The following is a 69,956-nucleotide window of genomic DNA, read 5'->3' on the forward strand; positions in this document are numbered from 1 at the left end:
TTCACAGTGTCTGTCCGAGATGGAGACCTTGTTCGCAGGGTTAGTCACTGATTAGCACCAAAACTGTTGCGGGTTCATTATTGAGCATCATTATGGGGCCATTCACTCCGCCGCCTGTCTCCAAGTCAGCAAACAGATCCCCCGCAGCTCAGCTTAGAGTTGTGACAACTCCGCCCCGGCCCGTCCTCTCATCGGAGGATGTGAGGGACAATGAAGGCAATAAAAGAAGGAGAGAGTTTGAGAGGGAAAGTTTGTTCCCCTACGCGCTGGTCCACGGACGCAGTGTGAAAGGGTGACTCCTGGGTTTCCTTGTATGCTTTTTACATTCTACTTGTTCTTACTCCCATTTCGGTGCCGGGCTGAGATATCTGCGTTAATGACTCTATTGGGCCCCGATATCCACAGGCCCCCGCTGAGGGGATTGCATCCAAAGGGGATTGTGCTGTTCGAATGTGGCCCGGCCGTCCTCTAAGAGGGGGTGGGGGTGCTGCATGTGCATGTGAGCGGGCGGGGGGGGGAGGAGGGGGGCTTAGGGCAGATTGTCCATGGGGCTCACCCCTCCGGGCGGGGCTGAATGAAGTTATTTCCAGGCCTCTGTCCATCTGTTACCGTGGCAGCAGCAGTGGCCAAGGTGTTGCCATGGCGAGGTGGACACAAAAAGGCGTGGCGTGGGAACGGGTCCAGAGGTCAGGAGTGAGGTTCAGGGGGTCAAGGGTCACAGCCAGCTGGACAGCACACAAGAGGAGGCCGGGTGAGAAAAGAAGGAGGGAAGGTTTGGTTTTCTTTCTCTTTTTTCCCCCTTTCTTCTCGGGAGGGAGACGTCCGAAGAGTGGACACCACTGGACATTAACATTGAACCGGGGCGGCAAGATGAAAAAGCAAAGGGGGGGGGGGGGGGGTTGTTGAGGGTGAAGAGGATTGAGGGGGGGGTCCATGGGGTTCACAGAACGGGGCCCCCACAATGTCCAGGCTCTGGGAGGCGATCTGCATTGGGCCTCGTACCCACTGGCGCTTAATTGCACACAGCATTTGACAGGCAATTGACTCTGTTCAACGCCCGCTGCAGTGTGACCATAGAGAGGGTGTGCACGGCTGCGTGTGGCCTGCACTTTAGTCCGATAAGTGATACCCGCAGGAAACAAAAGGCCATCCCACCACGGTTCATTCCAGTCATTTGGAGCTCAAACCGCAATAGTTCCAAATGTTGGTGATGATGGGAGAACACATTTTTGGAAATCTATTCACATCTTTGACCTAGACCTGCTGTTTGGGAGTTATGCTGCTGCTTCTTGCCACTGATTCCACTGCTGTTTACGCAGCTACGACACGCTGTAAAACCTGTTCAAAGACCTTATTATGAGGAGTGAATCCATGGTGGTGTGTAAAAGGACTTTTAGACAGTTGTCTTTGTCTTTTATGTTTTATTGCCCAAATTGGTTTATTTAACTTCAATTCAATTCATTTTATTTTGTATAGCCCAAAATCGCAAATTACAAATTTGCCTCAAAAGGCTTGAAGAATTGCCATTGATTAATTGATTCTAAATACACTTTAAGCATTCACACTTTGCTTGCACATATTGCTGGCCTCTCGTGGTCAGAATAACTGTTAAATGGAAATGCAAAAGGAAAAGGAAATAAAAGGCGAAATTCTTTTTTACACTAATCATTTCCTTAATTCATTTAAACTACATTAGAACAAGCTTATTTTCCAAATATTAATTGAAGTTTGGTAACTGATTGATGAAGTTGATTAAAAAATTCACAAACTTCAAGACATGACTTGACACATTTGGATCACTATTTAAAAGATTTCCATGATATATGAACTTCTGCCTCATACACATTTTCAGTTTGATTTGTTATTCATCTTTAAGAAGCTTTAATACTTAAAATAAGTGTTTTTCTCAGAGAAACAGCTCCTGGCAGTGTGTCTGTGTCAGTGTTTGCTTGTTGGACACAACATCAGCTTACAGTAGTGGACTACGGCTTTTACTGTGATCCACAAGGACTGAAGGAGCTGATCTGTTCTGCACTACCATTGTCAGGTTGAAAGGAAGAATACAGTTTGTGCTTCAGGCCACTGTTTACATGTACGTTTTGAAAATGTCCATTTGGTACCAGGGCATTTGTTGATGCCTTTAATGATTTGGCAAAATCTCAGAAAAATCCCATACTATAAAAGACAATTACTTTTCTTTTCTGCCGCTTAATACTGACAAAAACAGGTTGAAAAACGTACGTTTCAGGTCCATTTAATGGAAGGGTAAAACAATGTGAAAAGGCCTTCTGGTGTTTGTACAGATTTGTTGTAATAGTAGTAGAAGAAATACTTTTGAATTGACCTTGGAGTAAAATACCTACAAAATGCTAAATGATGATGCAATCCAGACATTAGACCACCATGGCAGCACAGTTGTCACATTTAAAAAAGAAAACAGTATAGAGTATTTATTCTTTGGAAGATACTGATATCTGTTTTTTTTTTTTTAAATGTAAATTTCAACAGTACACGAAATAACCTTCACATTGAACCATCAAATACTCAAACAAATACTTGGGGTGAAGCGCCATCACAGACCAAGGCAGCAGGAAAGATTGAAATGTCCAGCTGCCCCGTAGCAAACAGAGAAAGACGGCAAAACCTTAAGCCGCATCAGTGGATAACACATTATGACAACGTGGATAAGAAGTAGCTTACAATGCAATTACACACACACACACACACGGCGTAAACACGCAGGGCCCCCTCAGACTTTATAGTTGCTGGGATCCATACTCCTCCACAGCCCACAGTAATAGGATTAGGAGCAGCCTCGGAAGGACATGGCATGCCACGTCCAACGCTCCGTTTGACACCTTTTGTCCACAAGCCCTGAGACGCAGATCACAGCAATGGGACGAGGGACAAAGGCCTTTGAACATTGTGTTGTAACTACAAATATACCCCGATGGGAGAGCGCTGAGCCCTCGATCAATGGCACATTGAAAAACATTTGGACAACTCAATTCATTTTTCCAAATCTGCTCTTTTTCCTGTTTATTGGTGAAGGCAAAATCTCACATTTTACCCAGAGATTCCTTTGGAAAAGGATTAATGCTCTTTTGAATTCAATTGAATTCTGTGAGGATTTGGGTGGTTCTGCGGTACTGTCTTGTCTCTCCACCTCCCCTTCCCGTTTTCCCCTTGCAGGCACACCTGCATTCCATCACCAATCACACCACTATAAGGATCTGGCCCGCTCTACAGCCGGCGCCAGAGTATTCCGTCGTGCTCCGTGAGAGCGTGAATCTCCCTGTGCCCTTTCGCTCGGCTGTCTTCCTCGCCTCACCGCGGAACCTCCAGCCAGCCTGCACCCGGCCGCTTCAGCCTGCCAACTACATTTCCGACTAATAAACCTCCCTTTGTCACTACCTGCTCCTCCGTGTCTGCTTTGGGGTCCGAACACCACCACGGCCCTAACAGAATACTCTGGCCAAGAAGATGGACCCCGCAGACGCGGAGAAATTCCGACAGGCCCTCTCGTCCCAAGGAACCCGTGTGGGAATCCATGAGAAGGCTCTACACGAGGTGATGGAAACCCTCCAAACCCTCACCTCCAACGTGGCGCAGATCGGGGCCCGCATGGAACAGCTGACGACTCACCTCACCACGCTTGCAGTCCCAGCTCCCGCTCCGGCTCCGGATCCCGCTACAACACCTCCACCTGCTGCGTCCTCGGGCGCTCCCCCCATCCAGCCGCGGGAGCCATTCATCCCCACGCCCGCCAGGTTTTCGGGACAGTCAGGTTCCGGCAGAGAATTTATTTATCAGTGTAATCTTGTTTTCGATCAGCAGCCGTTCACCTACTCCACGGACAAGTCGCGGATCGCCTTTTGCATGAGTCTCCTGTCGGAGAAAGCCGCGGCTTGGGCTGTTGCCATCGCTCATAGCAGTTCTCCAGCGTGTTTTTCTTTTTCCTCCTTCACTGAGGAGTTCCTTAAGACTTTTGACCACCCGCTGCGCAGCAGGGAGGCCAGCAGCCGGCTCCTGTCTCTTCGCCAGGGGAATAACTCCGTGGCAGCGCACTCGGTAGACTTCCGTATCCTCGCTATAGAGAGCGGGTGGGACGAGAAAGCACTTCAGGGGGTTTTTATCAGGGGACTCAGAGATGAGGTGAGGGATGAATTAGCCGCTCGTGATGAGACCTCCTCGCTGGACGATCTTATTTCTTTATCAATACGCTTAGATAATCGCCTTCACGAGCGGCGCAGGGAGAGATCCGGGAGGCTTGGCCACGCCCCCCCCGTGACTCGGACAATGTACCCCGTTTCTCAGGGGTTTGCGCCCTCTCCGTTGCCTCAGCCAGGCTCCAGCAGGATTCTGCCGCGGATCGACCCTCCCCCCACAAACACGGAGGAACCCATGCAGCTGGGGAGGACGAGACTCACACCTAGAGAACGCCAACGGCGGCGGCTCAGCGGACTTTGTGTCTACTGCGGGCAGGACGGACACCTGCTGACACACTGCCCTTCTCTACCAAAAGGGGAGGCTCATCAACCACGGGAGGAGCGTTGGTGAGCCACTCAGCGGTTGTTTCTTCTCCTCCCCGCCTGATCCTCAAGGGTACTATATCTTGGGCTCAGGCCTCCCTGCCTATTTCTATTTTAGTTGACTCTGGGGCGGACGATAGTTTCATGGACTCTGATTTTGCTGCCCAGTCAGGAATCCCCTCTCAGCTCCTTCCCCACCCTAGGAAGGTGTTTGCTCTGGATGGTAGGATCCTCGCCCATGTCACTCACCGCACCATTTCCGTTTCTTTGCAACTTTCCGGTAACCACCATGAGGCTATGTCATTTTTTTTGATCCCTTCTCCAAATGCCCCAGTTGTGTTAGGTCTCCCCTGGTTAAAGCTGCATAATCCCCACATAGACTGGGCTACCGTCTCAGTCACTAATTGGAGTTTATTCTGTCACTCACACTGCTTACATTCTGCCATTCCCTCCACGTTAGCCACCACTCCATCTCCTCCTAAACCAGTGGATCTAAGTCCCGTTCCGTCTGTTTATCACCACCTCCGGGAGGTATTCAGTAAGGATAGAGCGCTATCCCTTCCACCCCACAGACCGTATGACTGCGGCATTGACTTGGTCCCTGGCTCCCCCTACCCATCCAGTAAACTGTACAACTTGTCCAAGCCTGAAAGAGAGGCCATGGAGAAATACATCACTGACTCTTTGGCCACTGGACTCATTCGCCCCTCCTCTTCTCCTTTGGGGGCAGGATTTTTTTTTGTGGAGAAGAAAGACAAGACTCTTCGCCCCTGCATCGATTTTAGGGGCCTTAATGACATTACTGTAAGGAACAAATACCCCCTCCCACTCATTGACTCCGCGTTTGGTCCCCTCCACGAAGCTACTATGTTTACCAAATTGGACCTTCGCAACGCATATCATTTGGTGAGGATAAAGGAGGGGGACGAGTGGAAGACAGGTTTTAACACTCCCCTGGGTCACTTTGAATATATGGTCATGCCTTTTGGCCTCACAAATGCCCCAGCGGTGTTCCAAACACTTATAAATGATGTGTTAAGAGACATGTTAAATCGTTTTGTGTTCGTTTATCTGGATGATATTTTGATTTTTTCCCGTGACCTCCAGGAGCATGTACAACATGTTAACATTGTCTTGAAGAGACTCCTGGAGAATAGACTGTATGTTAAGGCGGAGAAATGTGATTTTCATGTGGCTTCTGTTAGTTTTCTGGGGTTTATTGTGGAGAAGGGGCAGATCAAAGCCGACCCTGCCAAGGTTAAGGCAGTGGCCGAATGGCCCACTCCGACATCAAGAAAGCAACTTCAGAGATTTCTCGGGTTTGCCAATTTTTACCGCAGGTTTATCCGGGACTATAGCAGAGTTGCCACACCGCTCACCCAGCTGACGTCTGTTAAGATGCCGTTTATATGGTCACCGGCAGCTGAAGGGGCATTCGCCCGTCTCAAGTTTTTGTTCTCCTCTGCACCTGTGTTGATTCATCCTAACCCTGCTCTCCAGTTTGTTGTAGAGGTGGATGCCTCCGATTCTGGGGTAGGGGCTGTGCTCTCCCAACGCACAGTCTCTGACCAGAGGATGCACCCCTGCGCCTTCTTCTCCCGCCAGCTCTCCCCTGCAGAGAAGAACTATGACGTGGGTAATCGGGAGCTGCTGGCGGTGGTGCTGGCGCTACAGGAATGGAGACACTGGCTGGAAGGTTCCACTCACCCATTCTTAGTTTGGTCTGATCACAAGAACCTGTCTTACCTCCGTACTGCCCGCAGACTCAACTCACGCCAAGCTCGATGGGCGTTGTTCCTGGGGCGGTTCAACTTCACACTTACCTTCCGACCGGGGTCGAAGAACATTAAGCCGGACGCGCTGTCTCGCCAGTTTGCTGCTCCTGTGGAGGACACCTCCGGGAGCACCATTTTGCCATCCGCCTGTGTGGTGGGAGCAGCAGGATGGGACATCGAAGGTGTGGTCCAGGGGGCCCTGAGGGATCAGCCAGCTCCACCAGGATGTCCACCGAATCGGCTGTTTGTCCCCCAGGCGGTCAGGTCCCCAGTTCTTCAGTGGGGGCACTCTTCCCGGATCGCCTGCCATCCTGGTTGTCGTCGGACCCTGGGACTCCTTCAACAACGCTTTTGGTGGCCGTCCATGGCCGCTGATACAAGGGACTTCGTCGCAGCCTGTTCGGTCTGCGCCAGAAGCAAGGCTTCGCACCAGGCTCCTGCGGGGTTGCTGCGCCCCCTACCCATCCCGCACCGCCCTTGGTCGCACATCGCTGTGGATTTTGTCACTGGCCTTCCCCCCTCCGAGGGCAAGACAGTGGTCCTCACCATTGTGGACCGTTTTTCAAAGGCGGCTCATTTCATTTCTCTTGGGAAATTACCGTCCGCCCTCGAGACCGCCAATCTTCTGGTTATGCACGTGTTCCGCCTTCATGGAATTCCTGTTGACATTGTCTCTGACAGGGGTCCGCAGTTCGTCGCCAGGACTTGGAAGGCGTTCTGCCAGGCCTTGGGGGCATCTGCCAGCCTTTCTTCAGGGTACCACCCGCAGACAAATGGTCAGACGGAACGGGCTAACCAGGATCTGGGAGCAGCCCTACGCTGCGTTACGGGAAAACACCCGGCTTCCTGGTCCACACACCTTCCCTGGATTGAATATGCTCACAACTCCCTGATCTGCTCCGCCACAGGTATGTCCCCATTCATGGTTATTAATGGGTATCAGCCTCCGCTTTTCCCTTCTCAGGAGACTGACGTGGCAGTACCTTCGGTCAAGGAGCATCTTCAACGCGCTCGGCGGGTCTGGCGCGAGGCCCGGGCAGCGCTCATCCGGACCTCTGCCTGCAACCAACGGATCGCCGACCGTCATCGAACACCGGCCCCGGATTACCGGCCAGGGCAAAGGGTTTGGTTGTCTTCCCGGGATCTGCCTCTTCAGACAGAGTCCCGTAAATTGACCTCCAGATTCATTGGACCATATGAGATCGATCGGATCATTAATCCTTGCGCAGTAAGACTAAAGCTGCCCCCGTCCCTGAAGATTCATCCTACTTTCCACGTTTCCCTCCTCAAGCCAGTGTCCTCAAGTCCTCTGTGCCCTCCAGCAGAGCCCCCTCCTCCCACCCTGAACATTGACGACCACCCGGCTTACACGGTGAACAGGATTTTGGGCGTACGTCGGCGAGGCCGAGGGTTCCAATACCTGGTGGATTGGAAGGGATACGAGCCTGAGGAGAGACAATGGGTTTCCCGGTCTTTGATCCTCGATCCCTCCATCCTCAAAGACTTTTACGCCCGGTTTCCGGATAAACCGGGCAGGCCGCCAGGAGGCGTCCCTTGAGGGGGGGGTACTGTGAGGATTTGGGTGGTTCTGCGGTACTGTCTTGTCTCTCCACCTCCCCTTCCCGTTTTCCCCTTGCAGGCACACCTGCATTCCATCACCAATCACACCACTATAAGGATCTGGCCCGCTCTACAGCCGGCGCCAGAGTATTCCGTCGTGCTCCGTGAGAGCGTGAATCTCCCTGTGCCCTTTCGCTCGGCTGTCTTCCTCGCCTCACCGCGGAACCTCCAGCCAGCCTGCACCCGGCCGCTTCAGCCTGCCAACTACATTTCCGACTAATAAACCTCCCTTTGTCACTACCTGCTCCTCCGTGTCTGCTTTGGGGTCCGAACACCACCACGGCCCTAACAGAATACTCTGGCCAAGAAGATGGACCCCGCAGACGCGGAGAAATTCCGACAGGCCCTCTCGTCCCAAGGAACCCGTGTGGGAATCCATGAGAAGGCTCTACACGAGGTGATGGAAACCCTCCAAACCCTCACCTCCAACGTGGCGCAGATCGGGGCCCGCATGGAACAGCTGACGACTCACCTCACCACGCTTGCAGTCCCAGCTCCCGCTCCGGCTCCGGATCCCGCTACAACACCTCCACCTGCTGCGTCCTCGGGCGCTCCCCCCATCCAGCCGCGGGAGCCATTCATCCCCACGCCCGCCAGGTTTTCGGGACAGTCAGGTTCCGGCAGAGAATTTATTTATCAGTGTAATCTTGTTTTCGATCAGCAGCCGTTCACCTACTCCACGGACAAGTCGCGGATCGCCTTTTGCATGAGTCTCCTGTCGGAGAAAGCCGCGGCTTGGGCTGTTGCCATCGCTCATAGCAGTTCTCCAGCGTGTTTTTCTTTTTCCTCCTTCACTGAGGAGTTCCTTAAGACTTTTGACCACCCGCTGCGCAGCAGGGAGGCCAGCAGCCGGCTCCTGTCTCTTCGCCAGGGGAATAACTCCGTGGCAGCGCACTCGGTAGACTTCCGTATCCTCGCTATAGAGAGCGGGTGGGACGAGAAAGCACTTCAGGGGGTTTTTATCAGGGGACTCAGAGATGAGGTGAGGGATGAATTAGCCGCTCGTGATGAGACCTCCTCGCTGGACGATCTTATTTCTTTATCAATACGCTTAGATAATCGCCTTCACGAGCGGCGCAGGGAGAGATCCGGGAGGCTTGGCCACGCCCCCCCCGTGACTCGGACAATGTACCCCGTTTCTCAGGGGTTTGCGCCCTCTCCGTTGCCTCAGCCAGGCTCCAGCAGGATTCTGCCGCGGATCGACCCTCCCCCCACAAACACGGAGGAACCCATGCAGCTGGGGAGGACGAGACTCACACCTAGAGAACGCCAACGGCGGCGGCTCAGCGGACTTTGTGTCTACTGCGGGCAGGACGGACACCTGCTGACACACTGCCCTTCTCTACCAAAAGGGGAGGCTCATCAACCACGGGAGGAGCGTTGGTGAGCCACTCAGCGGTTGTTTCTTCTCCTCCCCGCCTGATCCTCAAGGGTACTATATCTTGGGCTCAGGCCTCCCTGCCTATTTCTATTTTAGTTGACTCTGGGGCGGACGATAGTTTCATGGACTCTGATTTTGCTGCCCAGTCAGGAATCCCCTCTCAGCTCCTTCCCCACCCTAGGAAGGTGTTTGCTCTGGATGGTAGGATCCTCGCCCATGTCACTCACCGCACCATTTCCGTTTCTTTGCAACTTTCCGGTAACCACCATGAGGCTATGTCATTTTTTTTGATCCCTTCTCCAAATGCCCCAGTTGTGTTAGGTCTCCCCTGGTTAAAGCTGCATAATCCCCACATAGACTGGGCTACCGTCTCAGTCACTAATTGGAGTTTATTCTGTCACTCACACTGCTTACATTCTGCCATTCCCTCCACGTTAGCCACCACTCCATCTCCTCCTAAACCAGTGGATCTAAGTCCCGTTCCGTCTGTTTATCACCACCTCCGGGAGGTATTCAGTAAGGATAGAGCGCTATCCCTTCCACCCCACAGACCGTATGACTGCGGCATTGACTTGGTCCCTGGCTCCCCCTACCCATCCAGTAAACTGTACAACTTGTCCAAGCCTGAAAGAGAGGCCATGGAGAAATACATCACTGACTCTTTGGCCACTGGACTCATTCGCCCCTCCTCTTCTCCTTTGGGGGCAGGATTTTTTTTTGTGGAGAAGAAAGACAAGTCTCTTCGCCCCTGCATCGATTTTAGGGGCCTTAATGACATTACTGTAAGGAACAAATACCCCCTCCCACTCATTGACTCCGCGTTTGGTCCCCTCCACGAAGCTACTATGTTTACCAAATTGGACCTTCGCAACGCATATCATTTGGTGAGGATAAAGGAGGGGGACGAGTGGAAGACAGGTTTTAACACTCCCCTGGGTCACTTTGAATATATGGTCATGCCTTTTGGCCTCACAAATGCCCCAGCGGTGTTCCAAACACTTATAAATGATGTGTTAAGAGACATGTTAAATCGTTTTGTGTTCGTTTATCTGGATGATATTTTGATTTTTTCCCGTGACCTCCAGGAGCATGTACAACATGTTAACATTGTCTTGAAGAGACTCCTGGAGAATAGACTGTATGTTAAGGCGGAGAAATGTGATTTTCATGTGGCTTCTGTTAGTTTTCTGGGGTTTATTGTGGAGAAGGGGCAGATCAAAGCCGACCCTGCCAAGGTTAAGGCAGTGGCCGAATGGCCCACTCCGACATCAAGAAAGCAACTTCAGAGATTTCTCGGGTTTGCCAATTTTTACCGCAGGTTTATCCGGGACTATAGCAGAGTTGCCACACCGCTCACCCAGCTGACGTCTGTTAAGATGCCGTTTATATGGTCACCGGCAGCTGAAGGGGCATTCGCCCGTCTCAAGTTTTTGTTCTCCTCTGCACCTGTGTTGATTCATCCTAACCCTGCTCTCCAGTTTGTTGTAGAGGTGGATGCCTCCGATTCTGGGGTAGGGGCTGTGCTCTCCCAACGCACAGTCTCTGACCAGAGGATGCACCCCTGCGCCTTCTTCTCCCGCCAGCTCTCCCCTGCAGAGAAGAACTATGACGTGGGTAATCGGGAGCTGCTGGCGGTGGTGCTGGCGCTACAGGAATGGAGACACTGGCTGGAAGGTTCCACTCACCCATTCTTAGTTTGGTCTGATCACAAGAACCTGTCTTACCTCCGTACTGCCCGCAGACTCAACTCACGCCAAGCTCGATGGGCGTTGTTCCTGGGGCGGTTCAACTTCACACTTACCTTCCGACCGGGGTCGAAGAACATTAAGCCGGACGCGCTGTCTCGCCAGTTTGCTGCTCCTGTGGAGGACACCTCCGGGAGCACCATTTTGCCATCCGCCTGTGTGGTGGGAGCAGCAGGATGGGACATCGAAGGTGTGGTCCAGGGGGCCCTGAGGGATCAGCCAGCTCCACCAGGATGTCCACCGAATCGGCTGTTTGTCCCCCAGGCGGTCAGGTCCCCAGTTCTTCAGTGGGGGCACTCTTCCCGGATCGCCTGCCATCCTGGTTGTCGTCGGACCCTGGGACTCCTTCAACAACGCTTTTGGTGGCCGTCCATGGCCGCTGATACAAGGGACTTCGTCGCAGCCTGTTCGGTCTGCGCCAGAAGCAAGGCTTCGCACCAGGCTCCTGCGGGGTTGCTGCGCCCCCTACCCATCCCGCACCGCCCTTGGTCGCACATCGCTGTGGATTTTGTCACTGGCCTTCCCCCCTCCGAGGGCAAGACAGTGGTCCTCACCATTGTGGACCGTTTTTCAAAGGCGGCTCATTTCATTTCTCTTGGGAAATTACCGTCCGCCCTCGAGACCGCCAATCTTCTGGTTATGCACGTGTTCCGCCTTCATGGAATTCCTGTTGACATTGTCTCTGACAGGGGTCCGCAGTTCGTCGCCAGGACTTGGAAGGCGTTCTGCCAGGCCTTGGGGGCATCTGCCAGCCTTTCTTCAGGGTACCACCCGCAGACAAATGGTCAGACGGAACGGGCTAACCAGGATCTGGGAGCAGCCCTACGCTGCGTTACGGGAAAACACCCGGCTTCCTGGTCCACACACCTTCCCTGGATTGAATATGCTCACAACTCCCTGATCTGCTCCGCCACAGGTATGTCCCCATTCATGGTTATTAATGGGTATCAGCCTCCGCTTTTCCCTTCTCAGGAGACTGACGTGGCAGTACCTTCGGTCAAGGAGCATCTTCAACGCGCTCGGCGGGTCTGGCGCGAGGCCCGGGCAGCGCTCATCCGGACCTCTGCCTGCAACCAACGGATCGCCGACCGTCATCGAACACCGGCCCCGGATTACCGGCCAGGGCAAAGGGTTTGGTTGTCTTCCCGGGATCTGCCTCTTCAGACAGAGTCCCGTAAATTGACCTCCAGATTCATTGGACCATATGAGATCGATCGGATCATTAATCCTTGCGCAGTAAGACTAAAGCTGCCCCCGTCCCTGAAGATTCATCCTACTTTCCACGTTTCCCTCCTCAAGCCAGTGTCCTCAAGTCCTCTGTGCCCTCCAGCAGAGCCCCCTCCTCCCACCCTGAACATTGACGACCACCCGGCTTACACGGTGAACAGGATTTTGGGCGTACGTCGGCGAGGCCGAGGGTTCCAATACCTGGTGGATTGGAAGGGATACGAGCCTGAGGAGAGACAATGGGTTTCCCGGTCTTTGATCCTCGATCCCTCCATCCTCAAAGACTTTTACGCCCGGTTTCCGGATAAACCGGGCAGGCCGCCAGGAGGCGTCCCTTGAGGGGGGGGTACTGTGAGGATTTGGGTGGTTCTGCGGTACTGTCTTGTCTCTCCACCTCCCCTTCCCGTTTTCCCCTTGCAGGCACACCTGCATTCCATCACCAATCACACCACTATAAGGATCTGGCCCGCTCTACAGCCGGCGCCAGAGTATTCCGTCGTGCTCCGTGAGAGCGTGAATCTCCCTGTGCCCTTTCGCTCGGCTGTCTTCCTCGCCTCACCGCGGAACCTCCAGCCAGCCTGCACCCGGCCGCTTCAGCCTGCCAACTACATTTCCGACTAATAAACCTCCCTTTGTCACTACCTGCTCCTCCGTGTCTGCTTTGGGGTCCGAACACCACCACGGCCCTAACAGAATTCTCAACGATCCTTTGGATAGGAAATGGACATCCAGGCCCTAAGAAACTTCTCACAGTTCAAAGGTTATATCCAAATGCAACATTTTTACTGAACAATTACCTCATTGAAGTTGTGAGAGCATCACATGCATTTAACCCGTCAGATGATTGGAAAATATGAGTAGTATCTTGGTTATTAGTGGTTTGGAGTCACTTGCTCAGCACATCAAACAGTTACATAATACACACCTTTGTGACGTGAAACATTTGGCTTTTACCCTCTTCACGTAAAGTTTTACTTTAAATTCTTACCGGCACGTCCCAGGGCAACGAGATGAAACAACATACATCATCTCTGCTTTATTTAGGGAACAAAAGCCCCATGATTGCTTTCTTTCGTTTCTGTTAAATTGACATTCGGGGGGGCTCCGCTGCGGCCGCTCGTCCTCGGTTTGAGCGATTATTGACATTCCCGACGATCTCCTCGCATCCCGTGCCGAGCACACAGAGATTCTCTGTCCTCTCCCCTCCCAGTGCACTCTGGGAGAGCGACCAAAAGCAGTTTTTACGGCCGAGAGCCGCTGATGCTCACTTCCTGCCAAGAATCTGGGACGGGGTTCAAAGTGAATAGCGGCACACATGCTAACGCGCGCAGTGAGGGACACGCAGCGACGTGTCGGGGGATCCGGATTGGAGTCGTTCATACTATCAGACTTCAGCAGTCGGCCTTCTTTTTTTTTTATATGTGTGAATGTTCAGCCAAAAGTTCACACCTGTTCTCTGGACGCTGTCAAAGGGCATTCTGGGAAGAAGATGTAGAGATGAATAAAAGAGTCAACTACAGCACGCCATCACTATAACGGCCTCCGTTAATGGAACTCATCCACATGAAGACGTCCTTCTCTGCTGTCAAACGCGGGGGCGGATGAGAAGATGTGTCGGGTGCACACGGGGCTTGAAGTGTTGTAGCAGCAGAAGGTTCCATTAGCTTCACTACAGGTAGCAGGAAGACTTTGAATAATGAGGCACCTTTGTTGCAACTGCTGTAGGAATCTCTGAGTGACAACAACAGGCTCCGCCCACAAGGGCGGGGCATCTGAAACCTCAATACAGCCTCATTCCAACGTCAAATGCCGACGCCAAGTAGTAAACTCATCCATATAAGCATTAAAACAGGGATGTCTAAAAGGAATCGAGTGGAGGGCTGCGGTCCACCACCTGCCTTTGGACTTGGTGCACAAGGCCCAAAGATTACATGTGGCCCATACAGCGTTCCCACTAGAACTTCCTTGAACCCCTTCAGCTGACACAAGAAAAATAACTAACAAATGAAATGAGAACTATGTAAATGTTCATAGCGTTATCTCCTGAGTCATAGATGTCTCCTCCACGATGTAAGTCTACGGGAAAAAGTCTTATTGGTCCACATCACATTACATAACAGACGTGGAAGCCGGAATTCTATCCACAAACCACAGAATGTCTTGTTTTATAGCTTTGAATGCACATGCTCCATGACTCATTCAGAAGTTCTAACATTCAAAAAATTGACCATCTATTGCAACTTTTATTTAGTTTGATTATGCGGAAGAGGCTAAGATCCTACTGGAAGACCATTTAAACACACAGGATCCTTGCCTTAATGGACAAATGAGTTAGATAATCACTGCTCATGGTACATTAATCTAGGACCTTTGGCAAATGTTGGTTTAGCACCACCATGAAATGCACGCACTTTCATTCAAATACTGCAGCTTTCTGTAAAAACCATAACTTGATCGATGGATGTATTGAGAGGATTATAAAATAGTTTCCTACGGGATTCAGAGTAGTTTATGAGGTCGAAAATGACACACAACACACAATGTGTTTACATTGGTTTGTTTAATGTATAGATGGTTCAACCTATCATCATTATCATATGATAATTTACCTCAAATAGACTTTAGGCAGGAGACGGGAATTTATTTGCCTATTTTTAGTGAAATAATAAACAGGATCAACAACACTCCAACAAAATGAATCGACAGGTTCTAGTAATGCTATTGTGTGACCATCAGAACTCTGCATTGAGTGTGAGGCACAACAAATGTCGCTTTGAACGTCTTGACATGCTCTCTCTCTCTCTCTCTCTCTCTCGCACTGAAGACCTGATTAATCCATACGAGCAATAACAAAGAAAAGGAGGGAAACCGCCTGAGTGGCAAAGACGTCTGAATAAGAGCCGGCGAATGGAAGTGATTACAATGGAAAAAGAAACCCCTTTATTTTCCAGGCAAAGTTGAGTCCTCTCAAGAAAAAAAGCCAGTGCGTGTGAGACAGTAGGTAAAAAGAGCGGTGCGTGTGATTATTAGCTGAGGGCCGTCTGGGGGCCACACAGGGCGGCCCCCAGACGGCCCGGGGACAGGGACGTTTACCTTGAACTCCAACCGGCCCGTCTCTGGGGCGGATTCAGGTATTGTAGCCCGGCCTGACAGGGTCAGGAGGGGAAACAGGGGGGAGGCGTGTGGGGAATAGGGCCAGGCTGCTCTCGGGGTCGCTACCCCCTGTGGGGGGGGGGGGCAGTAGATGTGGGGGAGGGAAAGGAGGTATTGGCAGATTTTCATGGGGTGCAGATGCTCAATATGCAGATGTCTAATCGAATTGTGCAGCGATGAATTGGTCCCCCCCCCCTGATTAGCATGAGGACAATCCTCGGCAGCGGCTCGGGGGTCAGCGCGGTTCTCCCGGACAAAATGAGCAGCCGGCTGCAGACGCCCCTTCGAACGTGTGAACTTGGAGTAGACTTTACTCACCGGCTGAAGGGTATTGATTGATTCAGATTGCTGTCTGTGTGTCTGGGAGCCCTTCCGACATCTGTCATTGCGCTGAAGATGCATAAGACATGTGTCACTGTTTGCCGATACAGGTTGAGTACAACGTTTTAAATGGAAGTGCTTCACCAAAAAAAGGAGCGGGCGGAGAGGAGGGAATCAGCTTGTGTTTGGAAACATTCTGTCTTTTGCTAAGTATAAAGCATAATTATTGGTCTCCATTCCGCTGCTCCACACATTGTTTTGAACCAATGTGACGTCAGCTAAAGGTAAAAAGACAAGGACAGATGTTTTTCAATTCCTATAACAGATGCAATAATTTTTGTTTGTGAAGGTCCAAAAAGGTGTGAAAAATATTTTTAACAGACAGGTAAAAAGTATTTGTGAAAAATGCTTGAAAGATATCTATGAAAAATATAAGAAACTGTGGTTACTGGGTCGATTTCTACAAAGATCAGAACAAGTTTATTTAGTCACCTCTCTAAACATAAACCATCTGACTCATGGAGACACCTTGTTTTTTTGAAAACAAACCCATCAATGCTTCACATTTTTTGAGATTTGATCAAAAATGTTAATATCTTCCGGAGCATGCAAATCTGCTATTTTAACCTCAGAAGATAATAAAAACAAATCAATCCATCATCAACCACCATTGTGCTAAGAGGAGATTTAGAAAGAGAACGTATAAGTTCTAACCTGGCTTCTCCATGTACCTTGTTGAAGTGTCCCTGAGGAAGACACCTAACCTCTAACTGCTTTGTGGGAAACCACTATTAATTAAGGATACTTTCTTGTTATTCTTCTAATTGCTGCAGTCTGTTAGTGCATGTTACCAACTTTATCAACAACAAGAAACAAGAAAACACTTTTTGGGAAAAGCATAACTGGGATGCAGGGTTCTGGAGGGGACCTGAGGGAAGATTAGTACCAAAGACTGTATAAAGATATGTGGCCCTTTTGAGCCATGGGTGGGACCATGTCTAAACAAGACAAATGGTATCGATAATAATCTTTACTAATTGCTCATAACCTTACGGCCAAAAAACACCAGGTAAAGGTCAAATACCAGAATACCCATTCTACGTTTATAGAATATCTATATCGATGTATTATATATTCTGCATGCACTTAAGTGAACTAAACCAGTAGTTCCCAAACCTTTTGAAATGTATTGTGACAATGAGACACATTGTAAATGATTAGGGGGCGGTTTAGGAATAAATATGATACCATTAGTCTTATTATCCACACTCAGCAGATCTAATAGAACAAATTGTACAATCAAATCCAAATTAAGTAAAATAATGACTGAAACAGAAAATAGTTGTATTATACAATGTCATGCTCCTGTGATGCTTATCATGCACATACTAGCTAGCACCAGAGGGATGTCACCGTGTGAACATTTTAACAGGCAGAGCTTATTATCTCACTGAAATGAAACCAGTTGTCAGACAATTGTCAAAAAGAAGAGAAATGACACCCTCTGCTGTTCCTCCTATTAAGTCCTACTCTAAAAACTGGAGGTGGGAGGACCTTTCCAAGTGCTCCTAAGAACACCAACATCTGACCTTACTGCAAAGAGATTATCCTGGATCCCCCTGCATACAACTGCATAAAAATGCAGAAGATTGGGTCAGTAATAACTCTGTGGTGCAGCCTGGCTACAATGGGAAGTGAAACCAATAGAGACACTTGTCTCAAACCCAGTGAGGAAATCATCCAGGCCACAAAGCCGAGTGTGTAACTGTGCCTCAATTGCTTAAGCTGCATCCTTGAAGCCTCCAGCTTTTACTGACTTTAGTTTATCCATATCAAGATTGATCAAGATAGATTGAAAAAACACCAATCGATTGATCTAGATAGATCTAGATCTTGATAGATTTAGCTCTACATACATATATGTCTATAGATCTCCCTGCCGGGTGAAAACGAGGTTGACCGCTTGGTGCTGGAGAGATCTGACGGTCTACATCAGGGGTGTCAAACTCATTTCAGGTCAAAAAGGTACACGCAATGTGGGATTTGTAGTATTATGGTGTTGCATGCGATATACTGGCGGGCCAGCTCTAAAAGTAAATAGATTTGATCGTGCGGGCCAAAGATAATTCATTCACGGACCGGATGTGGCCCGCGGGCCTTGAGTTTGACACATGTGATGTAGAGAGTGAAGAGCTTAAAGATGTAAGCAGTTCATCTCTGTGAATGATGGACAGAGGAGTCTTTTTGGTGCATTTAAATAAGACATCAATAGAAAAGTAGCTACGCATTAAGGAGGAAAGCACTCTATTTATATTCTGTTAAGTGCTGCAAGTTTCCCACTCTGCACAACTGGAAAATGTTTTTTTTTATATTTTGAGTAACAGAACATGCATGTTTTTTAATTAATTTATTTTATTAGTCATTATAATTATTTATTCAGTGCATAATACTGCTTTTTAGGGTTTATCACTGGTATGTTTAAATCAGTTTCAAGTTATTCAAATGTTAATATATGCTATATGCTATATATAAAGTCTCTCTGTTCAACATACTATCAACTACGTTTTTTTAAGGTGGGGGTGGGGGGGCTGGTAGACCAAACCTTACATGTGTTATATTACATGTAATTTCTGGCTACCAAATTACTTATTTAAGCAGAGGACTGTTTCTCTTTGTGGGCGTCCATGTCGTTCTGTGGCTTCAGATGTTTCTCTTCAACTTTCTGCACTTACAAACTTGTGGCTTCCTGTGGATCTTCTCTGCACACAGCACAAGGCCTGCTGTGCTCAGAGTTGTGAGAATACCACGTAACACAGCTGCTGTAAGGTAACCACTTGCCAACCTGAGGTGGTTCCTGGTTCAGGGTGTTACTGATTACGTTTGCAGTTCTGTTTTCATGCGTCCACTAGATGGCGCTCATAAGCAATGATTCAGCCTTTTGGAGCCTTCAGAGAATCCCCTCATTGGGCCAAAGGCAGTTTGCAGGAAATCACGTGACTTCTGATTAAATGGCAAATGCAACCAAACCGAGGCGCTGTTACACTGTCTCAAAGGACTCAGCACAGGTCAGGACTGGTGTGTCTTTGCTAAACTGACAGAGGATCAGTTTCTGTCAAACACATAAAACAAGATCAGTTTTTTTGGCATCACACCTTCCTTTATGAAGTGGAAATGTCCTTAAAAGGTGTGTTTGATTGAATGCTTTCCCCTTATCATCAACTGAGGAAACCACACAGCAGCGTAGTAACACTGTGCTGCATTAATGTTACAATCCTCATTGGGGAAGTTAGTGGGTTGATAAAGAAAGACGGGGGGTATCAACAGTATCACGACTTATCTAAAGGACTCATTTTCATATTAAAGATCAATAGTTGATCATGTTTGACCTTTTTCTATTGACATGCTTCTGTCACACTGAATGAGACGAGTGTGGAAAAGAAACTGCATCACTTTCTGTTGTGCTTCATGCTGCATCAGTTGCTCTCTTTCTTTTTGGCTCCTAAAGGAGAAGAGAATCTATCCAGTGACTCAGTCACCAGAGCTTGGCTCGGTTGTGTCTTGGATGAATCAGGTGCTCAATAAATGCACAACAAGCACAGAAAGTGAAAGTAACAAGAGCTCAGCACTCGCTGGTGCACAACAAAAGCTGCTGAGCGCATACGCACATCCAAAGATACACATTTACACACTATGTAGGTGCACAAAAGGTTTCAGGATGCACAATCATCTTTTCTAGATTAGACCGCAATCACAATGATCGTAAATTTACCCTTTTTTTCCCCTATTTTCAGCTAGTGCTGACGGCCATTTTGGGTCCGTGATCTGCAGATCTCACTAAGATGTCGAGCCTTTTGCCCTTTTGCCTCCTGTTATTGGAACCTGCAGGCAGCACTCAGGGTTGTAGATGTTTACGAGTCTGTGAGCCAAAGCGTTGCCTTTATAAGAATATGAATATGAATTTGTCCATATCTTACATTTACAGCAGAACAAGATTCTTGTGATGATCAAAGTACATATAAATGTTTTAAATATAAATGTAAGAGTAAACTGTGTTCTGGGTGTACATGTCATTGTTCATTCAGGAATCCCTCACACTCAGGATGGTGACGTCCAGGAGAAGCAACAGCAGCACGTGTGTGGACACGTGTCTTCAGTCCCCATTTTGTGGAGACGTCGTAACAAGATGGCGGTTAACGTTGCCGATGCTGAGCCTGATCTTTGTCAATAGAGCGGTTGGTGTTATGGTACAAAGCCTGATGTCACTTCCGTGTTCGTTGGTTTCTATGAAATGTCATCAGGCAACTTTGCAAAAACACACCTGCATTCAAACCAGAAATACAAGAGGCCACACAAACACTAATATGTGGTTACAAAAGCTCAAAGGCCTCAAACTACTAACCAGTAGAACAAATTCACAATCACCACCTAATAATTGTCCTGTATTACGCGTTTTCCTCCTTTTCTTTGCACGGTGTGACTCAGTGTGACTCATGCCGAGTCAGTTGGGCCTGAATAAAACCTGCAAACTCTGCTAAACCCCAACTTAATATATTGTGCTTTCACTTTGTCCTCTGTTAAATTAATTAGCTTTATTTATTTAGCACGTTACATGCACAGAATTCTGCACAAAGGGATTTACACATATTTACTCAACAAAAAAGTAGGAAAGAATATTTGTAATATTTGTGAAATAGAACTCCACTAAGTGGTAAATCCTATGTTTAGAGGTGTCTCATCTTTCTGGGGTGTCGTGGCTCAAAGTGACCTCAAAGTAAGAAAGAGCAGCTTTGATGGATCTTCTGGCTCGTGGAGGATCATCAAATGATGATGTAATCCGTCATATAAAGGAGCAGCCGGGCTGCTTTTGGAGGATCGGAATAAAAAGGGTTACAGAAGTAAAGACTTCAAACTAAAGCATGAATAAGGCCGTTCTGGTTAATGAATAAAAACTGAACTTTACAGTCCAGGTCCATATCTGAAATCATTTATTAATCTTGTTTGACTCATTTACAACATTCAATGTCATTTCAACAAAATAAATAAAAACAGAAGTCTAGTACTAGAGTTGAGGAGGTTCCACATCTTTTAACTGAAAATCATTGCTCCGGTTTCTTTCATTTTTAATATTCACAAAACAATATTTACACAATCTATTATTAAAGGTATGTTTGTATATGTACAGCATGTGTGTGGCCTTTGTCTTCATCTGTTCTGTAAGCTCTTTATCACTTAAATTTATCCTGATGATATGTTCTTTGCGGCTGCTGGTCCAACGTGGTCCCACAGAACAACCGTCCCACAGATGGGTCCAGGGGGACAGCGCTGCGTCACTGGGCTGGATTTTCCTTCTCAAAGAGCTCCTCCCTCAGTCGGTAGTAGCTCCCCTTCAACTCCATCAGTTCCTGGTGAGTCCCTCGCTCCTGAACTCTGCCGTCATCCATCACAACGATGTGATGGGCCCTCTGGATGGTCCTCAGCTTGTGGGCGATCACCAGCAGGGTCTGGTTAGGACAACTGGCCAAAGCCTGGTGAACCTGTGCAGGGTCAATGACACACACATTCCTCTGTGTTGTTAGAGGAGAGCAGGGCCAAGGGGGTCACAAGGGAATTTAGACATAGGATTTCAGGGGGGACACCCCATGTTTTCTGTAAATGTATTTAATAAGCACACATGGTATTATCTAATTAAATAATGTGCCTTTAATTAATTGGCAGAACAGAGATGGAAAAAAACAAGTTCAAATTTCTTCATTTTAAAGATATTAAAAGTCAAAGATTGAGATATGACTCAGCGAACATCGTTTAAATTTTGAGGAGATATAATAACAGATTTCTCCATAAAACCTCCCAGTTGATGACTTTCTAAACCAAAGTCACAGAAATGCCCAGAACCTGAAAGCAAAGTTTTTGCCTGAGTTTCCTCCCCTCAATAAACAATAAAAGAGTAAGAGAATAATACAAGGCGTTATGTTATTTTGTCAGGCCATTTCCTCGAAATATTACTACATTACTGAATTACTGAGAAGTGATTGATGGTACAGAACTTGTCTAAAATACAAGCCCTGAGGGACGTGAAGACGTACCTTGTTTTCACTGGTCATGTCCAGAGAGCTGGTTATTTCATCCAGAATGAGGACCTGTGGCTGCCTGACCACAGCTCGAGCGATGGCGATCTGCTGCCTCTGGCTCTTGGATAGTTGGCCCCCACCCTCACCTACCTCTGAGGAATGGACAACATGACATCATAAGGGGTTAAGGTTGGTCGCCCGGGTTGGACCCTGTTGTCTCAGTTCACACGTGACGTAGTGAAGCCGATGCAGGACGCTTGTGATGATGCTGCGTTTGTCTGTAATGTGATACTTGACTTGTTCCTTTACAAAGCCTGTACACAGGCAATAAAGAGGTTCCTCCAATGTGAGGGATGACTTCACTGACAATTCCTCCTGGTCATTGTGGAGGTTAGTTTACAGCTTTTTACAGCTTACACTTGCATTCTCCATGATGGACACTCGTTACCTTTTGGATTATTCACAGTTCATTTTGTCTGTTTCCCTTAAGAAAGAGAATAATGCAACTCACAGAGTAGAGAGTATAAACACATCCTTTCATGCTCACAACTTGCTCTTCGGTGCCAATTGTGTGGATGCAATAACTTTTCTATGGATGTTGAGTTTAGCAGCTTAAATATTAATAAATAGAAAGTCAAACAGTTCCATCATTAATCAAGCTCTACAAATGATGTGTTCTGTTCTTTACAGTAAAAAGAGAGGTTACCTGCATCGTAGCCCTCCTCCAGCTTCATGATGAAGTCATGTGCGTTGGCTTTGCGTGCTGCTTCCTGGATCTCATCCAATGAGCATTCAGCGAGCCCGTAGGCGATGTTGTCTCTGATGGAGCCAGAGAAGAGGACAGGCTGCTGGCTCACCAAAGCAACCTGTCAATCACACTGTCATCAGCCTACAGTTCCCAGGACCCCTGTGGCCTCCAGGTACCTATGCATGTATGGTTTTCCTTTCTTACTGATGGTTCTTGTTGTTGCACTATCCACTTTGCTGCAGTAGAACTACAAATGTACCTGCTGTGGTACTAATGAAGAATAATCTCATCTCATCATATCTTTTATTTAGTCTACTCGTCAGGCCATTGCTTAACATGCAACACGGGTTATTGTTGAACTGCATTCTGGTCTAAATCTGTTATTTTTTCTCAATAGCCTTTTAATCTATAATAAGAAATAAAACACAGTTAAGAGACATTGTCCTAAACAGGAGAGTGGTTTGTGTGATCAGAGACATGTTGCTGAATCACCTTCTTGTGGAGGAATCGGTGGTCATAGGATCTCAGTGGTTCGTTGTCCAATAGGATTTCTCCATCCTGCTGCTCATAGAAGCGCTGCAGCAGACTCACACATGTGCTTTTTCCTTGTCCAGATGTTCCCACCAGCGCTGTCATCTGACCTGACTTCAGCTCCAATGAAAAGTCCTAAAAGAGGAGATATCAATGATACAGAAAATAGAGTTTGGTTTTTGTAGTTTATCATCCATACATTTATAGGTAAATACTGAGGGATCCCTTGTGTACATTTACTTTAGCTGGTCACTTGTATAAATTCAGGCTAAAGAAGTCGCCCTCTGTCTCTGCCGGCCAGAGCTCACCTGCAGTACTGTTTTGTCGGGGTAAGTAGGATAGGCGAAGCTGACATTGCGGAAGATGACGTTCCCGGTCAGCTGATCCGGTTTGAGTTTCCCCTCCATGCTGACCTGAGCTTTACGGTCCAGGTACTCAAACACTTTCCCAGCAGCCCCCACCGAGTTCAGCATGTCGCCAAAGATGTAGGTCAGTGTCTAAAAAGAACATCAAGCTGAGCTTATAACATGACTTTGTTCTTTAGTCAAGGCCGCAGTATGTTGAATATGATTATTTATGCATGCAATCAGGTTTAGAGTCTTTAAAGCTAAGAGCCAATTAATTATCACACCCAGGATATTTATTACACACCAACAACAAAAAACCTCAATAAAACACAACCAAACCAAGCAGTTATTTACCCTGATGTTGTCTCCAAGATCTGACTGGTAGAGGATGAAGGAAACCAGGTTTCCAGTGGTCATCTGTCCGCTCCGGATGAACAGCCTGCCGTAGTACATCATGACCACCTGCATGCCTAAGCCTGTCAACTCCACACACACACACACACATTGTTAAAGGAGGTGATACACAAGTACATACTCAGTAGTACCTGTTGTCCAAAAGAACTACAAACTTCTCACCCTGCGTGCGAGAAGGTAAACAGCGCTGACAGCGTTCTGGCGGGTCTTCAGGATGTGTGTGTCTATCAAGCGGTCGTCATAGCGACGGGCTTCGTGTCTCTCTGTGTTGAAGCTACGTACCACATGAATACTGGACACGACCTCGTTAGCAACTTCATTGGCCAGAGCCATCGAGTCGTGCACTGCCAGGGACAGCCGCTGAGGGGGGGGACACAAAAGTCTTCTTAGGATTAAGGGAAGGGCAGCTAACTTATATTAGAAACTTTAAAAAGACGGAAGCTAACTGATACGTTAAAACGTCCTAGGAGATCAAAATGTGATGTTTTCAAAACGAACTAAAGGTCAAGGAAAAAAAACATTTTTTTATGTTATAATAATATATTGTCACAAAAGATGAGCAATCAACACAATTTTGATTCAATTTTGAATTTCGTCTTTTGAAAGACATAAGAACCTTTCTGCTACATTATTTTGATAGAAAGATTTTTTTGGATGCCTTGAAATGTCTTTAAATAGCTTGATGGTCATGTAATCAAATGATCTCAGAGTTAATTTAGTGTTTGTCATAAACCTGCCTTTCACCTGGTAGTGTGTGTCATAGATGTTCTGAATGAGGCTGGTGATGGGCACCTCCATCAATACGAGGAACGTGAGCTTCCACGAAAGATTCATCATCAGGGAGATCATGCCCAGCGTCTTGATGAACGTCCTCAGCAGCACATTGACATTGAGACAGACCGCTCTTCCCATCAGGGTGGTGTCTTTAGACAACCGTGATGTGATTTCCCCTACACACAAAACACAGAGTTTACATTCGGTCTCATTCTGTGACAATCCTTCTATGTATGTTCAGAAATGCCTTTTATCCAAATGATTTCTTGCCATGACATGTTCCATTGGTCTATCGAGTACTCATACAGTAAACTGTAGTATATGTGTGTTATATGAGAGCCTTACCTGTCTTTGTTGTCTCAAAGAAGCCAATCTCCTGTTTGGTCAAAGCCCCAAACAGCTGGACTTTAGTTCTGCACGTGAAGGCACTGATGGCACAAAGTAAGAAACCTCCTCTGCAGCCTGCACTAAAAGAGCTAAACGGATCATAAATAGAGACAGTCACATATTACGTTGTGAGCTACAGGCGCATTCCCCTGGATGAGAGAGAGTGAAGAGGGGGACGAAGAGTCTTATACCTTCCCAGAGAGTAAAGTCCCATGAATAGAAGCGCAGATACAAATTCATTGGGCAGATACTGAGTGCCACGAATGTCAATGACTCTGCCAGTGTAGAACGGGATGAACATCTCACCTGAATAGATGGACATGCAGAACCAAGTCAAGTCAAGATCATCATCATCATCATCATCATTAATGTGGTCCAGCTTTACTTGAACCTGAGTTCTTGACTCCATTACCTTAGTAAATGCTAAACTAAATCCTCTACTGGTATGACATCATCACCCTCACATCATGTGACCTAGTCTATACTTACACAAAACTGCCAGCGTCAGCATCACCAGCCCCCCAAAAAGCAGCAGATATTCGGGTTTGTACAAGCCCAGGACTCTCCCAAACAGCACTCTGGCCTTCTGTTTCTTCTCGTCACCGGCGGCAGCATCTTCCGCGTCCGGCACGGTGATTTCCCAAAACAGCGCAGCGAGCAGCGACGCTGCGGCGCAAACGAGCCAGCAGCGCGCACCCGCCGCCGGGCCACATTCGGTGTCCTCGTGGTAGAGCGCTTTGGTTCCGGTCTCAAACACCGCGGGCAGTAGGCTGTGCGACGCGATAACACGAATCAGCAACGGGTTGAGATCTCCGAGGGTGAGCAGAGTCACGGCGCTCAGTGCCGAGCACCGGAGAGCCGCGTGGACCCAGAGACGCGCAAAGTGCCCAAACACGCTGCGAGTCGCCACCAGTCCCGCTGCGTAAAACAAGGACAGGTCGACGCACACTGCGGACACCAAAGCGACGCCTTTGCGGGTTATTTTTGCCATTTCACCTGTCATCATGCAGCTGGAGTCGTCTGCAGTCTGCCACTGATGTTTAGTCCACTTTCACTTTCATTGTGTGCTTTGTGAACGTGGTTTCCCCGAAATCCCAACGGCTCCCTATTGAACTATTTTGGACTCCTAAACTGAGTGGGTTTCACACGTGAACTATCTTTTATTATTACTAACAACTTGGATGAACACGGTGCCAACATCCAGGCAATTACTGTCAGTCCAGCTTTTTTCATGAGAACTTTACAGCACTAAAGCGCAAACACATTCATGGTGAAAAAATAAATAGATCATACAATCTTTCAACACAGGCTTTTATTTATTTTTTAAATTGCACATAAAAGAAAAGCATGTGCAGGCAGACATGCACAATGATTTATAATCAGAAAGCTTGTAGGCTGGCGTTTAAGCAGGATGACCAACAATCAACCGATCAGGCTTCTTACACATAATAATGTGAATTAATGTAACAAACTTGACTTTTACTCTTGTGACTTGTGACACTAAATACTACTAAAGACAACTACTGCTGCTAAGAGAGAGGCTCATTTTCTTTACTTTTATTTACTAAGAATTGTAAGTTTATGGCAGAGAACCTGTTGTGTAAGGTCACAGTGACCTTTGAGCATCACAATTGAATCAGTTGGAATAAGGAATTAGTCATTTCAAAGTTGTCAAATGCAGAACTGACCAGATGCTCCATTCTCATCCTTCAAAATGAAATCCCCAAATATACTTTATAATATTTGCAGGCATTTGTTCATTTCATGTATTTGCTAGACATTCGGTTTGTAAAGGCCTTAAATAATGTTTTTAATATGATGTGTTAAGCCACTGTTTTCTTTAATCAGATGCAAAAACAAAGATAACAACAAAGATGTATCTTTTAAAAGACACATCTGTCGACCACTAATTAAAACATTACTGTTAATTAACCAAATAAGTCACCGTTTGTTATAATTCTCTTAATAATGAACCACAAATTACTTTTGGATTTGTAATGACCTCATATGAAATAGCATTGTGTATCACACAGCCATGCAATGATTCTATTTAAATCAAACTTTTTAGTAAAAGTATTTAGATGTGATGTTTGACAAGCTGCATTAGCTGAAACAGGACGTGTCACTGGTCAAAGAAGGTGGGTAAGTCATTTCCTAGAACCACTTTCTCCTCCGTGCCGTGTTCATCAATGGACACAATATAGGCCACGCCTCCACTGGAGCCATCGCGGTTCATCGCCAAAGACAGAGCTGTGAGAGGAGAGGAGGAGAAGAGAAGGTGTGAGGAAGGAGAGGAGAGGTTACCTCCCATAAATAAAACAAACAGTCAGTAGGCAGCAAATGTCTGGTGTCTCTTTCACCATCCTATCAACTGTCTGACAAAAGCAAAGCTTTCTGTGGAGAAAACCAACGTACTGTTGACAACAAACTGCTGGCACTCCTCCTTGCTCATGCCTCTGTGAAACTCAGCATCAACAAAGCCATAAACATATGAGCTTCCAGAGCCCCCCACGGCAAAGGGCTGCCTCGTCAGGAGACCACTCAGGGTGGCAAACACCTGGAGAGGTCAAAGGGCACAGGAACAGAGAGGAGCAAGTCAGATGGAGGGTCTCCTGTAACATCAGATCTGTTGGCTGGGTCGGATTTTATCTTTGATATGCAACCTTAACGTCACTTTATTCATTTTGACATTATTAACATCCCCCCAGTAATCTTTGTTTGTCTTCCTTTCAGAAAGGAGCCATGTTTTTACTGACCTGTCCCCCGTCTCTTCTGTCCCAGCCGGCCACGATGAGATGGGCCGACAGCTCCTCTTTGTACTTGTACGAGATGTTCCTCACCAGAGTGGCTGCTGAGCGAACCTGTGGGTCCTCATCGATCTCAATGCTGACGGAGGGAGGACACAGGATGTCCAATGAAAACAGCCCAAGATAAACGCTGTGTGCATTGTGGTTTAAATGACTAATCTTAAAGGGAAATATAATACAGCTAATCACTTGAATCACTGTGCAAACTTTGAAACTTGATTTTTACTTTGTGGTTTTTTCTTTGAAAAAGCTTTGCAACATTTGCTCTGATTAAGGAAACTATTATCTGAGCAGCTCCTGACCGAGTTAAACTGCATCATGGGATATTTGATTAAAGGTCGACCAGGTCTCGTTTTGGACGTGTCTTCACCTGTGGACGTCGAGCTGGTAGTTGACGACCTCGGCGATGGTCTGAGCGTCGGCTGCAGAGCCGGACAGAGCACAGTAGATCTTGTCATGGAGGGGAGACAGCTTGTTCATCACTCTGTTCACCACCGAATCCCTGCAGGGAGGAACAGGGAGAGCTGGGGTTTGATACTTCTTGTATTGCTGGTTGGAGGCTCAGCTGTGTGTCATTGTCTCAGTAATGATCAACACCCAGCATGCAACGCTACTGATAGCACTGATGTTCAACTCTACCCTCTGATTCCAGGGTGTTCATTGTGTGTCTCTCTCTGCTCACATTTATTCCTTAAGGCTCTGTAGTTCTATGTAGAACCTTCAGATATTAGAACACAGTTAAGTGTATTTGTCTAGCAAACGATACTTGGAATGTAACAATAGCCACTATTATTTTATGTGAATGAAAATATTTATTATTATTTAAAAAACACATATATTATTCTCTCTAATCATCCGAAATAATGTCACGTGTGATGCATTGAGTCGGTTGGTCTGACTTCCTGGTCCACTACCCCCCCCCCCCCCCCCCCCCCCCGAGTACTTGTTTGTCTAAACTAGAGACACTGCATGTTAGTAAAGATGAGAAGGTGGAGGATTTAGTGTCAGTAAGCATTCATGCAAACACTATCTAACACATATAATACTATGTTTCCTCAGAGAGAGAGGTAGTATCATGCAGACGCAAGTAGGCGCGCACGCGCACGCACGAGCTCACCCTGCAGACACTCTGGAATCAGAGCCCAGCACGACCCCTCCGTCAAACTCTATGGCGATGATGGTGGTCTACAAACAGAGGAAAAGGTCCTTCAGGATTCCTATCCAGCGGTTCTCGGCGCTGTCTCCGACGTGTAGGACTCTACTTACTCCGGTCTTCACCTCCTGAGACAACCACTCCGTCCCCGTCTCCTGCAACATGTTGATCCGCTTCTGGTACCGACCGACCGATGTGGAGCCAAACGTCCACTCAAGCAGCTCCGGGTTTACGACGTTTTCCTCGGAAAGCCTCTTTGAATCTGTGGATCTGTTCTCACGCGTTTGGCCACACGTCAGACGGACTCCATGTTGTCCTCAATCAAAGTGAAAGTGAACTTGTCCCTCCTGCAATGAGCTGCAAACACGTACAGTGGGTCTAAAATATATTACATGGGTAGATGTGATAAATCAGTTTACAACGCCTTTGTAAAAGTCTTGTTTAAATAAATAAAGTTTAAATAACTGCTCACAACAACACATGTGGAGCCCATTTTTTTGCAGTATAATAACACTAGAAAGAATAGATAGTTGACCTTTGACAAACGTATTCATTTCACAGCGAGTGTAGCTGAGTGTAGGAAGAGAATTCAATGAGAGGACTTTATGGTTCATCAGACCACAAATGAGACAGGAATCTGCCTCACTTCTACATTACATTACATTACATGTTTACATGTCATTTAGCTGACGCTTTTATCCAAAGCGACGTACAATAAGTGCATTTCCACATAGAGATACAAACTCAGAAGAACAAGAAAAAGAAAGTACATTTTTCATCAAATAAGCAGTTACAAAACATATTATAGAAAAGTGCCATTATAAGTACAATTTAAGTGCTATCATTTGATAGTGCTACGGTTCTAGCCTCCAGGGGACCATCTGTCCAAGAGGAGAGCAGGTCAGCTGAGTCAAGAGGTCCGTTCCCCTCCTGCTTAACAGATGTGAAGCCCCCTTCCTTGGTGAGGTGGTGATAAGGGTCAGTTGGGTCAGGTTTAAGGGGACACCCTAGCAGACGGCCTGAAGACACTGGAGACAGTTAGCTGTTAGCTGCAGCAACTCCAAAGGACCCCAGTGTGGGGAGTCACTCACTATCAGTACAGTCAGTAAAAGGAGGAACAGCAACATTTGTGCAGCTACAACCATGAAGTGTTTTTTCACAATATAATAATGTCCAATACATTTTCCTTTTATCAAATACTTGATTTATAAGCTATAAATCATACAGCTGAGGAAAACAGCTGTGAACAATAAGCAGAAATATAACTTTGATTGTCTTGGCACATGTTGGACTGTGTCTGTCACGGTTTGGGTTTGTTTCCTGTTTTATTTTGTTGTCCCTGAATAGTGTCCCTACGTCTCTAAGTTCCTGGTCTTCGTCTGCGTTTGGATTTGAATTTATTAAAGTATTTCTCTGTGCAGAACTCTGCGTTTGGGTCCTCCTTCCTGCCTACGTTGGTCTTGACAGTGTCTTGTTCATTCTGGGCCCTCCTGCCCTGTGACACCTTTGAGTGACGACCTCGTCTTTAAGTGTGTTTCAGACTGTGTGACGTCCTCACTGTTAGATTGTGTGGACCAAAGTGAATCCACAGCCATGAAACAGTGAAGACATACGCTATGCATCAGAGTACATTCTAAGACCTTAAAATGATACATGAAACTACAACAGAGAACACGGCACATAATAATGATCAAGATATTTTAATGCACTCAACCAATAGAAATTATAGAATGTAAAATCTTCATTTATACTTCAAATATTTCCAAACATCTACTACACAAAATGTGAAGGCTGATGGAGTCGTTTTTAAGGTTATTGATTTTTTAAGAACTATGAAACTTATCACCTCTGTTTCCATATTTATAATTAGCAGGAAACTAATCAATTTCATGGTCTTGTTCTTAAGGTGTGTGTGTGTGTGTGTGTGTGTGTGTGTGTGTGTGTGTGTGTGTGTGTGTGTGCAGAATGTGTTACATTCCAGTCCTATACAGGACATTATTGATGAGATTGTGGATCAGGAATTTCAAACAGTTACTGAAATAAAGCTGAAAAACAAAAGTCAAGAATTCCTTGTTTGTTGGACGCTGTCACTCGTTGTGAAACTTGGGCAGCTGGTTGCCGGGGACAACCACGTGCTCCACCCCAGTTTCCGTGATGACCACAAGGTGAGCCACGCCTCCGCTGACGTTGTCTCTGCCCATAGCAAGAGCTAAAGCTGTGACCCAGAGAGAGAGCAAAGGGGGGGCAGAGCAGGGGGGGGGGGGACAACAAGCAGGACAAATACAGGTTTAACAACTGAAGGTGAGCAGCATGCAGCGTTTATACACCTCCTAAAGGCTGCATGGTCACCAACTACAACATAGAAGTACATCACACCACTCAATCTGAGTGCAACCAGAGGCCTTTGTCCCGGCTGAGCTGTGGGACATAATGTCAAACTCTCATATTATAATATTTATAATATTATGATATTTACTGAACATCTATTCTCATTGTCTGCATCATACTGGAATCATAGGATCACGACCCAAGTTCCCCCCATTGAACACCAAACAAGTAGCAGCGTATTTAGGTCAGCGTGCACAAGTAAACCAACAGGACCGTACCATTAGTGGCAAACTGCAGGCATTCCTCTCTGCTCATGTGGGCTTTGTATTTGGCGTCGACGTAGCCGTAGATGTAGGTGCTGCCTGAGCCTCCGATGGTCACCGGCTGACCGATCAACATCCCACCAAGAGACACCACGTACACCTGGAGAGGGACGCAGGATATCAGCAGTAGGTGGAGTTACTTTGGACTGCTGTGGTCTCTGCTTCCTGTGTGACTGTGATCCCGACCAGCCCCCACCTGAGGTCCCTTCTTCCTGTCCCAGCCTGCTGTGATGAAGCCCGCCTGCAGCTCCTCTTTGTTGTTGTAGCACAGTTCCTGCAGCACCGATGCTGCTGCTATCACCAGTGGAGGGCTCTCCATCTGCACACTGTGCAAAAACAACTATTGTTTTGGGCTCTCTAATGATTTTATATAGCTTTCAGTGTAACAAGTGTTTGGGGTTAGTTTGTTAGTTGTTGCACACAACTTTGTCAGCTGTCTTCTCCTCTTGGAGGATTAAAAATGAATCAATAACCAGCGTGATTAACAAATTATTCTATTAATGAGTGATGTGAAAATAGGATTTAGCTTCCTTTCTAAACACAAGTTTAGTAAACATGTGCTATTGTATTCATACGAGTGTGTGGCACCTATGGAGTGACAGGTGGAACTTTGCAGCCTTGGTGACGGCCTGAGCATCTGCTAGTGAGCCGGCCATGCAGCAGAAGATCTGGTCATGAACCTGGACCACCTTGTTGATGGTCTTAGATGACACGTATTCCCTGAAGAGAGAGAGGAATGTATGTGATGAAGTGACTTGGATCCACCACAGTCACAGGGACATTTCTGTTTCTTACTAATGGCTTTAACAATGGAGGCATCTTCATGTATCTTCCCAGCACCCTTACCCTCCAATGGAAGCCCTGGAATCTGAACCAATCACAACCCCTCCATCAAAAGTGGCAGCCAGGATGGTGGTCTGGGGGAGAGGGGGGGGGGATATGTTCTCACATGCAAGTAATGAATAAGTAGTTACATCAAGCCAAACACAGCAGGAGACATAACACGGCCGTGACAGGTTCTGTGCTTGGACCGATTCTATTTACCCTGTACATGCTTCCTTTGGGCGACGTTATCAGAAAACATTGCATAAACTTCCATTGTTATGCAGACGATACTCAACAGTATCTATCGATCAAGCCAGAAAAAACCAACCAGCTTCTTAGACTTCAGGATTGTCTTGTAGACAAAACTTGGATGACCTGCAACTTCCTGATGTTAAACTCGGAAAAATCGGAAGTTATCATGATAGGCCCAGAGCGCCTTTGAAGTCAGCTGTCACGTGATACAGTCTCTATGGATGGAATTGCTCTGGTATCCAACAGCACCGTCAGAAAGAGTTCTCTTCGACCAGGATATGTCCTTCAACTCTCATATAAAGAAGTCTTCAAGGACTGCCTTTTTTCATCTACGTAATATATCAAAAATCAGGAACTTCCTGTCTCAAAGTGATGCATAAAAACTAGTTCATGCATTTGTTACTTCTACTGGATTACTGTCATTCTTTGTTTTCAGGCTGCTCTTGTATATCTCTTAAACCTCTGCAGTTGATACAGAATGCTGCAGCACGTGTATTAACAAGAACTAAGAAATGGGATCATTTAACTCCTTTATTAACTTCTCTGCACTGGCTTCCTGTTAAATCAAGAATAGAATTTAAGGTACTTCTCCTCACCTACAAGGCACTTGCTGGTGAGGCACGGTCTTATCTTAAAGAGCTTGTTACACCGTATTGCCCTAAGAGGCATCTGCGCTCCGTAGATGCTGGGCTACTTGTGGTTCCTAGAGTTTTAAAAAGTAGGATGGGGTCCAGAGCCTTCAGTTATCAAGCTCCTCTTTTGTGGAACCAGCTTCCACTTTTAGTCCGGGGGGCAGACTCGGTCAGCTCATTTAAGAAAAAGCTTAAAACGTTCCTCTTTGATGTTGCTTATAGTTAGGGCTGGCTCAGGTTAGCCTGGACCAGCCCTTAGTTAAGCTGCTTTAGGCTTAGACTGCCGGGGGACTTCTTACGACACACCGAGCCCCTCTCTCACGCTCACACTCTCACTCTCTCCTTCCACAATCATCCATGTTTTATTAATTTACATCACTAATTCAGCTTCTTTCCGGGAGTTCTTTGTGCTTTCTCGCCTAGCAGGTCTCCATCGATCATAGTTTCGTGCGGATCCCGGTTCTGACTCATGGCATGGCTCTGCTGACACCTGCTGCTGCCATCATCATTACTTTAAATATGATTCATATTACTGTCATCATAAACCAACATCTTTCTGCTCTCCCTCCCCACAGAAGCCTCTGTTGATGGTAGTTCGATCTGATGGTGGTTGTCCCTGCAGTGGTCCTGCTGTACACTTGTTCTGCTACTTTCAATTACTTGTATCATTTCTGTTAGAGGAGTTCAATGTATTGTACATTTTTACATTGTTGATTCTGTACACGTGACATCCATTGCAGTCTGTCCATCCCGGGAGAGGGATCCCTCCTCTGACGTTCTCCCTAATGTTTCTTCCCTTTTTTTCCCATTGAAGAGTTTTTTCATATTTTGGGGAGTTTTTCCTGTGCCGATGTGAGGGTTTCGGGACAGAGGATGTTGCATGTGTACAGACTGTAAAGCCCTCTGAGGCAAATTTGTAATTTGCGATTTGAATTAGACTCCTGGCTTCCGTGCCCATGTCAGCCACTCTGAGCAGCGCTATGCATTATGGGATTTAGAGTTTCTGGAAGGGTTTTTACAAACTGAAATAAACGTGTAGCTTGTCGGTTCTTTGTGTGTTCAGTTCTAAAAGATGTTGTAAAGATGTGACTCATTCAGGACTAACGTGCAAACACGTGGGACATTAAAACACGCGACAGCTCCGGTCCTCGTAGTGTTTGGCTTCCTTTCAGGTAACTTCTAGTCTCACCTGTTTATGCGCAGAATCACTGATCGATCATTTGATCCTTCAGCAGGTTCTCCGATGACACTAAGGAGCCGGTCCGGATGTACTCACCCCTGTGCTGACTCCTTTGACCCGTGAGTCCACGCTGCGTTTCTCCATTTTCACAGCAAAAGCGAAAGAGAAGAAGGAGGCGACGCTCCAAACAGCGACCTCAGGCGCATCGAGACGCGCAGAGGAGCCGCAGTCCAGGATCCATATGGCGCTATCCAATGTCCTCCAAGCTCCTGCAGCGGGGTTTAACTTCGACCACGCAGCCAGGTAGGAGCTTCTGTTCGGCTCTTCTAGGCACCACTTGGTGTCGGTTCAGATGTAGAAAACCAATGAAGCTTTCAGATCCATTTGAGATCCAAAGTGAAAGTAACTTTCCCTTGTTTGTTTGTCACGTTGATCAATGAATCAACTTGGTTATTATTGATATTATATCCATTCATAAGTCTCTCCCTCCCTGTAGGAATGCTGAGTTAGAGGCTCTGTTTGATGGACAGGTACCTAAACCTGTGAAAACAGGCACCACCATCGCGGGAGTGGTGTTCAAGGCGAGTACACAAACCTGTGTTAATCTGCATGTGTATGAAAAGGGAAAGAAGTGGAACGTTTAGTCCATAAAGCCTGAGTTTCATTCTTTAACACTGTTAATCAAAGTGTACCTCACTATTTCATTTTCCTGTCATCACTACATAACTGAACAGTTCACAACTATGATGATAAATACATAAACACACTGAGGGGATCTGCCCAGTGTATCACAGCACTGTTGGGGCCTGTTTAGCTCCAGGGGCCCACTGAGGTATAAAGGCCTCGTTCTAGTGTGAACCAAAGGGAATAATTGTGTAACAATTAGAGTAACACACTTCCCACTAGGTCTGTGTGGCTGCAGGATGGAGTGGTTCTGGGAGCAGACACAAGAGCCACATCCAGTGAAGTAGTGGCTGACAAGATGTGCACCAAGATCCATTACATTGCTCCAAATATATAGTAAGTCTTGTATACGCACACTGAAAGACAACCGGAGATCCACCTTTAAAATACTCTCACTGTCATCAGGCTGAAACGTATATTCCTTCTTGTGGTCGTGGTTCCATAAAGTGTCTCCTTTACTTGTGATTTCCTACATATTCCACAATGCCTTACAGAGCCCTCAGATAAGCACTAAGGTTTTTGTGCTTGCAGTGCATTCTGGGTTATTGAGGCTACTGCAGGAAATGGAATAAGTCGCTGTGACCTTTGGGGTATAATGGATTTCTGAGACTGTTGAAGTAAAACTGAAAAGATGCTGCAGTTCCTCTTCTCTCTCTTTCCCAATTCCCTGTAGCCTTTTTCATATTTTCCCTCAACTCTTCATTCACAAAACACTACTTTCTCTGTCCTAGTTGTTGTGGAGCAGGTACAGCAGCAGATACAGAGAAGACCACGGAGCTCCTCTCCTCCAACCTCACCATCTTCTCCCTGAACAGCGGCAGGAACCCTCGTGTCGTCATGGCCGTCAACATCCTCCAGGAGATGTTGTACAGGTTTGTGTAGCACATGAGCTCGTATCCACAGGTGTGTGAATGAGTTCAAGTAGCCGTTAAAAACCCCGTTCTGATCTCTGTGCTCCTCAGGTATCACGGCCAAATTGGGGCCAGTCTCATACTGGGAGGAGTAGATTGCACTGGGAACTACCTGTACACGGTGGGGCCGTACGGCAGCGTGAACACGATGCCTTACCTTGCAATGGGTACCTACGAGATAGAAAGATATTCTCTAAGCATCGTGGCTCCAGAACATTCACCATTTGGAATAACATTTGAATCTGCTGTACTTATTCATTGGATTCCTTCTCAGACCACATGTCTGTTTCATCCTGCAGGCTCTGGGGATCTGGCTGCTTTGGGGATTCTAGAGGACGGGTACAAACCCCACCTGGAGGTACGCCTCCTGGACACCTGTTACACACTGTGACAAGGATTGATAGTCAGGATCATTTACACACCATCACAACATTATTTCACTTACTTTTGGGCATCTTTAACTTAATAATTGGCATAAGGTGGGATTGTAGGTCAAATAATCAGCTACGTGCAAACAATATGGAAAATGTTTTTAAAAAAATGATTCCTGTCACTATTGAATGACGAAATAGAAAAACTGTTTGGGTATTTGGGGAGTTTCTCTCTGTCATTTCCCTGAATTCTTGTAACTCTCCCAGCTGGACAAGGCCAAGGAGCTGGTGCGTACCGCCATCCACGCAGGAATCATGAATGACCTCGCCTCAGGCAACAACATCGACATCTGTGTCATCACCAGAGAAGGAGCGGACTACATCAGGCCGTACCAGGTGTCAGAGTACACAGACAAAAGGTAGGAGTGTGACTGACTTCTGCTGTATGGATCGATTCTTAAAGGAGCTGTGAGTAGGATTGAGTCTCTGGTGATGAGGCTGCAGATTGTTTCCCCTTCCTTTCCAAGTGAGTCAATGATGTAACAACAAGGACAGCTCACTAAAGCCAGTATCCAGTCTGTAGAAACATGGCTGTGCATGAAACTCCATGAAGAGGAGCCGGTCCTGTAGATGTGAAGGGCTCATTCCAAGCTTAATAACACACACGATTCTTAGCTTCAGGTGATTATACTTCAATAGAAACATGCTATGAATATTACACTGAATTTATTTTCATCAATACCTCTAACCCTACACACTGCTCCTTTAAAAAGAGATTATGTTGAACCATGTGTACAAATCAGGTTTCCCTCTCAGAGTAGTGGATATCATCTGTATGTGATTATACAATAACGTTTTTGCTTTTTAGTTATTGAATCCCTCTAACCATCCATTCTTCTATCCTAGGAAAACAAAATACAAATATGGTGCAGGTACAACAGCGGTTCTGACGGAGAAAGTAGTCCCTGTAAAGCTGGAGGTTGTAGAGGAGACTGTGCAGCGGATGGATACAGCTTGATCTGTGATGCAGTCACACCTTAAAACAACACATTTAGCAGAAAAGTGAATAAATGTCTTTTTTTCACTTAAAAAATAAAATGCAAGCCGTGAAAACCTTTTAATGAACATTGTCATGGTTTCTATTCTTCACTGTGAGGTGACAGAAATACATGAAACAGACTGTTTCGTCTATTGTATTTCAGACCAGATGAAAGAAATATAAAATGTGGCAAAATAATTCAAATTGAATGAAAATCTATTCCATCCCTGTTGCTGTTTATTTTCATGTTTTGAAATGATCTGCTAAATGTATTATTAATTTCAAGCCTAAAGCAGTGTATTTATTTATAATAATACTCCATCAACCCGACTACAGTAGATACAGCGTATTGTTATAAATATGAACTTCAAACACGCATTGATGACGTCATTACACCTCTGCTGCTTCTCCGAACCTGATCGCTTCATTTCGCTTAGTAACTGATGACGACACATAAACAGAGCTCTCCTATTGGATGATGCAAGATGCATTGCTTTTATTAACAGTAAGATTCTAACCACAGTTTTCTCTTATTTGTTTTTTTGTTTTTATCAAATCGGGTTTTAAGTTATATAATGTCCATCTGAATGTATTCATGTATACTTGTTGGTTTTATGTAGTTATCTGGTTCTTTTAGCATGCAGGGCTACAATAAAACAGCTTTTAAACCCTTTCACTTTCGAATTCATCGTCCCTTCCCAGGAAGTTATCCGTGACGTTCTTCAGACACCTTCGTCATTCAGGAAAACTTAAGAGCAGAATATAATTCCAATATAGTTGGATACATGATGGCTCTTTTCCAAGTATCTGGTTTTAAGTCTTATGCTGAACTCCGTGAGCAGATTCTTCCAGCCAGACAGACGCATCTCTTGGACCGAACCAACCACTACAACTTCGGGACCAGAACTCAGGAATTTGCTGTCCCTCTGGGTGTAGACGTGAGTATCATTTCAACGAGTTTTGCTACGAAATGAAAAGTCGCCATCGTATCAGGTGACCCTGATGCAACAAGCGTGACGCGTCAGACGCGCTGTGGTTCAACGTCTTTTACGCGTCTGTGGTGCACGTGCGCTTCTCATGCAGCTTCAGATGATGCATTCACCTTAACAGTTACTGTGGGATAATATAACATGTATGATATTCCACTGTCATGTGCTGTTGCATGCATGCACACACACACACACACACACACACACACACACACACACACACACACACACACACACACACACACACACACACACACACACACACAGTGATCTCCTCTTTGGTTCTATTTTAGCCTTCAGGGTTTCTCAGAACCTGTAACCGTGATGGTGGTGTGAGTATAGACCTGAACCACGGGACGACCACCCTGGCCTTCAAGTTCAAACATGGAGTCATTGTGGCTGTGGACTCCAGAGCCTCAGCAGGCCGTTACTTGGGTAGACACGTTTTTATTCCTTACGCATCATATCAAAGATGTGTGCAGCTTTGAAATGTAACACAGAGGAACATGGAGTCATACAAAGTAAATGAGGCAACAAGAGTAACTCTAATTACAAAATGTCTTCTTTACACAAATGTGTCCCGCTCTGCAGCATCCAACGACGTCAACAAGGTGATAGAGATCAACCCCTACCTGCTGGGCACCATGTCGGGCAGCGCTGCAGACTGCCAGTACTGGGAGAGACTCCTGGCCAAAGAATGCAGGTTCGTCTGCAGTGGTTTGAACATCAATGTGTCCCTTCTGACATCTAATGCTCTGTGTGTCTGTGTATTTGACTGTCTGCATACTAAATGTGTTCCATGCAGAGTTGAGTAAAGTATCTGGTCTAGGAAAGAAACCGGAGAACACTCTCATGAGTGTGTGAGGACATGAGTGTGTGAAGACATGAGTGTGTGAAGACATGAATGTTTGAAGACATGAGTGTGTGAGGACATGAGTGTGTGAAGACATGTAGTAACGCATCAAAACACAAATTAAAACCAAATGACTAAATTATATTAATATAAATGTAGCCACAGTAATTGTATCATAAATGTGTTGTTTCTGTTCATTGTTGAGATTCAAACAGACACAAAGGTCGACTTGGACTCGAAGCCGAACAGATCCCTGACTTTACAAAAAACGTCCATAAGCCAAAGATAACAACAACAGGGTCAATGATGCAGTGGTGATGTTTTGGACAGACATGGATGTAAAATGGAACATGACAGGTCGACCCTGGAAACAACCCTGATGGATGTTTCTATTGATTGGTTTCATGACTTGGTCCCTCCAGGCTCTACAGGCTGAGGAGCAACCACAGGATCTCTGTGGCTGCTGCCTCCAAGCTGCTGTGCAACATGATGCTGGGCTACAGAGGCATGGGCCTCTCTATGGGAAGCATGATCTGTGGATGGGACAAAGAGGTGAGCTGTGGCTTTGAGTCTCACCGTCTGGGCCCAAACATGAGAATCCTTTTTCTTCCACTTCCTGTGAAGCAGAGCCTAGAAATACAAATGTCCTCACCTCACTGCACTCGATGATTGAGAGGTTGTCTTCTGAGGCAGGATGTTTAATCTGGATCTTTTGTGCTCCTGTTGGATGTCTCTGTGTCTCCAGGGTCCCGGTCTGTACTACGTGGACGACCAAGGGACGCGTCTGTCCGGCCGCATGTTCTCTACCGGCTGTGGGAGCAGCTACGCCTACGGCGTGGTGGACAGCGGCTACAGGGAGGACATGACGGTGGACGAGGCGTATGAGCTGGGACGCCGGGGCATCGCTCACGCCACACACAGGGACGCCTACTCTGGAGGGGCGGTCAACAGTGAGTCCACTCTGGTTTCCATCTAGCAGACAGCAACATCCGTCTCACATTGTCTCCGTCAGTCCTCTTTGGTCCAGACTGGTGTCTCCACTATTGGACGGGTTACTGGGACGTTTCAGGACTAATTGTGTCCCTTTGGTGATCCTCTGACCTTCTATGTATCACCATCAAAAGTTTAAAAGGTCAACTTGTCCTTTAGTTTAAGAACTAAGAACATTTGCATGAAACTAATCTTACTTAAACTTTCCATAAATTCCCTTTTAATCATCTCTGCTCACTCACTTTTATAACTGCAGTAGGACAACAATTTACATCTATTTTCACTGCAAATTCAGTATTTCCTCGATTCAGTGTCAAGAAAACGTTCATTCAAGTTGCTTAATATAAAATATTATGTACAACTGACTAAAGGTTTCAGCCTAACGTTGTAACAGCAATGATCCTCTGTGGTTCCTCACTTCACAACAGAAATATACAGTTTTTTATGTTTTTCAAAGAGTTATAAAACTGTATGCTATGACTGTCGATTTTTGTTCCATTATAAAGTAGCAAATAGAAGAAATACAATAAATGAACCTCATTAAACAAGAACAAGCTGATGCTGATGAGTCGACCTATAAACTCAAACGTGTTTGATGTCGTTCTCGTCTTCCTCTCACACTCATTTCACGTCTCTACTGATACCTGCAAAGAGATGCATCAGAAATAAGGGAGGAGAGCCATGCTGAGTATGTAGCCATGGTCTGTGACCACTGGAAACATCTGTGTCCTTATGTGTACATTGGAGTAATGTGTGTGTGCGTGTGTGTGTGTGTGTGTGTGTGTGTGTGTGTGTGTGTGTGTGTGTGTGTGTGTGTGTGTGTGTGTGTGTGTGTGTGTGTGTGTGTGTGTGTGTGTGTGTGTGTGTGTGTGCGCGTGTGCAGTGTACCACATGCAGCAGGACGGCTGGATAAAGGTGTGTAAGGACGACGTCTCCGAGCTGATCCACCGCTACAGGAAGGGAATGTTCTGAATGCTCAGCACTCTGAACACACTGATGATGCGTGTCTTTCCAGAAGCTTCTTTGTGCACTTTTCTAGTAGTGATTTTGGAGATGATCCCACTGATGTCTCACAGCAGAGAAATGCTCTCCAAACGTTTCTTTCCTTCCACATGGACCTGAAGTCTACAGGACCAAAGTGTCACTAAACTGCTGAGCTCATTGTGTGCTGTTTGTTGCTAGTGATGTAATGCAGGTGCTGTGTGTGTTGGTTCTCACATGCTTCTGTGTACTAGTGTGTTCTTTGTGTTCACCACACATGCTGTTTACAGCCCTGCTGTCCTGTGATGATTGACATGAACCAACCAAGAGGGAAATTGAGTGAGTGGGTCACATGTTGATGAAAATTAGAAGATTTAGATCTTAAAGCCTTTTTATTCTTTGTTTTTCAGTCGTTTTACTTTCAACCACATTATTTCTTTCAAAGAAATCCTGTTGTAAAATTACAATAAATCTTTTTTCAAATAAATATTTAGCTATGAAAAAACATTTTCTAGATGCCTGGTGTGAAGGTGACATCTATTAGTTTTATTATTGGTGGGCGTGAAATTTGATTAAAACATACAGGAAGTGTTGAATCTTTCCAGAACTAAAGCTGTTGGGTAAAATGTTCAAAGCTCTCGTGTTCCTGATGGTGACAGTCTGACTATTAAATACTTATTATTATTAAATGAACTGGGTCATATCACAGGGCAATTTATTCCTATTTATGTTGATTACATATTCATAGTTTAATGTATAATGGAACGATGACATCATTGTGAGAACGGCTGTGATGTCATCTGTTTCCAGGCAGAACCACAAACACTTTTGACAAAGGAAGTATATTGGTCTGTATGAAAAAAGGTTAAACGTCTTAATCTTCACAGGTCTGTGAGGATGTTTGTTTTCTTTAGCTTAAGTTTAACTTAGAAGGTCACAGAATTCTAGCAGTAAGGAAATAAACAATTATGTTAATATAGAAAATAAAGTAAAAAGGCACTACAAAGATTTGTTGTTAAAATATATTCATGTAAAAATGATTAGTATTATATATACAGTATATATATATATGTATATTAGTATTTTATAATGTAGGTATAACATACATCAATAAGGACAGAGTGTATTTAAAGGAGCAACAGAACTGAAGAATCTCCTGACTTTATACAGTCATCAGTTGCCGGGCAGATTCCAGTGCAACAGGTTTGTAGAAGAAGAAAAAGAAAACAGGACAAAGAGCAGGAAGACACATGATGAGCAATCACAAATAACATGAATCACTTGTATCATTTCTTCTTATGGACATTAATAAATATTATATATATATACTTACTTGACAAAGCAGCTAATGATACAGGAAAGAAACTTAAATGTTTCGTCTCAGTCACAGCAGTTGAAGCGTTGTTACTTTAGGATGCCATAGAGTGTGTGACCTCCCAGCAGAGAAGCCTGGAGGAGTAACTGGTGTGTGTTTTCTCAACTAGACGGAGACGCAGACCTTGGAGAAGCCTTGACGCATGTCTCGTGTGTTTATGTCATGAATTGGGAGACTAAGGTGCAGACCTTCCACCTTAACGCATAACGTGTGTGTGTGTCATCTCAAGTACATCATTCAGAGGGCTGAGACGCAGACCTCGCAGATCACATGACTTCTATGTGTTTCCACTCTGCTACTTGCAATTACTATTTATATTTAATAAATGTCTTGTTGTTTTACACTAGTCGAGTAAGAAGGTCTTTATCAAGGCATCTCATGGTTTCTTGTTTAATGAAAAGTTAAATCCTCTTCAGATATCTGAAGAATCACTGCTTTGCTCCAACAATGTTTACTCTTCTTGCTCTTTTGTTGGACGTCTACAGGTCAAAGACTCATCCAGTTGTCCTCAGAGACAACAGAGGACACTGAATATTCACATCATTGTAGATACTCCAACCACAACATGTGCTGATAAGACTCAGGATTTAGAAATGTTACTCTGTTATGATGAAATGATCTCAGGTGATGTGAGTCTTCCATCTGCAGCAACTCCCACATGCTTTAAAGCAGTAAAGTGAAGAACCTCACGTTTAGAGGTCAAAGGGCAGCAACAACATGCATGTGATTGTGGCTGCAGTCACAGAGGGGAAGCACATGGAATCACAACAACACAAACATCTGGAGCAGTGGAGCATTTATTGAACAGCAAGACAAAGGTACAAAAAGGGAAAATGGAGCCACTTCATCTACAAAACCACAAGTGATTTAGAGCTTCACTGTTCAACTCCCACGAAACCAAGAAGAAACACGTCCATCGATCCTAAACTGCAGTAAGAAATATACAATTACATTTCAATCCTTGTGTCCCAAATTTAAATAATATGATACTTAAACTGATCAAAAGACACCAATAAACTTACTGATTTATTCAGAAACCCTCAAATTATTATTTTCTTCAGCCTGTTAAATTCAATGTAAAGAAAAACACAAGCAAAACTTAGATACGAGATACACAATCAGAAAATAAATGTTCTAATGTCTATATTTGGTCTGTGTCTCTGTGTGTGTGTGTTATTACATGATTCAACCAGAAACCCAAACAGCAGAAGCATCAAAGAGTAAATCTGGTGGATTAGTTTGAGATGAACACACTCGTCTGTGAGGACTTTGATGCTTTCATTGATTTAAACGTCTCCTAAAATAATCCTAATTTTATTTCATCAGAGAAAATTCAAACTTTTTATTAAAATCAAACAACCCAAATAATTAAATATCACTGTTAATGTTTCCTCACAGCTTCCAGATGTTCACCAACCCTGATTCACACCGTTTAAATGAAAGATGAATAAGCCATAAATTCACAGTTTATGGAGAAGAATGTGGAGACATCGGTTGTTGATCCACAGGAAAATTCACCCATAAACCTGAAGAGAGAAACATATAAAACATAAAAGAGAAAACTAAATAATTTACCACAAACTACTATGACTCCATTTGGATAAAGATGTGTTAGTGAGTTCCTAGAAGATAATGTAAGAGCTTTAAATATCAGACTTTATCTGAGGAGCTGATGTGAAGCTTTGTGTGTCTTTCTCTTAATAATCTCACGTCTCATGGAACCAAACTTCACCTTTGTTGTAGAAAAAGTCAAAGAGTGTCTTTACATGAGACGCTCCTTGTGCTCATACTGAGGGAAGCTTTGTGAAGCAGCAGCTGGGAATAGTTCATGTCCCACGTGGAGCTACTCACTGTGTGCAGGACGCTGACTTCAAGCTTTTGGATTCAGTTCCTCAGAGAGTTCAGAGCCTTCAGTAGAAGAATGGAGTTTGTCTGAAGAGCGTTTGGCTGAAATAAAAAGGAAAAAGAATTTTAGTGTCAGTGTTCTAACAGCTTCCTCCCAGTAGATACAATCTCAGTTTTTAATACCTATTTTCTCTTAAAATTACTATCTGAAGAATGTGTAGAAACAACTAATTACATTGCAATTAAGCGTCTGTCAAGTACAAAACAAGTTTTGTCTTAATGTAGTATTGTCTAAAAGGTAAATCATACTAAACATATTAAGAATATTAGCTAATATGATTTAATAACATGTACATAGTAATAAATCTTACAAAGATATGAATTTGCTTCTTCTAGTGATGACATCATGACATCATGTGACTTCAGTGTCTCATTCTGGATGAAAAGCATCAACTCAAAGTCTAAAATCAAATGCTCCTCAACACTGGTCTCTGATTGGCTCTCTCACCGTTCCTATTTCTCTTATACACCAAGAATCCAACCACAGCAGCGATGATGCCAAGAACAGCCACAGCAGCGATGATGATGATGAAGGTGAAGCCAGCAGGTTTCTCTGTGGAGCACAAAACAAACAAAGAGTCTCAAGATGAACAGATGAAGCAGGTCACAAGAGAAGAAGACCCACTGAACACACACCATGTGACGTCATGTCTTCATGATGACTGAGACACATATTGGATAAACTTGACTCTGTCTGATTCACTGATGGATACATGGATTAATCCCAGGATTTACTCATCTTTAAGGGACCAGTAGTTGTGTGAATGCAGATTCTACAATGTTCCACATTACAATAGTTCACCATGGACTCAAATAAAGCTCTTACCTGGAATGACTTTACAAAAGGATGGTGAAAAAGAAACGTATTCACAAAGAAATGAACCAAATATTGACACATTTGTGTATTAATGTCGACTAGTAAACAGAGTTCAGAACTCTTGCTGTGGTTTAATTCTTAAAATGACTACAAATAAAAACGACATGAAACAAATGTAAGAAAACACAACTTTCCAAATCCAAAAGACACAAAGTGAACAAAGTGAAGGTGTGCGTCCCTCCTTCACCGCTCCGGGTCTCAGACCTACCCGTGTTGGTCCTGGTCTTGTCCAGTTTGGTGACCATGTCCTCGTCCACACCAGACAGCTGGAACACACACTCGTACCTCCTCCAGTCTTCAGCAGGGACGGAGGACAGTTTCAGGTCAACCCTCATCTGGAAGGTCCCGTCGTGGTTGGGGAGGACCTCTCCGAGGTCCACGTCCTCATGGAGCTCCTCTCCATTTTTCCTCCAGAAGAGGGTGGCGCTGTCGGGGTAGAAACCTGTAGCGTGGCAGCTGACTGGAGAGGAGGGAGTCTTCTGGAGGAGAGACACTGAGGGACGCTCTGGAGACACAACAGAGGGACGGGTAAGAGGTCCTTTATTAATATTTAATGTGTATTAATATCACTCATCTTTGATGTAGTGTATTTAAAATGTATTTAAGTTTACTAAAAGAATGAAATGTCTCTAAAGTTTCATTGTTTAAAGAAGGGAGACAAACAGATGATGAGGGGTGAGACGGATTAGAAAGGGAGGAGGACAGTGTGAGAGAGTAAAGAGACAGCGAGACGGACAGAAACACAGCAGAGACAAAGACAGAATGGAGGGACAGAGTGGGGACAGGTGTGAGGGAGGAAGTGAGGGAGGGAATGCAGTGAAGGAGAGAAGGAGGTGAGGGGGGAGACATGTGGGAGACACAGTGGGTCTCTGTGTGTTGCTGACATGTTGCTATGACAACAACAGAAGGTCTATGAGCATCGTGTCCATGGAAGGACATCAGGTCATGTGATCCTACCGGTTCTCATCAGAGAGCTCCTCCCGTAGTTCACGTACTTCTTCAGCCACTCGGGACACAAATGAGTCAGGTAGTTCTTGTCCTGTGCTATCCAGGCTCTGTCATTATCCCACTTGTGTTTGGTGATGACAGCCTGCTGTTTAGGAGCAATCCATTGCTCTGTCTCCAGGTCAAATGATATGAAGTCTTCTCCATCATAACCATACTGATCATAACCCTTGACCTTGTTGGTCTCATCATCCCATTCACAGCTGTACATGTTCTGGTAAATGTGGACACCTGAGAGAGAGAGAGAGAGAGAGAGAACATGTTGACATATGTGGTTGATAAAAGACTTTAGTCATCATCTGATTATCAACATTTATAATGATTCATATAAATAATTCATCATCTAATTGATTGATGTTTCAACACTAAAATCACTGAATGTTTCTTATAAACACTTTAGTTCATGAACTCTCATCTGTATCATACTCCAGATTTCGGGCTCACACTAATTATTCTAGTCTTTGCAGATGATGTCATTACTATTTTGAATGAATCCATGAGTTGTTCACAGTGTAAAATGTCAGAGAGGCTGATGAAACCTTGGAAGTGCTTCTTTAGTGGGAACAACACTGAGCAGTATTTCATTCATCACCATTTCAAACAGACAAGAGGAACAAGTCGTCTCAGTGAGAAACCTCAACTAGAAAATGTTGGACGTCATCTGATAAAAACCTGGAATGAAAAACTGCAGCATCGACTCCCTGAGATCAAGTAAAGCTCATCTAATGGGAAAAGTATTCATTATGTTTATATACTTTATAAAAAACTTTAAAATGTTTCAGTCAAGAAAAGACCTCAAACTGTTTAATGTGTGTGTGTGTGTTTATGTACTAACATAAAGGACACAAATATAAACATAAAGTGTGAAACATAAACAAACCTCCAGTTTGGTTGAAGCGTTGTTTTGCTATTTCAATGTTGGCTTTGAAGACCTGCTGGGCGCCCATAAAGATCTCAGTGTTCCTCTTCAAGTACTGAGGATCATCCTCTGTGACTCTGCTCATCCAGTCCTGTCTGGGTTCTGCTCTCCTGGTGTTACTGTCATAGTGATAAATCTCTACTTCATCCACCAGCCCAACAGACACAAACTCTGGGAAGTTTGGGACTCCAGAGGTCGCAGTGTAGAAATACTTCAGAGAGTGAATCCCTGGAACCAAAAAGGAATCATTTTCACTTCTGATGTCACACTTTAATAAATCAGTAATGATGTTGTTTTCCTGCAAACAGAATTTTAAAAAAACACAGAACATCCAAGAAACCCTGATAACATCTGCTGTGTTTAACAACTCAATAAATACACAAATAAATGTTTACTTTGATATTTATGATGATTCAGCTTTTAAAAACATTATATTCTGAAATGAAATATTAAATAAATTGCATATTTAGATCATCATTTCTGACATTTCTGGTTTGTAAAACCAGATTAATTATTATTGTATAATGTTCCTTATATTTACATTTAATTTGATCGTTTACATCAAACTATTTTATGTCATAAATTGTGACCTCAGACGTTTCTTCTTGTGAGGTTTTAAACATTAACTTTGAACTCTGAGTTTCTTGAAGTGAAGTAGCAGCACAAACAAGTTCAAAGGTCATTTATTGGATCTTTTATTGCCGTTTATATTTTATATGTTTATAATATTTATTCATTCTGTTCTTTTTTGGATTCAACCGTCAAGAAACAACAAACTAATCTGACCAGCTTCTTGTGTATTTCTATATTTAAGCTTAACTTTAGAATATCTTTATAAAAAACTAAAGTATAAACACATGGACACAGATTTATATGTAAGAAACGTCTCCTCAGTGATTTGTGACTGACTGACATTTTTTTTTTCACTGGTCGCTGCCTTCACTTTCACATACAACACAGTTGGTGATCTGTTCACTGGTGCACTTGATGTTTTACTTTCATTTCAGCTTTTCTTTTTTATTCTATATCCCCTTATCCTTCAGCCTTTGATTTTATACTGCCGAGTTAAATTGTAAGTTTGTAAATTAAATATTCCATTTCTCTTGCATGTTATTTGTCTCATTGTCTTACTGTCCAATGTTATGCACCAAACACCATGTCAAATTCCTTCTATGTCTAAATGTTACTGATCTATTTTACTTTCTATCAGCATGATGAAAAGAATCTAAGAAGATTAGAATATTATTTAAAAGTCTCAGCACAGTAAAATGAGAGTTTTGAATTATGTTTCACAATCCTCTAATGTCATCTGTGTCTGAATTCATAAAAGTCATATTTATGTGTTTTTATTTCAGCACTGGTCACTAAAATTAAATTACATATTGAAAACCTGATTAAAAAACTAACACTAAGACTTGGCTTCTTTTACAGAAATCGCTCGTGTTTCTCTTTGAGAGCGCGTAAACTGCTCGTCTCGTCAACTTTTTGACGTTGACCGTTAGCCGACTATGGAGACGTGCTGTATAAATGTGCTTCGTCCAGAAGCCTAGCAGCTCTGGACACTGTATAATAACAGAGCACTGAGGTTTTTCACTGGCTGTGGTCGCCTCACACATCACGGTCAGCTTTATATGACGTCTGGGTGGCCATCTTTGAGCACTCGGAGAGAAACTCACTGGTTGTCCTTGATCTACAAGGCTCTCCTCGGTATGGTCCCGTCTTATCTATGTTCACTCCTCCGTGGAGCAGAGAACCGGTACGCTTTAAGGTCCAGCGACATTTACTGCTTGTACATTCCACGAGTGCGGACTGAATTGGGGATAAAAGCATTCAGTTTTTCCGCCCCATCAACATGGAACAATCTCCAGGCTGACCTGAAATTGTCTCAACTTGTATCTTTTAATGTTTTCCGACGTCTCCAAATGGACAGACAACAGAAATCTATTGAACGGTGCCTCTGCTTTTGACCATTTTTTCTTTGTATTTTAGTTTTTAACTTAATTTGTATTGTGGTTTTACTCATGTCATGTATATGTATTTTATGGCTGTTTTTTAACGACGTGTGCTGCTGCCTTCTTGGCCCGGTCGCCCTTGAAAATGAGATCTCGATCTCAATGGGACTTTTACCTGGTAAAAAAAAGGTTAAATAAAAAAAAAATAAAAAAAAAAATGTTTTTTAATCTGTCAGAGAATAAATCTATTTCCTGATAATGCATCAAATACTGCAGAGAGATGCTGGACGTTTGAGGCTCATTCTGACATCAATAAAGTCTAAATATCAAATATTTCAGCTGATAGCATTTTTTAATATAAACACATGAGCTAAACTCACTGGATTCAGATGGATAAGTTGTTGTTTTTGTGACTGAGACACAAACTAAAGAGTTTAAAATCAACTTTGAGCTCAGACTGAGTTTGACATTTGTTCACTTCTTTTTTCTCACTCATGAGACAACAAGCTGATATCGACAAGGAATATTGATGACTGATTCATCGGTCCAGATTGACCAAACAGCGTCCGTGTGACGTCATCTGTGACGTGCCGCGTCATGCTGCTTCAAGAGCGGTCCCTCCGTTTAATGTCCCGAAGACAGAGACAGCAGAGTGAGACAAACACACTTCTGTCCTTTACACAAACTCACGAGACGAAACACGCGCGCACTTTGACAACATTTGTTACTTTTTACAACTTTCTCTGACGTCATCGAGACATCAGAGACACTTCACCTGATGACTGCAGCCTATGAGGACACGAAACTTCTACAATTAAACAAAGCGTTAACTTACGTGGTGCAGCGGCGTGAAGGCTTATCATCAGGAGAGCCAGAACCGAGCTCTGCGCACCGAGACGTCCCATTCTCTAGTTCCGCTTGTTGTACCGGGAAGGAGAAAAGGTTTCACGGTCCGCTCTGTTCCAGGATCAGTCCCCAACTGAGGGAGGAGGAGGAGGACCGCTGACTTCAATGTCCTGCCACAGCTCAATTCTGACCAATCAGAAGCCAGCATTTGTTTATTGTCATCAGTAACTAGGTGGAATCAAAGACGATAGGTTGTTGTAGGAAGGGGACACTTCATTCAGACTGAACAGAGGACAAGAGACATGCGCCTCACACGGCTTATTTACATATTCTTTATGTACTATATATATATATATATGCAGTCATATGACTTCTAACAAGTGTGTGTTTTCTATATAGATTTTACATGATTATGACACAAATATGTCTCAGTGTGTTCTCTTGACGTCTTTCAGCTTCCTCCTGTTCATGATTTAATTTATTTACACCAAACTAGAGTCGATGGCAGAACCAAAGAAGATTTGTGAAATCCTTCCTGGTTGGAAGCCACAAACTCAGCTCTGCTCCTCACACAAGTACGTTCTAAATATTCAGAGATACTTTGTAAAGCTCCTAAAACACTGTGTAGTCCACCAGGGACATCCCAGCTCTTTGTTAACAACTATAAAATAAAATGATAAAATGCAACCCTTCACTTGTGAAAAGTGTATCACCATCATCCAAACGTGAGACTAAAGCTGCTGTTATTTCCATCAGACTCAGAGTGAGAGTACAGTAAAACATCCCAATGATACACAATGAATGATCTTTGACTGAGAACGTTATCAGTTCTTTTAGCTTCTGACTGAAAGTCAAACCCAGTCAGTCTACAAGCTGCTGAAATCAGTCGTACTTGCTGTGTTTCATGGTTCTGAAATACAGCAAAGAGAAGTGATTCAACCCCATTAAAGGGAGCACAGAGATGATCCTTGCTGTAATCTGCTAATCTAATCTGAGCATTTCTCTGTGAGGTTTCTCATGTCTGAATTATGTCATTTTCTCTGTTTTGTGTTGTGAAAAACTGTCTGATGGTTTTACTGTTTGAATTACTTGTGTTTTTCTGCTTTGTCTGCAAATTAAAAGTTGCCAACAGCAGAATGAGGAACCTAAACTTCACCGAGCAGAAGCCTGACTGCTTTGTCTTCAGAGTCTTTATTCAATAGGAGATCGTTCCTTTTACAAAGAGATCAAATGTAGCAAAGACACAACACTTTAGTGTTAAAAGCTCTTAGACGAAGATACACATGAAATAAAATGTAACACGTACTTGTTTGAGTTGCCACTGAGCCTCGCCCTCCCTCTGAGGACACCTGCATGCTGCCATCTTGTGTGCTCCTTTGTTGTTTGGACGTGTCAGACACACAAACATGTCTCGCTGTAAAACACACACACAGCTCATCATTTTATCACATGCAAGTAAAAAAAAGGAAAATATATGTTTTTCTATTTTGGGCTATTAATTGTTTTATTAACCTAAATTCTCCAGATAAGACTTATTCTCTGGAAGAGGCAGAAGTCAGGAATCACACCAAATCTTCCCAGAATGCAACCTGATTCATTCTCACACTGTCTGTAGGTCACAGTTCATGAGGCCTTTACGGCTGCATCTCTTTCAGGAGTCGGGACCAGTCCCACAGCGAACAGCTCTTCCCTCTGTGCCGTTTATGGGAAATCACCTGATGAGGCCGTTGGTTTGGTTTTGGTTTCTAGTGTGTGACGCTTCTGCCACGATGTGCATATTATGGCAAACACAACTTGGATCTCTGCCTCGCCACTGAAGCTTCTTGCCCTCCTCGCTTTGCCACATTCCTCTGGAGTCAAAGAAGATTTCTGTGGTTAAATAATCAATGATGAGCAGTAATAAGGTGTCTCCAGCTGCCTCTAAACCTACAATACATTGCTCCATATAAAGTAAAATAACCTATATGGTGAACGTGTTGAATAGAAAGGAGTTGTACTGACTTTAAAAGACACGTTGCTTGTTAAAATAATGTAATAACACTTGTCTGGTCTCTCTGTGTTAAACTAAGTGATTAAAACAAAGATGATCTCGCTGTGTGCTTTGTCTATTTCTATTGTACACAATACACTAATTGATAATAACTTTTTTATAATAATGATCATGTGATATTATTTCCATAGATGAAACTGTTTTGAGAATCAATAAGGTCACACAAGGACACAGAAGGCCATGATTTGTTATTTTGTAGTAAAGGTCGCCATCTAGTGGCAGAGATGAATATATTCTTTTTGTCCATTTCAAATTGTTTCATTGTTTTACATAAAACTGCTAATTGTTGCTCTGTCGTTGAGGTTAGTTGATTTAATTTTCACTTCAAACTTTACCTTTGAAATCGCTAGGCGTTGATTGTGGTATTTTGATTTTGAAATAGTGACCGGAAATACATATTGTGTGTTTCTAGCTGTCGCGACAGCCAATCAGCGTTGAGATGCTCCGCTCATCATCACCGCGGTCCTGCTGTCACAGCGCCATCAGGCGTTCTGCAACTGGATGTCAATCACCTGAGTCCTGAGTTCTTTTTATAGGAATGGACTGCCCCGTCACTAACACTGTAAATTGTGAATTGCAGTTATGACCTGTCAATAAACGTTTAACTCAGAGGTCTTCAACAGGGGGTCTGCGGAGGTACTGCAGGGGGGGTTGCAACAATATGAAAAATGTTGTCATATTTCTTCATGTAAAGTATTTTTTAAGCATTTTTTTTCTCCAAGTAAATTACAATACGTTTATGCTTGATAATGTACAGGAGTCCCTAAATTACATTGGTTGGCTATTGTTGATTTGGGTTTCTAGTGACTTTTGCATTGGATATACTCCTAACATCAACAGCAAATTGTTTTTCATTGTGTTTAAGTTGGTGGAATCCATTCTTACCTCAAAACCTGGTGGGGAACTAATAATAAATGAATACCTCCGAACCAAGTGGATGAAAGCAGAAGGAAAATGATGAACATACTAGCAGCTGACCTGACAGAAAAATTGGCAATTTATTGTTTCTTACTTAGCCCTTGTGATCTCAATCTCATTAAATTCCCTAAATTTGGTGAAAAATATTTTCTTCTTTAACCTTGCAGTAGCCTACATCACCACCCAGAAAGCTGAAAGAAATGTATGCCAAAGGAACTGTGGCATTATTCCCCTCCCCCGGTGACCCTTATGCTAAGAAAGGATATGTAAGTTTAACGCAGTAAAGGATGTGGTTGTGAAATGCTCTATTTAAACAGTTTGATTTCTACCAGAATATCTTTTTCAATTTTAAATGTTATTAATGAAGTGTCTTGTTATCCTTTCATCTTCTCCAAGGAGCATTATTATGATGGCGAGAGTGGGACTGGGTATCTTAAACTATTCAGAGATGCACTGCTAAAGACACACGATCATCACTGGGAGGTAATACTGGAAGAATGTATGATGATCAGTGATGGCCTTTTCGTTGCACATGATGTTTTATCCAGCCAATATGAAACATTCCATATTTGCACATGGTTGTAATCAGTATTGATAACAGGGTATTTTTCATATTGTGTAGAATCAGCCAAAGGACCATCTGCTGATCAGATGTCTGGGACCAGCTGTCAGCCGAGAGTCTGAGCTTGTTCCAGAGTGCCCTGAGCGACGATGAATGCAAAGAAGCCATTTCATTGATGAAACATTCAGCTGATGGAGACACAATCAAGAAGAAGATGAAACTGACATTTTGTCTCTCGCCGCAAAGCGATCCTTGACCCCCAGCAATCCAGTGACATATTCTCCGACTTTCCACGTTTTAAAGCTGTCCAAGGCTTGGTAAATATCTGACGTATTGGACACACAGTAAATGACAACACAACTAACAATTTTGTTTGGTTGTGTTATCACATTTTGAAACTATCCTCCAACATCCCCACCCTAGGTTGAACAGGATTTCATTCTGATGTTTGGAGAGGATGAATCAAGCAAGCTTCTGGAGAGCCAACCACATTCAAGGAAAAGATCATCCAAGAATGCAGAAAGCTTCCATCCAACAGTGAGCTTGTTTTATTGTACTTAAACTTGAAATATATCAACATGTGTAAACAATTGCATATCATCGTAGTATGTAAACTGGATTGAGATTTAAATATAATTTGGCATTTCTGCTGGTGTGTTAACAACAAACCTGTGTTGCAGGTTGGGACAGTGACCTGTCTTTGGTTTTACTGCTGCTGCACCTGATACCACCTTCTGCTCAGGGTCAGAAGAAACCAGGAAAGCTGTCTGCATCCCAAGCAGAGACGTATCTGGTGGCATTCAAGAAGGTTGGTACTTTTTACCAATTTATGACAGGAATTTGAAATTATAAATCAATTGTTGTAATTACAACAATTTAATTGTCTCTTCATGTGCGTTTGTCTTTTCAGACTGGAACAAACATCCAAGAGCACCTTGATGCCATCGCTTCGACTACTCAACCCTACCTCCTGGCTGTTGGAGCGAGGAAGAATCTGATCCACCAGTTCTTCATCATCCTTGACAAGAATGCCAAACCTTGCAGGTGAACCTCTTCTCTGGGTGCTTTTGATGAACTGTTCAAGGCACATTTGGTGTTGTGCACATCATACAACACCATGCTACACAACACGTACACGTTCATCCAAACTACTGTGTACAATATTGATGTTGGCAAAGTCAAAGAGAGTCCTTGTGTGGCCAAAGTTAGAGCAAGGTTGCTTCATTAGTATCATCATCAAGTGTTTTGTTTGTCAGGCCGAGTTAACTTGTTCAAATACGCTTGTTAGGCATTTACGTTTTGCTCATGGTTAATTGCCTGAATAAAAAATGTTGTCTTAAATGTTCTCAGACTGGATGTGGTTCTGTGTTTGGTACTTTTTCAGGTTTTAGGAAACATGTAAACACCAGGTCAGTCTGCTGTAAATAGTTTGGTCTCATCCATGGAGGAAGTGTTTTTTGAGATTCATAACCAGGCTAAAGATGTAGCTTTACACAAGACAATGACACTGACTGACTCTGACTCCCATGTTCATTCATTCACTGTGTCACTTTCACTTGTCACTTGTCACTTTGTTTAGCTGGTGCACTTTATCTTTATTTCTAATTTTATCTTATCTCCTCTAACTTACTAACCCATAGCTTTAGTTTTTAGCGTACTAACCCATAGCATATATTTTATTATACTTTTATTTTATTTTTATCTTATCTGCACTATGTCGTCATTATTGTACTGTCTTCTGTCAAGACAATTTCCATGTATGTCCAACATATTATGGCAATAAACGTTTCCTAATTCCTGATTCCTGAATCCTGAGAATAAAATAGAACACGCTTTCAAAAAATGAGCAAACCCATTCACACCCTTCAATTCTGAGTCTCAACGAAACAAACACTTCACAACAAGGTTACTGGGACGTATGACCAAGTTATTGTAACGGACACATTTGCATATGTTCCCATTTTGGGAACGCTAAAGATAATTTTGAAACATCCACAATGTTCAGATATGTTAAAGACCAGGAACATGCCTGAAGTGTATGCAGACTGAAGCGATGCCACCCTTTTTAAAGATAAAAATGCCTTGCAGATTCAGTTATTTTATGACGACTTTGAAACTGCAAATCCCCTGCGCTCTAAAAAGGCTTTACACAAATTAGGTGCAATATATTTTACGGTAAGAAATGTTGCTCCAATCTTTAATTCGTCTTTGATTAACATTCATTTGAGTGCTCTTTTTCACGCACAGGATATCAAGCGTTATGTGGCTTTAATTTGATACTTGAGCCACTCGTCAATGGTCTGAAAGTACTGGAGACAGAGGGACTTACGCTTCCCATGTTTAAACATGTGATTCATGGCACAATTGTTCAGGTCACTGGGGATAAGCTCGGCTTGCGCTGTCTGCTTGGCTTTGTGGAGTCATTTAGTGCTTTGAGAAACATTGTTTTCAAATTGTATTCTGCGAAGATGACCCAGAAGTTGTACTGAGAAACGCAGTTGTCTGTTAAATTCACTTCACTACTTCAACACAGCAAACTATTTTTCTGTAGATATAATGCATGACATTTTAGAAGGAGTTGGCCAGTTTGAGGTCATTCAGAACAACTTCTAAAATGCCAATCAACTTGCTGGTAGAATACATGCTTTTGACTGGTTACAATCAGCAGCGAAACCATCCACAAAGGGTAAAGTTGTTTGATGCAAGCAATCATTTGGGGTTTAATGCCCTACAGTCTTGGTGCTTATTACGCAATATGCCTCTGATATTTGGTGATTTGGTGCAGACACGGGATAAACACTGGCAACTTCTACTTTTACTTCTACAGATAGTGAACATTGTATTTTCACCAGTTCTGTCAGAAGGCATGACAATTTACCTCAAACATTTAATCGAAGATCATCATCGGCTTTTCAAGCACCTTTATCCTGCAATCAATCTCTTGCCAAAGCATCACTTTATGATACACTACCCTTGTAATATTAGGAACATTGGCCCAGTCTTGCACATGTGGTGCATGCGTTATCCAGAGCCTCCAGGGCCGTCATTCTTTTTTTGCTTATAGTTTTTTACTGAGCTGCTGAGTTGTATGCATGCTCTTCAGAGTGTAATGTTTGTAAGATTCCACAGCAACCCTTTTGTATGTGGCCGGGGTTTTCCCACCAAAATAGTATATTTATTTCTTGTACAGGTGGGGGCCATTAGAAAAGAAGTGCATCTGAGACGCACGTCTTGTTCACGTGGGGGGATGGGCACATAAGTGCAGGACAAAGATTGGTTCCAATAACAAACACTTTGAAATGTGGACAACTTTATATGTGGGGCTGTGAACAAGTGTGTGTGTGTGTGTGTGTGTGTGTGTGTGTGGTGGTGTTAGAGAGAGAAATGTGGTGAAGAGTGAATAAGAAAGACAGTCTCACATTTTCAAAGAAAGAAATGGTCTAAACTTGACACTTCTGACCCCTTATAGCCTCCACATTCACTGCCGGGTCAAATTGACCCGAACATCATCTCTGTAATATAAACCTGCAGGGGGGGTTTCAAATGCATGATTTTATTTTTTTTACGTTGGTTACCCTAATTAAGCCAAGCAGAAGAAGTTTCATACAAAAAAAGTACTTTCAAATATTTTTCCTAGATTTTCAAATTTTGAAACGGGTCAATTTGACCCGCAACATGACAGGAGGGTTAAAATACAGAAATGAAAAAAGCTGAAATTAATTCTAAACATTGCTGTAAGAATAAAAACAGGAGAAGCTGAGAATTAAAAAGTACATTTTTTGTAGTCATATAAGGTTTAGTACAAGTTATAGTTGTAATTGTGGATCTAGCAGTAGAAGAAGTAAGTACTAGTTGTACTAGTATTTGAAAGCAATTGTGGTGTACCTATGGTTGAGGTACAGATAATCATTGAGGCTTTTATTTTGAAATAATGGAATTGGGTGAGGGGGTTTGGGAGACAGAATGTTTTTCATTCAAACTAAATGAACTTGGTAAATGGACTTGTGCAGCGCTTTTCTGGTCTTTTCTAGTCTTCTGACCACTCAAAGTGCTCTAACACTACATGTCACAGCTAGAGGAGCAATGCTAGGGTCAAGTGTCTTGCCCAAGGACACATTGCATAATGCATATATGCATTCCAACAATTCTAACCATGGCTAAGCAGCACCATGAATCTGCAAAAAGTATGCACCTAGTCAAGTTGGTTGCGATCCGCCAATTCAAACCTGAGGCAGGGGGGAGAAGGCACACGCCCGGGGACTGGTGGACTGGAGGCGTGGACCGGGAGATGGCAGAGGGAAGTGACGGAGCAGGAAGCGAGTCGGGCGAGATGGAATTAGGTGGCTGGAAGGACAGAGAGTGGGAGACAGTTCGGAAGAAGAAACGTCTAAAGATTCAAAGCGACCAATCGGATGATAGTGAGTATGTTCAAAGAGAAGAAGCAACAAGAGAGGAGGAGGGATAAATACAAGGTCATCGTTAAACTGACGCAAGAAGAGGCTTCTTTTGGTGAGTGGAATCCAATCCGACTCACTAGATCTATACATAAGGAAATTGGAGAGATAAAGAGTGCTAAAGTGCTGAGAAATGGATCATTGCTGATTATGTGCAGGAATGGAGGACAACAAGGGAGAGCAATTAGGATGAATACAATAAATAGCAAGAAAGTGCAATGTTCCATGGCTGGTGACAAAAAACTAGTCAGGGGAGTCGTCTCAGGGATCCCAGTCAATGTATCAGAGGACGATGTTAAAACAAACGTAACTAATGCGAAAGTAATTGAGGTCAAACGGATTAAATCAAACAGAAATGGGATTAAAAGTGACAGCCTTTCAGTCTTGATCACTGTTACGTCTTCTTCTTCTTCTTCTTCTTTGGGATTTTACGGCAGCCGGCATCCAATAAGTTGCATTGCTGCCATCTATGGGCCTATCCCACTATTACTTTACACTCTGTCATACACTCCAGCATCTCTTAAAAATTTAAAAAGACAGTTCTTTCCCCACTCGCTTACTCCTAGAATATTTTCCAGAGTTAGATCTTCCACGCCAATTCCTCTCAGTCCTGAGAATAGCTCCTGCCTTTGCCGGTCATACTTCCTACACAACATCAACACATGCTCCACTGTCTCAGGTTCCATACATGAGCACAGGCCACTCTGATGCTTTCCTATAATATATAAAGTGCTGTTCAATCCTGTGTGACCAATTCTCATTCTAGCCATAATAACCTGCTCTTTACGACTGCTCCCCCCTCTGCTTTTATTGATATTAACCGTAGCATGTACCCTGAATAGATGCCTCCCTTTGGCTTCCTGCTCCCATACTTGCTGCCACTTTAGCATTGTTTCCTGCCACACTACACTTTTACCTTCTGCCTTAGATAGATTTAAATTGACCTCTATAGCCTCTTTTTGAGCAGCCCTTTTCGCCAATTTATCAGCCTTTTCGTTATACGTAATGCCTACATGAGCTGGAACCCACATAAACGAAATTTCTACCCCTCTCCTTTTCACATCTCTAATTGCTATTAAAATCTCATATACAAGGTCTTGCCGCCTCTTTGACGACCCTTTCCCGATACTACTGATAGCTGACACAGAGTCACTACATATCAATACTTTTTGGTTCTGAATCTGCTCAGTCCATTGCACTGCCATCAAGATTGCATATAATTCCACTGTGAATACACTTAAAAAATTTGACGTTCTCTTAAAATCTTGGACCTTCCACCTCTGAATAATAAAAGCTGCTCCTGTGGCACCGGTTGTTTGATCTTTCGAACCATCTGTAAAAATGCTAATATGTTCCTGATATCTCTCCATTATCTGACATTGGACTGCATATACTAAGTTTGCCTCAGGATTATCCGTCTTAATTTTAAGTATCTCTAAATCGGTTTTTGGGGCCTCTAATAGCCATATAGGAACTGCCGGCCACATTACCCCTGGGCAAAAGTTCTTATCTTTTATAGCCATTTCCTGTGCCACTGCCTCCCCTGTCCATCCAAAACTTGACAGTCTTGCCATCTCTCTTTCCCAGCTTGTCTGAATTGTCCTGTTCACTGGGTGATCCCCCTTTTGACCCATCAGATTTACCCAATAATTCGCCTGAAGCTGCTTTCTTCGCAGATCAAATGGCATTTCTCCTGCTTCTACCTGCAATGAACATACTGGAGAAGTTCGCACGGCTCCTGTACATATTCTCAATGCCTTAGCTTGGATTACATCTAATCTGGCTAGCACTGACTTGGCTGCAGATCCATACACCAAACACCCATATTCAATTCTTGCTCTAATTAAATATATATATATTTGCTTCAAGGAGACTACGTCTGCTCCCCACTCTGTTCCAGCCAGGCATCTCATTACATTCATTACCTTTTTACATTTGTCTACTATACTTGCCACATGGTTCCTCCACGTAAGTCTAGGATCAAATACCACACCAAGAAATTTAAAACCTTGCACCCTTTCCAAATTCTTACCATACAACTTCAAGGTTATATTTTCGTATATTTTCCTCTTAGTAAAACACATATATTTAGTTTTCTCAATTGAAAATCTAAAACCCCATTTCCTTCCCCAATCCTCTACTGACGTCAGAGCTTCCTGCACCTTCTTCAGTGTGTATTTCACATTTTTCCCCCTTTTCCATAAGCTACCATCATCTGCGAATAATGACTTTCCAATTCCTGGCTGAACATTAGAAAACACATCATTAATCATTATATTGAACAGCAATGGACTCACCACACTACCTTGTGGCGTCCCATTTTCTACGAAACACCTTCTAGATATTGCTCCTCCTATTTTCACCTGAATGCTTCTATTATATAAGAAGTCCATTACCCAGTTAAACATGTTTCCCCCAATTCCTAGTATGTGCATTTTGATTAAGAGACCTTCTACCCATAGCATATCATATGCTTTTTCCACATCTATAAATACTGCCACAACAGTCTCTTTCTTTACCTGAGCTTTTCTTATTTCATCCTCAAGACATATGATTGAGTCAATCGTACTTCTTCCTTTTCTAAATCCACTCTGACAGCTAGCCATCAGCCCCGTTTCTTCCATAAAGTGCATAAGCCTTCCATTCACCAATCTTTCCATTAATTTACCCAAGTGAGACGTTAAAGCTATTGGTCTATAACTTGCTGGATTACTAGCATCTTTCCCCGGTTTTCTTATTGGTAAAATAACTGCCTCTTTCCATCCAGTAGGAATCTTTCCCTCCTCCCACACTTTATTAAATAGATTTAGAACCTTCTCTATCCCTTTATTACTTAAGTGCCTTACCATGCTATAGCATATTTCATCTTGGCCAGGAGCTGAATTCTTGCATTTATCTAATGCATTTCTTAACTCTCTCATTGTAAATGGAACATTATATTTATCATCTAACTTCCCTTTCTTTTGGATATTCTCAGCATATACCCTCCTTGTTTCTTCCCTACCCATTCTTTCTTCTTCTGATAGATTACTGGAACTATGCACCTTACTCAAAGTATTCGCCATCATTTCTGCTTTCTCTAAGTTCGACATAGCCAGCTGCTCCCCATCTGAAAGAATTGGATAATTCCACTCTCTCTTATTACCTTCCATTTTCCTGATCATTCCCCACACATCCTTTATATTAGTATTGCTTCCGATGTTACTACAATATCCCCTCCAGTATGCTCTTTTCTTTTGCCTTATTGTCCTTCTCACTTCTGCCTGTGCTTGTTTATACTCTATCATATGTTGAAAGTTATGAGTTCTTTTTAACCTTCTAAATGCTCTGTTTCTCTCCTTAACTACCTCCTTACATTCACTACACCACCATGGAACCGCTTTCCTTACAAGTTTACCTGAGCTTTTTGGTATTGTAGCACTTGCAGCCATATAAATACTCTGCCTCACCTCGATTTCGTTCCTTTCAACATCCATTGTTTCCTGATCTGACCTAAAATATGAATCACTTATTTCTATAAATCTCTCCCAGTCTGCCTTATTGAACATCCACCTTCCATACCGAACTTCTGTGCTCCCCCTTACCTCAACATTCAGTTTACATATGACTGGGTAGTGGTCACTTCCAAAAGTGCCGTCTTTATACACTTCCCACTCACATTTTAAAGCCAGCCTGCTAGACACAAGTGTAAGGTCTAATACTGACTCCCTGCCCGATCTAACATCTATCCTAGTCTTTCTACCATCATTCATACACACTAACTTCCTATCATTCATTATCTCCTCAATCACCTGTCCGTTATTATCTGTCTTATCCCCCCCCCACAATGTGTTGTGAGCATTAAAATCTCCACACCATACAACATTATCCCTATCCTGGCCTTCTATTTCCTCCATTTCTTTTACTTCTAGCTGTTTACAAGGATTATAATAATTTATTATTACTATTTTCTTTCTATCTGCCCATACTTCCACTACCACATATTCTTGTTCCTTCCCTGTACCCAACACCCTATAAGGTACACCCTTCCTTATAAAGGTGGCACACCCCCCACCGCTACTTTGCTCCCTATCTCGTCTAATGATAACGTAGTTATTTAAAACAAAGTCAAATCTGGGTTTTAGCCATGTTTCCTGAATACACATTATATCGGGCTTTTCACTTTTATTGTCTATGTATTGTTTAAAATCTTGGCCATTTGCTAATAAGCTCCTTGCATTCCAATGTAGAATGAACATAATAGATATGATCACCCTTTACCTATTTCTTGGCTTGAATGAACGGCAAGACAATCCCTTATTTCTTCCCATTTTAGGTCTAGCATGCCCAAATGCTGCATTGCTGCCTTTGCAATGATTTGAATCCTTTCTGTTTTGGATTTGGCTTCAGCTGTTGCATTAATTACCCCTGCAATAAAGATAACCAAGTCTCTCTTACTATCCCTCCTCACCTTCCTTTCCTCATCCCTAACACGTTCCTGCCTCTGAGTCCATGCATTCACTGTTCCTATTTCCTCTCTAACACTTTCTTCATTACTTCTCTTGGCTTGCTCCACTCTTTTAACTGCTTCTGTATAAGGAACCCTATCCTTCCTTTTCACATTCTGTATCTCAGACTCCTTTCTCATTGCTTCACAGCCCCAGAAGGCCGCACTGTGCTCCCCTCCACAATTACAGCATTTAGGTATTACCCCCTCACCGCATTCTCCATAGTCATGCTCCCCACCACATTTAGCACACCTTTTTTTCCCCCTACACATTTTAGCTACATGGCCAAATTTTTGGCACTTGTAGCATCTCATTGGCTTATGCATGAACTCTCTTACCCTGTATCTCATAAATCCAAAGTAAAGTTCTGTGGGCAATTCTTTTGAGTTAAACTGTATCAGAACTGACTCGGTTTCTTTCTTCTCAACCCCCTTGGTTAGACGTTTTGCACTCTGAACAGATTCACATCTTTCTTTTAAATGCTTAACCAGCTCCTTCACCTCAATTGCTAAAGGAATCCCATAGATCACTCCTTCCCTACCTCACCCACTTTCACCACCTTTACTACCACTACTTTCCCCACAGCTTGCATCTTTAACGCTCTTCCAGCCTGCTCTTCAGAGTTGCATCCAATTAATAAATTTCCATCATTAAGAATTCTAGCATACTTGACCTCGCCAACCTGATTCTTAATTATTTTTGTCAGTTTTAGTGGATCCAAACTCTTCACCCCTGGCTCTTCAAACCTAACAACAACATTCCATTTCTCCTCACTTTCTTTCATCCCTCTAGTCCGCTTTGCTTTATTTATTCTCCTAATCTGCCAGCTTCCATCATCTTGATCCAAACCATCCATACTGCAACTGCTATCCTCCTGCATGTTTGCCATGATAGAAAACTCTGCAGGTGTATCGTGTACCGGACCTATACAGGCCGTCGGCCGATACTCCCGCAAAATTCCTCCCTCACTACCTCTATCCTAAGTCTAACAATTCCTAACGATGCTTCTTTTTAAATTTCCTCCCTTATTGTTTTTCCAACAAGTTACGGCGCAGCTCGATGCTCAACCCACGCCTGAGTTCCACGCTTCTCGACCGGAAGCCACTGTTACGTCCGGCTGCTGTTTGTGTTTTCTCCTCCCTGTGTCTGTTCCAATCGGTTCTTCACAGGTGTGGTGAGTTGCTGCTGACGATGCGGGCGTGGCCAGGTGCTTCTCCAGCCAATCCAGCGCGGCTCTACTCAATAAAATGTTTGTTTGTGAGAGCTTGCAAAAAGGTTGTGTTGGGAGAGAGATTGAGAGACTTAGACATTGAGAGGTTTTAAGAGACTTAAAAAAATATGTGGATTATGTTGTTTGTTAAAACTGTGGTATATTGTACACCCAGCTCTGTGTTTCAAGTACTTACCCAAAGAGCGATGTGGAGCAGGGCGAGGTAAGATACCCTGGGGTCTACACACACCCGTAGGAAAAACCTCTGTTACACACACTAGGTTAGAAGCCAGTGGCTGTGACCCTGTGTATTGTAGCAGTGAGGTAAGTGGTGTGATAGGATAGAATGTGGTAGGTAGGTTTAGACCAGTGGTTCTCAACTTGTCTGGCTCCGGGACCCACCTTTACCCCTTAACGACAAGCCGTGACCCAATTCGATCGTCAACGGGGGGGAGGCTTCCGCGTTCGTTCTAATTGCCGCGCTGATGGAAAACATGGACGGACGAGCCGGAAAAAAAACTCCGCTGCATTACAAAAAGTCCCTTCAAAATAAAATCACAGGATGAAATTTTTTTTTTTAAATTTTCCCATGCAAAGGCCTGCGACCCACTAGTGGGTCGCAACCCACCAGTTGAGAAACACTGCCCTAGGCGATACTAAAATTTGCGCCCTCCCACCTACGGCCACTTTGAACCACTTCCATTCCATGTTAACATTCTGCTATACATTATAGGTACACTATGTTGTTTGTATTATATTGTACATTTATATTTGATAAATGTACTACAAGCAAATATAATGGTCTCAGAATATTTTAATTTTTAGTAACTTTGGCCAGACAGGGTTGGCCAGTCAGCAGGATCACTCGGTTCTTCTCTGATGGACTCATGGACATCAGAACTTGTTGTGGGGGAGAAAGTGTCTGCAGGCTGTAGTGCAGAATCAGGGCGAGTTGTGTCTGTTGCTCCTTCACCTGAAGGCAAATACATACAATTGATGTTCATCTATTAATACAGATTATGGCAATAGGCAATACAATGACTGATTTTTTCTCTTGGTCATATGTTGAGATTTATTACTGATCTGTTGAATCATACGACAGGCAGTAAATGCATCTAAAAATGTTTTTTCTTGTTAACAGGATCAGTAATGTTTTAGAGTAAACAATTATTCAAAAATTTGAATTAGGTGTAAATAAATTGTTTTGTAAGTGTAAAGTCAAATAAAGATTATGAAATAGATTACCTGCTGCATGCTCTGTTTCACTGGCTGCTGTGCTAGGTGTGGTCCTACATGTCTCTTCACCTGCAGCTGTATTTAAGCACAGAGAATAACCACATCAGTGAAGTTCTTTAAAATGATGAAACGATCAAGAATGGGGTTGAAAGTCGTTTACAATGAATGGAAGGGTGAGGTCATATTGAGTGAATTCAACAAAACTTAAAAGGTTCAGAGAGAGGTGAACCTGGGGATCAGCTGAGCTTTGTTCAGGAGGTGAGTGTCTCTGCATTACCATAAATACAATCCAGACAACATATTGTGTGGAATGAGTTGAAATAGCGCTTTACATGGTACTCAAAGACATTTTAAAGTAAAACCAGTACACATATAGCACAGATAAACAATAAAACCAACAAACAAACCAGGCATAATAAATGCAATTAAAAACAATAAAAAGATAGTTACTATCGGGTAAAAAAAAACTAATCTGAAGAGAATGCCTCGACATTAATGATTTGAGGCCTTTTTCATTTGGACAAGTAACGTTATGTTACATCAGCGTTTCACTTGTCTATGAACAAAAGTCCGGGTACAGCTTAATCATTTTCATTTATTTAGGCACGTTTCCCTTTGACAACGCAGATGAGTTGTAATATTGTGCAAATAATATAGGTAACAATTAAGGTGTTTGTAAAAATGTTTAACATTTAGACAATTTCTGATATTTAAGTACCTAACGTTAAATTAAACAGTTTTAAATTATGCGAATAATGGCTTGCTTGCTAGGAACGAAGCTGCTGACGTTAGCTAACGTCACTTATGAAAAACGCTAGCTAACGTTAGCTAACGTCACTTATGAAAAACGCTAGCTAACGTTTGCTAACGTCACTTATGAAAAACGCTAGCTAACGTTTGCTAACGTCACTTATGAAAAACGCTGGCTAACGTTAGCTAACGTCACTTATGAAAAACGCTAGCTAACGTTTGCTAACGTCACTTATGAAAAACGCTAGCTAACGTTTGCTAACGTCACTTATGAAAAACGCTAGCTAACGTTAGCTAACGTCACACACAAATGTATTCCGTTTCAAATCGGTAAAATAAAATCGGCATAATGGAGGTAAAGAGTGTCCCGGACAAGTCTCAATGTGGAACCGTGAAGAGGTGTATTTTGATTAGTGATTAGAATGTGTCATCACTATGCTAGCTGGAAGGCTCCTTAAGTCTTAAAGCACGTTGGCTAACAAGGGCAACACTAGCTGTGTAAACGACCACAGTGCTAATCTAAAGCATCCAATGTGTGCCATGAAATGACTCGTCTGAGGTGGAAATATGTAACGTTACCTCTTTACAGGGCTTTCTTATCCTCCTGCTGCTTTTCTTCGTTCCTTTGCACCAGAGTTTGCACTGGTGTTACGTTAGCTTGATCCGAGTGTGACCATTGCCTTGCAACGCACGCAACCATAAGCTCCGCTGCGCGTGACCGTCGCGCACCCACCAAACACATATAACATACCGTACATATGGCAGGGGCGCCATGTTTATTTGTTTTAATCATGGTTTTATTTCACCTGGGTTTTATTTCGTTAATCAAAGTTGTTGGAAGAAAGATGCGTTATGCTAGAGGGTGCTACCCACGAACTTGGCGCCCTAGGCGGTCGCCTATAGGAAGAGCCGGCCCTGCATGTACATATATTGAACATTTTCCCACTTGGTCCTTAATGCAATTTATTTAATGTTATTTATGGTCTGCTGCAGTGTTAATAACTATTTAAGCTGTGTTCATAACATAGCATGATAAACAACTAAAATGTTGGCCAGAACGAAAAGAACGTGGATAATACCGGAATAAATAAAAATCGATATATATTTAATAAAAACGAGAGCACGTACAAATACGCACGCACGCGCGCCCTAAATTGCCATGGCAACCGAACGATGACCCGACCGAGGGTATTTAAGGTCAGCGGACTTTCTGAACGTTCCTTTTGCACTTTGACTTGAACACGAACTTTAAACCTCTTGTGAAAGCAAACTGCTGAGAACGAAATCTTTGAGTTTTTGACTGCTGGACGGAATCTACTGGATACGAATATTGTTGGAGAAGTGAACGACTACATAACATCTTTTGTGGAGCACAGACGAGGCTGAAACAGGCCCTCAGGAGCGGCGGAGCATCGAGGACGACCACCTGCTGAAGGAAGTTGGCTGTGATTGGAACCTTCGGTGTTCAAGTAAGACAACGTTTTGATCCTCTTACAACCTTAGAACGGTCCCCAGGTTATACATGACTAAGACGCATTGAGTTTAAAGGTGAAAGAAATAAGATTCGATGGACAAAGACACTCAGTCGAGGATTTCTCCGTGTAAAATGATTATTGGAGGGGCGGGATGTGTTACATCTCGCGGGACATCTCTCGGGTGTGTCAACAATTAGTGTAGATGTTTTAAAACACTGTTATTTTGGTTTGAGGGTAACAAATCGTCGAAGATTAACATTGGAATTTGTGGAAAAAGATGGCGCTGAGAACGCCATGGAACGCTGAAATAAATGTTTTTATTTGGAAACCACCGGGTCCATGGAGACGGTTGAGGTGTGACGTCACAACGTGAAGGTGTAGTCACGGTGGTTGAAAGTTACTTATGAATGTATTATTACATGCTCCATACACTATTTCTCTTGATATTTAACATCGAAATGCACTCTGCTCGTGGTTGATGCATTTCATAAGAGTGACAAGAGCGATTTGTTAAGTAACCGTATAGGACTGCATGTGCGCGTGCTGCACCTCCCCCTCGCGCTGCGATGTACAACTCATAGAATAAAGAGGTGATAAATTGAAGGACTGGTATCAGGAAAACGCCCGATACCAGTTCTATATTTTACACTATATTTCACACTAGTCTGAATGTTAGATGTACTCTGTGTAGACTGTAATAAAGCTTCCTGACTGATTCTGAATGTACACACATGTAAATACATGCACATATTCATATTTAGAATAAACAACTGATAGACTCTATCTTCTTTCATATTTACACCGCCAAATCTTTCATTTTCTCATGAATTATGAAAAGAAAATGGTGTTGCAATATCAGACCAGGTCAGGGATCAATTTAATAATATGACTGTCTGTGGGTTTGATACCAGCAGCATGTGTAAGCCCTCCATCAGTTTTCAACACTGAACCAAATGCAAACAGTTTTATTATCCTGCGTTTTCTTTTGTTAGTGTATTATTTATTGCATGACATCTACTTTGAATCCACTTTTAATGCAATATGTGATGTGAGAAATGACCACGATGTGCATCGGTGATCTGAGGGTTGTGTTGTGTTTATTTACCCTCAGATGGCCCAACGGTGCAGCTACACCAGCGTCCAGATCCCGGACCCTAACCGGCCCGGGATCCTGCGGACCATCCTCAGGATCAGAGGACCGGCCTCCCTGATCGGCACCTCACCTGGGCCGTCTCCTCCCTCCTCTGGTACCTTCTCCTTTCCCTCTTCTTCAAGCTCCTCCTCTAATTCTTCTGGCTCCTCTTCTAGTTCTTCTAGCTCCTCCTCTAATTCTTCTGGCTCCTCTTCTCGTTCTTCTAGCTCCTCCTCTAGTTCTTCTTCTAGCTCCTCTTCTAGTTCTTCTAGCTCCTCCTCTAATTCTCCTGGCTCCTCTTCTAGCTCCTCCTCTAATTCTTCTGGCTCCTCTTCTAGCTCCTCCTCTAATTCTTCTGGCTCCTCTTCTAGCTCCTCCTCTAATTCTTCTGGCTCCTCTTCTAGCTCCTCCTCTAATTCTTCTGGCTCCTCTTCTAGCTCCTCCTCTAATTCTTCTGGCTCCTCTCCTAGCTCCTCCTCTAATTCTTCTGGCTCCTCTCCTAGCTCCTCCTCTAATTCTTCTGGCTCCTCTTCTAGTTCTCCTAGCTCCTCCTCTAATTCTTCTGGCTCCTGTTCTAGTTCTCCTAGCTCCTCCTCTAATTCTTCTGGCTCCTCTTCTCGTTCTTCTAGCTCCTCCTCTAGTTCTTCTTCTCGCTCCTCCTCTAGTTCTTTTTCTCGCTCCTCCTCTAAATCTTTCCGTAGCATCCCCTCAATTTCCACCCATGGACAAGGTAAGTCTTTAAAGGTAAGTCCCCATGAACCATTATCTAAAAGGAGCTGTGCTAGAGTGGAGTGCGTATACGAGTTAAACAGCCGGTGGTTTAAAAGAGCCACTGGTACTCCAGACATTAAACCTTTGCTTAAGCCTCCTCAGGGACCCGGGGAACCATCGCAGGTAAGTCCCCCTGAGCCTCCTCAGGGACCCGGGGAACCATCGCAGGTAAGTCCCCCTGAGCCTCCTCAGGGACCCGGGGAACCATCGCAGGTAAGTCCCCCTAAGCCTCCTCAGGGATCAGGGGAAGCATCGCAGGTAAGTCCCCCTGAGCCTCCTCAGGGACCCGGGGAAGCATCGCAGGTAAGTCCTGGTGAGTATCGGCCGTTATGGGACCAGCCTGAGCCAGATTGGGTGGTAGATATGAGGGTTTATCTAGAGTGGAGAGACCAGTTTGACAGCTGGTGGTGCAATAGACGCACTGATGCTCCAGGTATTATTAGGAACCATAATCCAAATAAGAATGTTTATTCGTTTGAAAAGAATTTATCCGAGTTTGAAATTACTTACATGGAGTAAAATGATTTACATGTTTACATTCATTTTTAAGTTTCATCATGCTGTATTTTTTGTATTAAGTTGTATTTATTTGTATGTTTTTATTTGATAGTATTTCAGTAATAATACACTTTCAATCTTGGAAGACAGCTCCAGAAACCTGCTCAACCTCCAGCTTGGTCCAGATCCAGGC

At 43.8% G+C, this 69,956-nt stretch overlaps 6 protein-coding genes and 1 long non-coding RNA gene across 7 annotated transcripts; 2 read left to right on the forward strand and 5 right to left on the reverse strand.

Annotated features, from left to right (window-relative positions):
* Positions 1-20,959: 20,959 nt before the first annotated feature.
* On the reverse strand, positions 20,960-26,077 carry LOC119219718 (antigen peptide transporter 2-like). The gene is made up of 11 exons (XM_037475092.2): positions 25,513-26,077; positions 25,215-25,329; positions 24,982-25,112; positions 24,607-24,812; positions 24,025-24,222; positions 23,803-23,931; positions 23,410-23,598; positions 23,063-23,236; positions 22,529-22,688; positions 21,838-21,974; positions 20,960-21,288 (listed from the first exon to the last, which is right to left on the reverse strand). Exons 1-11 carry the CDS (start codon positions 26,027-26,029, stop codon positions 21,082-21,084), a joined length of 2,163 nt encoding a protein of 720 aa, XP_037330989.2. The 5' UTR covers positions 26,030-26,077; the 3' UTR covers positions 20,960-21,081.
* Positions 26,078-26,318: 241 nt separating this feature from the next.
* LOC119218859 (proteasome subunit beta type-9) lies at positions 26,319-29,385 on the reverse strand. Its single transcript, XM_037473585.2, has 6 exons — positions 29,097-29,385; positions 28,948-29,015; positions 28,201-28,332; positions 27,780-27,909; positions 27,439-27,580; positions 26,319-27,273 (listed from the first exon to the last, which is right to left on the reverse strand). Exons 1-6 carry the CDS (start codon positions 29,145-29,147, stop codon positions 27,146-27,148), a joined length of 651 nt encoding a protein of 216 aa, XP_037329482.2. The 5' UTR covers positions 29,148-29,385; the 3' UTR covers positions 26,319-27,145.
* A 1,282-nt stretch (positions 29,386-30,667) lies between these two features.
* On the reverse strand, positions 30,668-34,745 carry LOC119218716 (proteasome subunit beta type-6-B like protein). The gene is made up of 6 exons (XM_037473315.2): positions 34,620-34,745; positions 32,481-32,551; positions 32,223-32,354; positions 31,831-31,960; positions 31,590-31,734; positions 30,668-31,198 (listed from the first exon to the last, which is right to left on the reverse strand). Exons 1-6 carry the CDS (start codon positions 34,665-34,667, stop codon positions 31,071-31,073), a joined length of 654 nt encoding a protein of 217 aa, XP_037329212.1. The 5' UTR covers positions 34,668-34,745; the 3' UTR covers positions 30,668-31,070.
* On the forward strand, positions 34,692-37,630 carry LOC119219579 (proteasome subunit beta type-7-like). Its single transcript, XM_062558683.1, has 8 exons — positions 34,692-34,826; positions 35,020-35,104; positions 35,446-35,543; positions 35,939-36,079; positions 36,170-36,285; positions 36,418-36,476; positions 36,757-36,908; positions 37,396-37,630. The coding sequence occupies exons 1-8, from the start codon at positions 34,765-34,767 to the stop codon at positions 37,505-37,507; spliced, it is 825 nt and encodes a 274-aa protein (XP_062414667.1). The 5' UTR covers positions 34,692-34,764; the 3' UTR covers positions 37,508-37,630.
* A 561-nt stretch (positions 37,631-38,191) lies between these two features.
* LOC119218857 (proteasome subunit beta type-8-like) lies at positions 38,192-42,016 on the forward strand. Its single transcript, XM_062558682.1, has 6 exons — positions 38,192-38,466; positions 38,811-38,952; positions 39,109-39,220; positions 39,793-39,922; positions 40,116-40,320; positions 41,244-42,016. Exons 1-6 carry the CDS (start codon positions 38,314-38,316, stop codon positions 41,330-41,332), a joined length of 831 nt encoding a protein of 276 aa, XP_062414666.1. The 5' UTR covers positions 38,192-38,313; the 3' UTR covers positions 41,333-42,016.
* Positions 42,017-43,495: 1,479 nt separating this feature from the next.
* On the reverse strand, positions 43,496-50,370 carry LOC119218712 (H-2 class I histocompatibility antigen, K-K alpha chain-like). The gene is made up of 7 exons (XM_062558681.1): positions 50,210-50,370; positions 47,384-47,650; positions 46,456-46,734; positions 45,707-46,003; positions 45,070-45,174; positions 44,568-44,663; positions 43,496-44,242 (listed from the first exon to the last, which is right to left on the reverse strand). The coding sequence occupies exons 1-6, from the start codon at positions 50,277-50,279 to the stop codon at positions 44,587-44,589; spliced, it is 1,095 nt and encodes a 364-aa protein (XP_062414665.1). The 5' UTR covers positions 50,280-50,370; the 3' UTR covers positions 43,496-44,242; positions 44,568-44,586.
* Positions 50,371-64,704: 14,334 nt separating this feature from the next.
* LOC134107183 (uncharacterized) lies at positions 64,705-66,585 on the reverse strand. The gene is made up of 3 exons (XR_009942674.1): positions 66,467-66,585; positions 65,147-65,212; positions 64,705-64,874 (listed from the first exon to the last, which is right to left on the reverse strand). It is a non-coding gene; the product is annotated as an uncharacterized LOC134107183 (long non-coding RNA).
* Between the last annotated feature and the right edge of the window lie 3,371 nt (positions 66,586-69,956).

Source organism: Pungitius pungitius, chromosome 17 (genome assembly GCF_949316345.1).
Source record: "Pungitius pungitius chromosome 17, fPunPun2.1, whole genome shotgun sequence".
Taxonomy (NCBI): domain Eukaryota; kingdom Metazoa; phylum Chordata; class Actinopteri; order Perciformes; family Gasterosteidae; genus Pungitius; species Pungitius pungitius.

Bases quoted from the DNA above. Each gene is read 5' to 3' on its own strand.
- LOC119218716 (XM_037473315.2), bottom strand. From the start codon at position 34,667: ATGGAGAAACGCAGCGTGGACTCACGGGTCAAAGGAGTCAGCACAGGG. The intron at 32,355-32,480 runs GTAAGGGTGCTG...CTCTCTCTTCAG, and splicing joins TCCAGGGCTTCCATTGGAGG to GGAATACGTGTCATCTAAGA. The intron at 31,961-32,222 runs GTGCCACACACT...GTTTTTGCACAG, and splicing joins TTCCACCTGTCACTCCATAG to TGTGCAGATGGAGAGCCCTC.
- LOC119219579 (XM_062558683.1), top strand. From the start codon at position 34,765: ATGGCGCTATCCAATGTCCTCCAAGCTCCTGCAGCGGGGTTTAACTTC. The intron at 35,105-35,445 runs GCGAGTACACAA...GTGTGGCTGCAG, and splicing joins TCGCGGGAGTGGTGTTCAAG to GATGGAGTGGTTCTGGGAGC. The intron at 36,909-37,395 runs GTAGGAGTGTGA...CTTCTATCCTAG, and splicing joins TCAGAGTACACAGACAAAAG to GAAAACAAAATACAAATATG.
- LOC119218857 (XM_062558682.1), top strand. From the start codon at position 38,314: ATGATGGCTCTTTTCCAAGTATCTGGTTTTAAGTCTTATGCTGAACTC. The intron at 38,953-39,108 runs GTAGACACGTTT...CCCGCTCTGCAG, and splicing joins CTCAGCAGGCCGTTACTTGG to CATCCAACGACGTCAACAAG. The intron at 40,321-41,243 runs GTGAGTCCACTC...GCGCGTGTGCAG, and splicing joins CTCTGGAGGGGCGGTCAACA to TGTACCACATGCAGCAGGAC.
- LOC119218712 (XM_062558681.1), bottom strand. From the start codon at position 50,279: ATGGGACGTCTCGGTGCGCAGAGCTCGGTTCTGGCTCTCCTGATGATA. The intron at 47,651-50,209 runs GTAAGTTAACGC...TTTTGGTTCCAG, and splicing joins CCTTCACGCCGCTGCACCAC to GGATTCACTCTCTGAAGTAT. The intron at 45,175-45,706 runs GTAGGTCTGAGA...TGTGCTCCACAG, and splicing joins CAAGACCAGGACCAACACGG to AGAAACCTGCTGGCTTCACC.
- LOC119219718 (XM_037475092.2), bottom strand. From the start codon at position 26,029: ATGATGACAGGTGAAATGGCAAAAATAACCCGCAAAGGCGTCGCTTTG. The intron at 24,223-24,606 runs GTGAAAGGCAGG...CCCCCCCCTCAG, and splicing joins TCTATGACACACACTACCAG to CGGCTGTCCCTGGCAGTGCA. The intron at 23,932-24,024 runs GTGAGAAGTTTG...GTGTGTGTGGAG, and splicing joins TTTACCTTCTCGCACGCAGG to TTGACAGGCTTAGGCATGCA.
- LOC119218859 (XM_037473585.2), bottom strand. From the start codon at position 29,147: ATGTTGCAGGAGACGGGGACGGAGTGGTTGTCTCAGGAGGTGAAGACC. The intron at 29,016-29,096 runs GTAAGTAGAGTC...CTCTGTTTGTAG, and splicing joins CTCAGGAGGTGAAGACCGGA to ACCACCATCATCGCCATAGA. The intron at 27,581-27,779 runs GTCAGTAAAAAC...TGACCTCTCCAG, and splicing joins ACAGAAGAGACGGGGGACAG to GTGTTTGCCACCCTGAGTGG.